General features: G+C 34.7%; 3 protein-coding genes, 1 long non-coding RNA gene and 1 other non-coding gene across 7 annotated transcripts; 1 reads left to right on the top strand and 4 right to left on the bottom strand.

The window, feature by feature from the left end:
- Positions 1–10,465: 10,465 nt before the first annotated feature.
- Positions 10,466–12,926, bottom strand: LOC108991588 (MATH domain and coiled-coil domain-containing protein At2g05420-like). The gene is made up of 6 exons (XM_035687806.1): positions 12,798–12,926; positions 12,167–12,311; positions 11,886–12,055; positions 11,222–11,504; positions 10,964–11,136; positions 10,466–10,789 (listed from the first exon to the last, which is right to left on the bottom strand). The coding sequence occupies exons 1-6, from the start codon at positions 12,823–12,825 to the stop codon at positions 10,635–10,637; spliced, it is 954 nt and encodes a 317-aa protein (XP_035543699.1). The 5' UTR covers positions 12,826–12,926; the 3' UTR covers positions 10,466–10,634.
- A 12,569-nt stretch (positions 12,927–25,495) lies between these two features.
- On the bottom strand, positions 25,496–32,047 carry LOC108991595. 3 transcript variants are annotated; one of them, XR_001996165.2, is made up of 3 exons: positions 28,346–32,047; positions 27,062–27,816; positions 25,496–25,852 (listed from the first exon to the last, which is right to left on the bottom strand). It is a non-coding gene; the product is annotated as an uncharacterized LOC108991595 (long non-coding RNA). The 3 variants fall into 3 exon arrangements; XR_004798329.1 differs by having other exon boundaries at positions 25,496–27,187; positions 27,294–27,816; XR_004798328.1 differs by having other exon boundaries at positions 25,496–27,816; positions 28,346–28,555; positions 28,658–32,047.
- A 1,857-nt stretch (positions 32,048–33,904) lies between these two features.
- LOC109000255 (MATH domain and coiled-coil domain-containing protein At2g05420-like) lies at positions 33,905–36,400 on the bottom strand. The gene is made up of 6 exons (XM_035687736.1): positions 36,281–36,400; positions 35,486–35,633; positions 35,205–35,374; positions 34,676–34,958; positions 34,427–34,599; positions 33,905–34,252 (listed from the first exon to the last, which is right to left on the bottom strand). Exons 1-6 carry the CDS (start codon positions 36,303–36,305, stop codon positions 34,098–34,100), a joined length of 954 nt encoding a protein of 317 aa, XP_035543629.1. The 5' UTR covers positions 36,306–36,400; the 3' UTR covers positions 33,905–34,097.
- An 11,886-nt stretch (positions 36,401–48,286) lies between these two features.
- On the top strand, positions 48,287–48,378 carry TRNAY-GUA. The gene is given in 2 exon segments: positions 48,287–48,323; positions 48,343–48,378. It is a non-coding gene; the product is annotated as a tRNA-Tyr (tRNA).
- A 652-nt stretch (positions 48,379–49,030) lies between these two features.
- On the bottom strand, positions 49,031–55,042 carry LOC108991593 (probable serine/threonine-protein kinase PBL19). The gene is made up of 4 exons (XM_018965916.2): positions 54,224–55,042; positions 51,781–52,041; positions 50,347–50,469; positions 49,031–49,839 (listed from the first exon to the last, which is right to left on the bottom strand). The coding sequence occupies exons 1-4, from the start codon at positions 54,575–54,577 to the stop codon at positions 49,417–49,419; spliced, it is 1,161 nt and encodes a 386-aa protein (XP_018821461.2). The 5' UTR covers positions 54,578–55,042; the 3' UTR covers positions 49,031–49,416.
- Positions 55,043–72,089: the final 17,047 nt, after the last annotated feature.

Raw genomic sequence — 72,089 nt, 5'->3', positions numbered from 1 at the left:
AGGTTGTATTAGTGTTTTAATGGAAGCATTTTCTAGAAGAAAACAATTGATTTATGGTGTTTATGTTGCCTTTGAGTTTCGGCTAGCATCAATGTGTTTAGTTTGGATGATTTGAGTTAAAGCTTTGCAAAGATTGGGTTTTTATGACTCTAATAGTGTGTTCATATACTTATTCAATTTGTTCTAAGGCTTCTAACTTCCATCCCCATTCCTCCCTGTTCATATTCTCTAGGTTCTTAATTTTAAAAAAATGTCATTAATTCCATTCATAAAGCCCTTTTTTTTTTTTTTTATTCTGGAGGGAGACAGGCAATCATTATAAGAAAAAGTAGATTTCTTGAATTCATATTTGTTGACCCATCTCTGAAGGAGGTTTGTTGAAGAAGGTTGGATATTAAAAACTTGCAAAATATGAATAGGGCTCTTCATTGTAGGTTAGCTTCGAGATTTCTTACTTCGAGCTCTCCTTGGGCTAATTTCATGCACAACAAATATATGAGCAATTTTCCCTCATTGAATCTTATCATTTCTAAGGTTTTTCAATCTAATTCTTAGAAAGTCATTTTCATTTTTCTTTCAATCAATATCAACCCTGAGAGCCAATGAGAAATTTATGAAGATGCCTTAAATTTTTGGTACGATAATTGGAGTGGAAACGATTTCTTGAGTCCAAAACAGTTTCATTGTCTCCAGCCCTTACTTGAGAATCAAAGACATTTGCTCATCCACATGCTGGAACATTCGTTTGCTCATGTTTGCTGGTGATAACTCTTCCTCAAGAAGCTGATTTGTTATGGCTCTAAAACTAAGTCTCGATGCTAGAGCATGGATACACTTGGGATCGCAACTTTTCTTCCATGTCAACTTCGAATGTATTTAGGGATCATTCCCCTTCTCTTACTTCTGTTTTATTTACTTGAAACAAGGTCCTCCCTCTCAAAACTTCAGTCTTTGTTTTTAAGTTTTAGTATAATAGAATCTCCTAATTGTTCGAACACGTTCGAACAGCCAATTCACTATTTGCGTTCGATCATCAATTTTTTTTGTTTGAACGTTTCTTCATGTGTATTTCGTCGAACGGAGTGGTATTAATCAACCAATCATGAAATACCCGTTCAAACAGTTCCTCATTATTCGAATGTTATTTAGGACGTTCGAATGGATTTCTGAGAAGAATTTTAAAAAAAAAAAAAAGTTCGTTCGAACACGATCGAATAGTCCAGGTTAATTTCGTCCCAAAAGATACTTTTTGGGACGAATTTGTGAGTTTAGTCCCAAAATACCTTTTGGGACATTTTATAGGGACGAACTTGGGGTAGGTTTTTTTTTTTTTGTCCCAAAAGATACTTTTTCGGACGAATTTATGATTTTAGTTCCAAAATACCTTTTGGGACATTTTATAGGGACGAACTTGGAACAGTTTTTTTTTTCCCAAAATATACTTTTGGACGAAATGCCAATCTTTAGTGATGAAAATTTTCATTCCAAAAGACCTTATTTGTTGTAGTGACTTGTGAGAGAGAGAAAGCTTCGGGCAATATGCACCAAGTCTTCTACCATTTCTACTTCACTTTCTGTACTACAACCTGAGAGTTCCTCTCACTTACTCCTCTACTCTTCTCTCTCTCAAACACACAAAGCTCATATCAAACTCACCATCCACATTGTGAGAAAACAAGAGGGAGTTAACTAGTGGTTACTATAGTGAAAATCGAGTATAAGCCTCAAGGTTATCAAGCTTGGTGAGTAATATCTCTCTATATACTTCTCAATAGATGTTAGAAGGTTGTATTAGTGTTTTAATGGAATCATTTTCTAGAAGAAAACAATTGATTTGTGGTGTTTATGTTGCCTTTGAATTTAGGCTAGCATCAATGTGTTTAGTTTGGATGATTTGAGTTAAAGCTTTGCAAAGATTGGGTTTTTATGACTCTAATAGTGTGTTCATATACTTATTCAATTTGTTCTAAGGCTTCTAACTTCCATCCCTATTCCTCCCCGTTCATATTCTCTAGGTTCTTAATTTTAAAAAAATGTCATTAATTCCATTCATAAAGCTTTTTTTTTTTTTTTTTATTCTAGAGGGAGACAGGCAATCATTATAAAAAAAGTAGATTTCTTGAATTCATATTTGTTGACCCATCTCTGAAGGAGGTCTGTTGAAGAAGGTTGGATATTAAAAACTTGCAAAATATGATTAGGGCTCTTCATTGTAGGTTAGCTTCGAGATTTCTTACTTCGAGCTCTCCTTGGGCTAATTTCATGCACAACAAATATATGAGCAATTTTCCCTCATTGAATCTTATCATGTCTAAGGTTTTTCAGTCTAATTCTTAGAAAGTCATTTTCATTTTTCTTTCAATCAATATCAACCCTGAGAGTCAATCAGAAATTTATGAAGATGCCTTAAATTTTCGATCCGATAATTGGAGTGGAAACGATTTCTTTAGTCCAAAACAGTTTCATTGTCTCCAGCCCTCACTTGAGAATCAAAGACATTTGCTCATCCACATGCTGGAACATTCGTTTGCTCATGTTTGCTGGTGATAAATCTTCCTCAAGAAGCTGATTCGTTATGGCTCTAAAACCAAGTCCCGAGGCTAGAGCATGGATACACTTGTGATCGCAACTTTTCTTCCACGTCAACTTCGAATGTATTTAGGGATCATTCCCCTTCTCTTACTTCTGTTTTATTTACTTGAAACAAGGTCCTCCCTCTCAAACCTTCAGTCTTTGTTTTTAAGTTTTAGTATAATAGAATGTCCTAATTGATGATAAAAGTCAACAAGGTGGGATACCTAATTTGGCTTCCAAATATAATTTTTGCCCTGATAGCTTTGCTAAAAATGACAAGCATGGTTTCTTTAATTGTGCCTTAGCTAGCTTATGGTTTCTGAGATTAGTTTTCATCAATTTTTTACTATATTCAATTGTGGTCCTATTTAGAAAGTTTCACAAATCCACGTGTTTGAACGGGATTGTACATAGTTCAGACAACTAAAGCCTCTATTCGAACGTCTAAATTTTTGTTCAAACATGTAAATTAAAACAGATATCTCGTTCGAAATGGAAAACGTGCATTTGAACGTGCCCGCTCGATACAAAATACCTAGTTCGAATGTCGAATAGTTCACATTCATACAAACCATTGCTCGAAGCCCCTTCTTCATCATACGCCACCACTCGCCACAAACTCTACCGTATATCGACCGTTTGCTGCCGTCTAAGAGATATGGCCCATCACACAATGTCTCTATGCGCTTAAGATTTGGATAAAATGATCAGTTGAAATAGGGGTCAGATTTCAAATCCAATGTAACCCCTTTTTGGTTTTTTCCGATCGCCACACACGGCATTTGGCAGTAGAAATGAAGGAGTGAAGTCTAGGCTTCACTCCATGTTAATGTTTTTGCTTAAAACCAACAATTCTTGATGAATTGGTTGTTTCCATGTTCAGTTCTGAGTCGACTCAACCATGGATCTTCTTGGATGATCTTGTTCTAACGACTTCAAAGATGTTCGAATGAGCATTTGCCAAACAGACATTTTTGTCTTTGAATGTGAAGCAACACATTCGAATGTTAAAAACTAAGCTGGTGAGGATGAAGACGTTAAAAACTCAACAGTGTCAACACAAAGAGAGAGAGAGAGAGAGAGAGAGAGAGATTGAGAGAGGAATAGAGAGAATGACACAATTACAAAGAGAGGGAGAGAGATCGATCTAAGAGTCTGAGATGGAGGGTAACCTAACAAGAGCATCAAAACGACGCCGTTTTGCCACTTGCGGCCTATTTTTTTAAAAATCCGAGTAATGGAGGTTTAAAACCGGTACCTGGCCCGGGTTCGCTCGTCTTCTTAAAAATATATTAAAGTCATCATTAGTGAAAAAACCACAAGTCATGTCATTGTATATAATGGAATGAGCTTCCATTGATTATTATATTTGTTTGGTATTTTTTCAATTTTATTAATAAAATTTTCAATAATGAATTTGAAGCAAAATGCAAGCATAAAATAATTAATACGAAGTGACATAGTTAAGTGAAAAGTTGTGCTTGTGATGAGTGAGGAGTTAGTGTAAGAGTGATGTAGCGGGAACGTGACAGGATGTCACGATGTGACAAGAGTACGTGAGGAACCATACTCATGATGAGTTAGGACTTGGCGTAGAAATGACATAGCGAGATGTCAGGTGATGTGACAAGGTCATGGGATAGCTTGGGAGTAGTCTCGAGCTATGTGACATGACGTAAGGTGTAGTTATAAATGGAGTCTTGTCATGTTAAGTATTGGGATGAACTTGTAACGGGACGGGAAGTGGGAAGAATGCTGCCAACCAAGTAAGAGAAGGTTGGTATCAGATTGTGAAGATTGTTATACAAGCAAGTGATCAACGTGTTATATGTTGATCTTAAGTGATAAGGAGGTAGGGTACATGTGTAATCTGGTGAGACAAGTGTGCCAAACGGATTTACCATATGTAATGGGTAATTTGTCCTAAGCATAGGTGTAACACCCCAAACCCGGGTGGCCTGGAGAATTACTACCTGTCACTTAAGAATATGTTTCCCAACACAACTAAAATAAAACTCCAAAAACTTTATTAGCAAAACTCAATCTCATGTATTCTAAATAACCACATTAAAAGCTCCACATAGTCATTACTGCATCAAAATAAACTAAGGAGTCCACAATCTCCTGGTAGTCATAACAAATCAAACTAATAATTTCATAAGTCTTACTAAACCCAAGATATACTTAAATCTAAAAGACATTAAAACTAAAGGACATCAGAATTCCTTCTTCTAACATCCTCTGCTCAGCTTAATCATGCTCACCAATCTAATCCAGGTCCTCAGTTGGACTCTCCACATCATCTGAAAAATATTATAATTAGGGGGTGAGTTATCAACAATTCAGTAAGCAGAGGAGATATGTTAGCGTGCTAACATGAGCATTTACCAAGTACATCATGCAGAACAAAATATTTTCTAGAGTTATCATGCAGAACAGAACATATTTTCAAAAGTAACAGAGCGATGATTTTAAGACAAGTAAAAACCCATAGTACTTTGGCATAACATAAACTGAGCATTATCATCAAATCAAAATAGAGCATCTTACAGAGCAGAGACCATGTTTCAACCCCGTGGTAGGGTTGTGCTATCCCCGGTGGCCAAATCGGGCAGAGACAGAGGTGAAATCTTTTCCTTATTCTTCTCAGAGCCTTGAGTGTGCACATAGGAAAGACTATAATAAAACCACTTTGTTTCTAAAGTGGGTGCACTCAGAGACAGAGAAGTTGGTACCAACCCAAACAGAGCAAAGCATAACAGAGCAGAGCATAATAGAGCAAAGACAGAGTCAGATACAAAATCAGTACACCATGCCAAAGGTTTTCAGATGCCATATCAAAATAAAACAGAGTACCAAAACATAATCAGATCATTCTCACATACTAAAAATAAAAGTCGGAGCATCTTTCTAAATAAATGCACAATTTTTCAGATTCTCAATATCGCTCTTTTTTCAGATTTCAGAGACAACATGACAAAATTTAGCTCATGTCTACACAATGCATGTCAGAACATATTTTTCATTTTTCACACAGATTTCATGAATAATGTAAATAAGCGACCGAGGTTGATCTTTGTTTTCCCAAGTTTCCATTACATCACAAAATATGTAAGTTTTCATAAAGTCAACTTCAGTTTTATTAACTTGTATAAAACCTAGCATAGGAATCCCGCTTACCTGACTCCTGCAGCGTATTATCTATGCCTTGAATACAATCTCTATCAGGCTCATCACTTATGCATAAAAATAATATATATAAACTAAGTATTAAAAACCAACACAATTTTGATCTAAAAATTAAAGACCCAATTTCTAAACCATATTTCAGCAAATAGAACTCAACTCAAATAGCCATATAATCACTTGGACAGCCTACACTTCAACCCAAAATTCCATATATCAATCTTAATATTGACCTATACACCCACCAAAGTCAAAGTCAAACACAAATAATCAAAATATCAACCCCACTTCAATGGCCCCTAACTCCAAGCATTCATCACAACTCAACCAAAACAACAACAATATTACTCCAAATAATTTAACCTTCACTCCAACGGACGTATAAAAAAAAAACCCGAACAATACAAGAAAACAGCACCTACTAAACTCCGAGTATCCATCTGGTTTACTGCACATACCACCAAAATAATTCAAAACTCCAAGACCATTCCAACACAAGATGTTTGCTTGCACACCAACAAAACCCGAGAACTCACGGACTACATATTAAAACCAGAAATTTCATTGAAGTGACTTAAGGTGAAAGTGTGTGTGTGTGTGCGCAAGAAACTGAGAACAAGAATAGCCTACTCGTGGAAGCTAAATTCTCCAGTAACGGCTTTAATGGTTACACGAAAAAAACAAATCCGAGGACCCACAAAATGCAATACCCACACCACAAGGCAACAACAAAAATTTGCAATGATAAAGAAGAGAGGGTCGGCTGAGAGAATGGTAGTTCAGGGTCTCTAACATAGAATAAAAGAGAGGAAGAAAGAGATACCTGTAGGCAGAAACAAAAATCACCAAGTGGAAAGAGGAAGAGCCGCGTCTTGAAGATAGAAAAACTAGTTGCAGAAAATAAAATAGAGGTACACGCGAGGGAGAGGGACATGTTAATCTGCAGAAATGGTGGAATGCAACCGGGTGAGAAATCGATTTGAGGGAAAAGGAAAAAATGGAGGAAATTAAGGGCATGCGATTCGGAACCACAAAACAGAACCAACGACAAGAGAAAAAAAGAAAAAAATTTTGAAAACAGAAGGAAGTGAGTAACGTGGGTGAGAGGGATGCGGGGGAAAACAGAAAGAAATGGAAACCGAAAGAGAAAGAATGGGAGATGCAATCGGGAAGGGAGCTGATGAAGGAGAAAACACTTACCCAAAACGGCTTCGTTTCAAAGCTCTCCAAGAAAAGGTTGGGCCTTGCTCACGGTTCGGGCCTTATATACACCGGGCCTTACAATAGGTACACGATGTTTGAGCTTCAGAGTTGGCTTAAAGTCGTGTGATATGCATGGATGAGAATGATGATGATAACGATGAGGAAGCGTAAGCTCGAATGCAGGAAGTGGCGTATGTATTGTCTAGGATTGGGATGTGTGACTTAGTCAGTCAGAGTTATGCATCAGGATGAGGTTAATAAGAAGAATAAGATGAAGATCTTAGTGTCTTAACCCTAATGTGAATCATGGGGCTCACTCTAGTGGATAAGCACTCAAAATAGAACGTTAAGTTTGGAAGACATAGTAACCGTAAGTGGATCCCCAAAGGTTTTAACATAGTAAGGGACACATAAGAGCCCAGGATGGAAGGAGAGTGTTCCAAGTGAAGTTTAGTTTTATTTCTAGTTTAAGTTACTTATGCACTAGATAGAAAATGACGTCAAGGTTATGTGTATGCATGTAGGTTGCCATCTAACATGCATATGAATGGACTGCATGATATGAAAATAGCATGGAGTTCAGGTAAGTATTATGTTCCTACTCTTCTAGAGTTTTCTAAAAGTATGAAAATGGAAATGAAATGTTTCTCTTTACGATGATTTATGAAAGGAAAGGAAATGATGTTTTATTGAAAAGCATGCTAAGTGTTTAAAGATATATGTATGTATGGCCCTTCTTAGCTGTAATGCCCCGGTCCCGCACGGGTCGGAGAGTTACTTCTTAACACTTAAACTCACCTTTCAACAATATAAAAAAAATAGACTCCAAATTCCCAATATCATATAGAAACTTTGATTCAAGCCACTATAGTTAAATCATCTCACCCAAAGCCTCAAAATCTTGATCTTCAGTTGAACTATCAAAATATCTGAAAAATATTATGGAGATAAGGGGTGAGTTATCAACAACTCAGTAAGTAGAGAGCATATACTAGCATGTAAACATGAGCATTTATAAAGTTTGGTATGCAGAACAAGACATTTACTTTCAGAATGCAGAACAACATATTTTCTTTCGAAATGCATAAACAAAACTTGTTATAAAACTTCAGAGTGAAATTTTCAGAAAAACAAACTTGTTCTCAAAAAGAAAGTTCTTTGGCATATCCAAACTGAAACATTATATTCATATCATCTCATAGCATCACATCGGGACAAATACCATGTTTAACCCCCAAAGTAGGGTTATAGACCATCATTATACCCGTGGTTGGGTCATATACTATGTTTCACCCCCGTGGTAGGGTTATAAACCATCATTATACCCGTGGCTGCGCCGTATTCCATGTTTCACTCCCGTGGTAGGGTTATAAACCACCATTATACCCGTGGTTGGACCTTAACAGAAACAGAACGAAACATCATCGGAACCAGATCACATTCAAATATAGAATCAGAATTTCATGCCAAGGTTTTCAGATGAAACCGGAGGGTGGGGAAGGCTGTGGGCTGGGCGGTGTCACCGGACGGAGGCGCACGGCGGCGGACTGGGGAGGAGACGCAACGCACGGGGAGAGAGGAAAAGAAGTCGCGCAGGAAAGCAGCGGTTCTGAAAAAAAAAAAAAAAAAAAAATGGAGGGAAAAGAATGAGGTCTAATTAATCCTCACAACTTGGATCACAAAATTCCAGCAAAAATTATTTCAAAACAACAGTTTAAATAAAATTAATTTAAACACAGTGACTGAGTAAAATAAAATAATTAAATCCAACAATACAATAATTTTAAAACCCACAAACAAATTTAAATTAAGAGAAATTTAAATGCAAAATAATAATTAATATTAATAAAGCATAACAAAATAATTTTCACAACTTAAAAAAAAAAATCATTAAATAAACCAACGAGAAATCAAAAAAATTTTAAAACAAGAGAACTAATATTTAAATTAATTAAAATAATCATTCAGTTAAAATACACTAAAATACGGGGTATCACATTGGCAGCCCCTTTTTATACAACCAAAGTATTAAGTGTATGCATGTGAAAGGATTACTATACGTAGTATGTATTGTATGTATTTTCACGAAATGAGATGTGAGGCTTATGCCTTATGCCTTAAGCGAAATTGATGTTTTAAATGATGTTTTGAAAGATAATGTTTAAACCCATGCTTTTAACTGACATTTACGAATGAATGGACTGAAAGTTAAGCTCATGATTTTAAATGACGTTTTTCCATAAATGAATTATTAAATGAAAAGGACTGAAAAGGAAAGAACTAAAAGGAAATTAATGTTTTAATGTATGAAAATACGTAATGGTCATGACTGAATGAATGTGTACTAAAGGAATGAGCAGATTGCAATGCCAGGTAAGTAATACTGGTAATGCACCCAGTGCTGCCCCTGTCTGAAAGGGATTTCTAACCTGTGGCCACAAGCGGAATCCAGGCCCAAAGGAAGACCACTAACCCTCACACAAGGGGCGTAACAGTGCGTATCGGCCAAAGGAAAGTGATAAGAGAATGTATGAATGCACTGAGTTCTTTAAGAAATGAAGGCACGTGGTAGGATAAATGTTTTATGAAAGGAAAACCTTTTTAAAGAAACCCCACTTCGTAATGTTTTAAATGAAATGAATGATTCCGTATAGTATGTATGGAAGGATGAATGCATGAATGAAAATCTATGTTAGTATATTTTAACTGTATGAAGTAATGATTACTGAGTATTCGACTCATTTTAGTTTTTACTTATGCCCCTCCCCCCACAGGAACTAAATGAGCAGAATGCGTCAGGACAGACATGGCCCAAGGGGAAGAGCATAGAAGTCTAGACATGAGAATTTTAAATGTATGAGAGGCCTTTTTATTTTAAGTTTGATATTTTCCGCTGTAAACCTTTTTTATTCTCAAACATATTTTATTTTATAACGTAGAGCTTGCATCCTGGGTATGGAAGCAAAAATTCTAAAAAGATCAGTAACTCCCGTCTCCTTTTCTCTAAAACTATTTTCTAAAAAGTCTCATCACAAGGTCAGGTCATTACATCCCATTGCCTAATACCTTTAGTAGGAATAATATGCCCTAGAGACTCACCATTCACCAAGTTGGAAAAAGAAACTATTCTTACACATTCCATAACCAGATTTACAAAAGAAACATCAAACCCCAACTTTAACATAATCTTTTCTAAAAACAACAACTCCACCCTATCATATGCTTTAATGATGTATTTGGACTGATTGAGCTTTATTAATAATAATTTGATAAAGTTTTCCTAAATGCTTGGTTTTGGAATTTTGTTGTAATCCCATACTCTTTTTTAATTTAAAATAAAAAAAAGGTATTCTTCCATTGTAAGTGATAACTTGTTAATAAAAGTTGACGTATCGTCTTCTTAAAAATATATTAAAGTCATCATTAGTGACAAACCACAAGTCATGTCATTGTATACAATTCGGTTTTATTAATAAAATCTTCAATACATATTCTTTGATGAGTTTGAAGCCCAAATGCAAGCATAAAATAATTAATACAAGCCCGAGGCTAGAAGTTACCACTAGAATGTGACTAAAGCCCCTGATATACATGTGTCGAGTAGTTTTTCTAGCTATGTATCAGTACAAGTTCAACCATTAAAGCTGTAGCCTACTTCATTTTCTTTTTCATTAAAATTTCTTGACCACAGATATTATATCAATATGTGCTTCAATCACCAAGAGGTCATTTGCAAGAAGGCTCCTCGATGAATCCTTGAGCATACGTAGCGACAGGAACTTTGGGTAATCATATCCCCTTGTTGAGGTAGAAAACCAATTACAATCTACAAATTAAAGAGCATTCAATGAATAACCAAAACGTACATCATTTTTCCTCAATGGAAGTACTACTTTCAACCATTAGAATATAATCTAGAGTTTTGCTAATCACAATCTATCTATTGTACCAAGAGTACCTTTTGATATTTATATAACAAGATACCAAAATGGGGGCTCACCTGTTACTTCCACATGTTCTCCATCCACCCTTCGGTCCCTTACACGTAGAGTATATTCAGCATACAATTTTCCTTTTGGGGGAGGAGTTTCCCAATCAGACAATGATAAAAACAACTTGATATAGCTTTCACCATCGTCAGTTGAAACTGCTCTCGGATATAGCTTCAACTCCCTGTGTTCATCAATGGAAATAGGGGTAAAAAAAATTAGGGAACAGTTAATACATGCAAAAATATGTCAGCTAGAGTGACACATACCATTTACGTTCCCCAACTCTAAACTCTTTTGACAAAGATTCCACATATAATGCTGAAAACCTTCCAATGTCCCAACGGCAGTAACCTGTGATTGGAGAACTCAAAATGGACATACGCTCCCCCTTACCAGTACATTTTATGACAAAAACCTCAGCACCAAATACGCAGGAGTCATCGAGAAGGTATCCATTTAAGGCATCACTAAACATAGTAAGCGGGAGAAATTGAGCAAATCCCCATTCAGTTTTCATTGCATGAAAACGCCTTATTCTCCCATTATCATCTATATAGAGGAAAAAAGTTTAATTATATGAACACAAATTAATTGGAAGAACAAGAAAAAAACACCAAGGGCAAAAGGATTCTTAAATTGCACATAGTTTATTCTTACATGATATATATATATATATATATATATATTTATTCATACATGTCTGATCAGACCAGTACTGATGCTGGTCTTCATTCTAGATTTTATCATCTCAATCATACCTATTGATTGACTTATTTCAAGTGGATTCATATATATATGTGTGTGTGTGTGTGTGTGTGTGTGTGTCTTCCATTTAAATGGCAAGTCACCTAAAATAATCTGTCACATTAATATCATGATTGGAAATGATAAAATGAAAAATAATATTTCTCATATCAGACAAACACCTACCTTGGATGGTCAAGTACTCGCCCCCAATCTGATCCAACACAAAAAATTTGAACATTGCATTAACCTCCCAACCAAGAGGTAAAGAATCTGTATCTTCAATCACCAAGTAAAGTGAAATATTTCCAGTGCCGTCCCATTCTTTTCTTCCACTTGGGTAGAACGATAATTTCCTTATTAAAGATTTAGATCAGAACCAAAAGGCCATTAAAATTTGACAGGTAAGCAATATCAATGGTACTATTTGTTTGCAAGAACAAATTAAGGGATTCATATATGCATACCATTTATAGCCACCAGATTCGAAAACCTCTGAGTCATACTTTGGCTCTTTGTCTCCTGGAAATATCTTTATGATTTTTGAGAATGATTCAATCTTGAATGTGTAGTGAGATGGTGGCAGATCTCTCGTAGTTAATCTTGTCGCTTCTGTTGATGGTAGAAATATTTGGAAAATTTCATCATAGTGCATTTAACATGTTTTACAATAAGCCAGTTTATAGAGCACACAATCCATCCACATCATGACTTAAATGGTAAAATTTAATTTGTAAGATTCATTTTTTAAAATTTATCTTCTAAATCAAATTTGGTCATATAAGTAAGTACTATGTGGTGCAAGTGCCTTAGAATATCAGTTTAGCCCAACAAGTTTCAAAAAGCTAAAGAAAATATTTTTCTCAATCAAATACTTGATGCATGCATATCATATATATTCTTTCAGCTTCTGGCCTTCAGTTATACTTTTAAGAAAATTATACTCGACATATATACAAGCACAACTCTGCACGTACCTACGGCAAAAGATACTAAAAAATTATAAAATAGAACTTAAAAATAAACCCCGGCCATCGTAAATCTGTTTGGGTGATCTTCTTTTGTGAGAGAGATCAGACAGAGAGAGGGCATATATACCAGGGGTGAGGTATCTGATCATGGCCATGTTGATGAGGAGCTTTTAACGTTAATCTGAAAATCTGCTTTTGGGTGTTCCTTTGCGATCGAAAGATGTGAACCCTATCGTTCTTGTTGCTCTACTCTCTCTCTCTCTCTCTCTCTCTCTCTCTCTATATATATATATATATATATATCTCTCTCTATATATATATATGCTACGTACAATATTCCATCGTAAATGTCCTAGGTTAATTACTCACGTAGATGACCATTAAGATATTTAAGATTCTAACGTCAATTACAAAACTGGGATAAAAGCAAATTGATGAGAGGCAAGGCCAAGTAATGCAATATTCTTTTTTGTTTCAGCAACCTTTTCAGTTAGTTTTACTTTTTAAATAAAAAAATAAATCTTTTGGTCAATTGGTGATCTTTTCCCTTACTTTTCCTATATTCTTGCTTTGCATTTGATAAATCCTGATTCGAGGAGACCAAATTAGAAGTTTTTAATTGGCGGCATTTAACCAGCTAGAATGGTTACCTGGGCTACGGCATTCAAGCTATACGACCTGATCATCATTAATTACACTAGTTTTGTTTTTGTGAACATTATTTTCTGGTTAAGTTTAATTTTGTGATACACCAAAAGAATATATAAGTCAAGGAATCACTTGAAAATTAATCTCGGCATAGCGATCTAGTAAGAAGATATTGGTACTTAATTTATGGATTAAGCTAGTTATGTCACCTTATGATCCTTAAAAGAACCGAAACTCTTTGGACTTAATTGAGCTTTTTAGATCATAATTAGACAAAATTGTAATTGATACTATTGATTTAGTTGGAATTTTTAGAGATTCATGGAGCAATAAAGATTGTTGTTATGATGTGGTGCCTAATGACCCAATTCACTAGAAGAGAATGCATTTTTAGAGACGAAAAAATTTCATCTCTATTTTATCTTAAAAGGTTTTTAGAGACAACGATGTCGAAAGAGAATTTTTTTGGGGACAAAATGTTTTCGTCCCAAAAACTCGTTCGAATGGCACAAGTATTGTTCAGAAGGTTGAGTATTTGTTTGGACATTATCGAAATTTGATTTGAACGACGCAAATTTATTTGATCATGTTAGAATGGAGCGAGTGTTCAAACAGTTTATTTATGTTCGAACAGATATATTTATATTCAAACAAATAGAATCTGATCAAACACCATTGTTAACGTTCAAATTGAAAAAAATTGTTTGAACGGCTTCGATATTTTTGTTCGAACGTTGTATGGTACATTCGAAAGATGAAAATTTTATTCAAACAAATTATTATTTGTTCGAATGTTTAAATATGCAGTCTAATCAAATAGACAATTAATATATTCGAACAGGGTTGACGGTCCTCAGTACACTCAAACGGTTTTTGATTAGTCGTTAATAATATGGGACATCATTAATTGCCACTATTCTAACATTTTCTAGGATTGAATCTCCAGCTTCTTCAGCATGTCTTGTTCTAATTAGGGGTGGGCAGCGGGGCCCCATTCCCCGCTGACCCGCCCCGTTCACCCCGCCCCCGCACATGCGGGGCAGGGGGGATCGACCAGCAAGAAAAGCGGGGGTGTAGAGGCCCATCGCACCCCATGAATCTTTGAGGCTGAAGTAGGATAGAGGCCGACCCCTTGGCTGAGTTATATATATATATATATATATATATAATATAATTAAAATTATATATATAAAAAAAAAAAACAAATAAGTAGAGTGAAACGGCGCCGTTTTGTTATAGGCAAAACGGTGCCGTTTCACTTAGGTCTGGTAAGTGCCGCCCCTCAACTAATGTGAAACGGCGCCGTTTCACTAGAAGTGAAACGGTGCCGTTTCACTATTAGCTAAGGTTCCCCCCCCCCCCTTTCCCCGCGTCTGCTTCCCATTTCTGCATTTCACTCTCTCCTTCTCGAACTCTCCTCTCTCCCTCTCCTTTCTCACTCTCTGTCTCTGAGTCTCTCGCCGATCTCTCACACTCACTCTCTCTGACTCAGTCTCGCACTCGCATCCACAAGCCTCTCTCTCTCTCAGTCGAATCTCCGTCTCGCACGAGCAGCACCACCGCTGCCACTTCTCCATCTCCGTCTCTCACTAGGATTTCGCCGCCACTCAAAGGTAAGAAATCCGAAACCCATTCTTTTTTTTTTTTTGTTTTGGATTGGAGATTGGAGGAAGGTTGGGTTGAATCGGAGATGGAGGATGGGAAATTTGTGAATTTGTGTGCTGTGGAGAATTTTGTTTGTGTGTTTGATTCGTCTGTTTCTTTGTACTTGTTTGTTTGTTTTTGTTTGTAGATTGGAACCCTAAATCAAATTTAGGGTTCCAATCCGAAATTTGTGTTTCAAATTTAGGGGTTTCAATCGAAACCCCTAAATTTTAGGGTTTCGAATTGAACCCCTAAATCAATTATTTAGGGGTTTCAATTGAAACCCCTAACTCAATTTTGGGGTTTCAATTGAAACCCCCTCAATTTAGGGTTTCGGATTGAACCCCTAAATTGATTTAGGGGTTCAATCCGAAACCCTAAATTGAGTTAGGATTTTCAATTGAAACCCTTAATTTTCAATTTAGGGTTTTCAAATTGAGTTAGGGGTTTCAATTTTGGGGTTTCAATTGAAACCCCTAACTCAATTTAGGGGTTTCAATTGAAACCCCCCTCAAGTTTAGGGGTTTCGGATTGAACCCCTAAAATTGAGGGGGTTTCAATCCGAAACCCCAATTTCAGTTTGGGGTTTCAATTGAAACCCCTAACTCAATTTAGGGGTTTGAATTGAAACCCCCTCAAGTTGAGGGGTTTCGGATTGAACCCCTAAAATTGAGGTGGTTTCAATCCGAAACCCCAATTTCAGTTTGAGGTTTCAATTGAAATCCCTAACTCAATTTAGGGGTTTGAATTGAAACCCCTCAAGTTGAGGGGTTTCGGATTGAACCCCTAAAATTGAGGGGGTTTCAATCCGAAACCCCAAATTTCAGTTTGGGGTTTCGGATTGAAACCCCAATTTCAGTTTGGGGTTTCAATTGAAACCCCTGACTCAATTGAAACCCCCCTCAAGTTTAGGGGTTTCAGATTGAACCCCTAAAATTGAGGGGTTTCAATTGAAACCCCTAACTCAATTTAGGGGTTTATGTTTGGAATTATGTCGTACGTGATTGATAAGTGCATGTTTGGAATTATGTCGTATGTTGATTGATTTTTTTATTTTTTGTTGTGTTGTGGAATCAGGAATGTCTTCTCAAAGAGAGTTCACTGATAGTTCTCCCACCCCTACCAGTACCCCTGCCCCTACCAGTACCCCTGACCCACAACCTAACCCTACTCCAACCCCTGGGAGTGGGAATACACCTTGCCCCGCCCCTAAGCCCACACAAAGTAAGAAACCTGTTTCCGTAGTTTGGTCTCATTTTACCAAACTAGAGGGTGGTGACCCCAATAACCCACAAGCTAAATGTAATTATTGTGGGAAAATATATGGATGTCACTATAGGAAACATGGTACATCCCAGTTAAAGGTCCATTTAGAGGAACAATGCAAGAAGAGTCCAATATTAAGATCCTTAGTGGAGAAGGGTCAATCAAGACTAGAAATTGGACTGAAAAAAATGGCGGATGGGAGTAGTGGGGGTTCAACATTGAAGGGGTTCACAAAGTATAATGTTGATGAGTGTAGAAGGAAGTTAGCTCGTATGGTTGTCATAGACGAGCTACCTTTTCAGTTTGTGGATGGGAGAGGGTTCCAAGAATTTGCCCAAGAATTGGAACCTAGATTTATGCTTCCTTCTCGCCACACTGTGGCAAATGATATTAAAAAGATGTACTGGAAAGATAAAGATGTTTTGAGGGGCCAATTGGCGGGTTTGGTAGTTTGCCTCACTACCGATACTTGGACTTCAGTCCAAAATTTTAATTATATGTCTTTGACTGTCCATTTCATTGATTCTGACTGGATTCTCCATAAAAAGATTATCAAGTTTTGTCAAATAACTGATCACAAGGGTGAGACAATTGGGAAGGCCTTAGAGGCCTCAATCAAGGAGTGGGGGTTGAGTAGGGTTTTGACAGTTTCGGTTGACAATGCCTCGTCTAATGATGTCGCCTTGGGATATCTGAAGACTTATCTTAAAGAGGCAAATAAGACATTCTTGGGTGGTGAATATTTGCATGTTAGATGTTCTGCACATATCTTGAATCTAATTGTGACTGAGGGGTTAAAAGATGTTGATAACTCGGTTGCACGAGTTAGATTGGCTGTGAAATTTGTGAGGTCTTCTCCTTCTAGATTGGAGAAATTTAAGATTGCTGCGAAGAGTGTGGGCATAACATCAAAGATGGGTCTTTGTACTGATGTTCCCACCAGATGGAACTCAACCTTCTTGATGTTGGAGGCGGCCCAAGAATATAAAAAAAGCCTTTCAATTATTGGGTGATGAAGACATTCATTATGTCAAATACTTTGATGAGCACGGGGGTTTAGGATTGCCTAATGATGATGATTGGGAGGTAGTTGCTACATTTGTTGATTTTCTCGGGCTGTTTTATGAAGTCACGTTGAAGTTATCTGCTTCTTTGCACCCTACATGCTATGAATTTTGTCAACAAATATGTAGGGTGAAAGAAGAATTAGACGACATGTGTAGGGGTTCCAATCTAAGGATGAGGGGGATGGCATTGACCATGAGGGTCAAATTTGACAAGTATTGGGGAGATTTGACTAGACTCAATATTTTGTTATATGTGGCTACTATTCTTGATCCCCGTCTAAAAATTTCTGGCATGTTATATGGTTTGGGACTTGCGTATGATCAGGCTTGGACTGATCTTATTGGTGAGATGGCCCGCGATACCCTTCATAGATTTTATGATGAGTTTAATGCAATTAAGGGTGGTACTACATCTACTACACCTACACATATCCCAACACCTCCTCCAGACACCGGGGCAACAAAGAAGCGTAGATTGGCATGGACGAAAACCCTCGCATATAATCCCACACTAGTCCATCAATCTACGGAGGTGGTTTCAGAGTTAGACAGTTATTTGTCAGCGGATCTTATTCAAGATGATGATGATTTTGACATTTTAGGATGGTGGAAGGTAGCATCAAAGAAATATCTCATCCTTTCTGAGATTGCCCGTTGTATATTGGCCATCCCTATTAGCACCGTTGCCTCGGAGTCTGCCTTTAGTACTGGAGGGCGCATATTAGATCCTTTCCGTAGTTCATTGTCTCCTACAACTGTGGAGGCATTGATATGCACACAGAGTTGGACGATGGGAAAGGATATTTATGTTCCGGATGTGTTAGATTTTAAAGAGACCGACGAAGAGGGTGGTGATCAGTCTGGATTTGGACCATCTGGTAATTATTGTCTTTATTTTATTATTTTGATTTATTTATATTCATTTCAATTTCATCAGTATTTATTTATATTCATTTCAATTTCATCAGTATTTATTTATATTCATTTCAATTTCATCAGTATTAATTTTAGTATTGATTGTTGTAGCAACACATGAGACGACTCAGACGATGTCTACCTCCACTGCTATATGAACATGTGCTCAAGGCTCAAGCCTCAAGACTACCCATCCGGCAGCCCCAAATGTCACAGTCAAAGACCCAAACCGCTCGCATCTTTTTTTTTATTATTAATTTCATAGATTTTTGAATTTTGAATTAGTCTATCAGATGTATGTATTATATATTTTATTTGTAATTTTATAATGTTGATACAATGTCCCTTGGACACTTTTATTTGTAATTTTGTAATTATTTAGACAGTTAGACTTTCCATTTTATTTTTGTAATAGCTTAGTTATTATTATTATTTATTAGTTTATTAGGTAGTAAACTTGTAGTCTATACTCTATAGTAGTATTTCATTAGTCTTAATTATATAAAATTGTGTATGTATATATTATTTTCATTCATGAAAAAAAAAAAATTTTTTAACTCTTCTTTTTTAAAAAATGAAAAATTATATTTTTATGGGCCTAAAATGGCCCAGAAGCTGTTTCTAGGCCATTTTCGGCCCATTACAGCGGTTTTTGGGCCAAAAAAGGCCCAGAAACCGCTTCTGGGCCTTAGGCCCAGTAGTGGTGCGGGGGGTGCGGACGGAGGACCCCCTCCACCCGCACCCCGTCAACCGGAACGGGGTCCCCTGCCCCCGCACTCCGGGGGCAGGGGGCAGATGAATATAGCAGCCTCCCGCCCATGCGGGGGCGGGGGGCGGGGTGGTGGCTACCCCGCCCCGTATGGGGCGGGTAGCACCCCTAGTTCTAATTTCGCCTCTATATCCACTACCTGATCTAATTGAGTCTGCAACTCTCATTGTTTGGACCTCAAATGTTCGATCTCGAGTATTGCTTCCTCTAATTTTTTAGAGTTGTTATTTGATCTGACTTGAGAATGGATGTTGTTGTGGAAGGTTTCACGCAACATCCTAAGCCCCTCAAATATCCAAAACGTGGTCCAAAAACCTTAGAAAAGATTTGAACATCGTTCACAGATGATTCATCAGATGGAGCCGTAGCATTTTTCTAAAGTGATACCGTCGTGCCCTATAAAAAAATCATTAGAAATAATATAAATAACAAAAATATTATTAGATAATACAAATAAAAAAAATAAACTTACATAATTTTGCTTCTGCTTTGCAACTGGTCCAAACACCATCACGATTTGTATGTGATTTAGCATACAATTGGGTCAGATTATAGTTAGTAACTAGACTATCTTCTTCTTGCAAAAGGAAAATCTATATAATAACTACAATCACAAATTTGATATGTCAATATTTAACGAAGACTAGTATAACGTTTCCAAATTTTAGAACCTGCATGATGGTGTATCATTAAATTTACTCTATTTACTTTGTTGACAGTACTCAGTTGCTACCAAAAAAAACAAAACAACATTATTACTATATTTATTTAATGCATCTAACATATACCATAAAGAAAGATAGCAACGAAATTGCTTAATATGTGGGATCTTCAAACATATCACAAAGCTTATCCCATTCGTTTGGTGGCATGTCTTGAAATGGATTTGTTTGGACACCTCTATTGCACTACTGAACTTTTGATAGTGTGCATGACATTTACTTTTGTACCTTTGGAATGCATTGGGCATCAGCTCGTCAACCATTAGTCGATCCTCTAGCCAGCCAAAATTAAGTTTAAACTTGTAACACCCAAGATCAACACCAAGCTGCTTTCTAAAATTTCTGGATTTTTGCGTATGGAAAGCTAGTTGATTTGTCGAATATTTATATGGGCCGATAAGTTTTTTTTTCAAGAGACAAGTTGGAATATTGTAGAGTTTTGGTTTAAGACCCAAAACTTAGAAAAGAGTCATTTCTTTTGTTTTTTTTTTTTTTTTTTACTACCATACTTGGACCCAAATGTTTTTGAAATGGGCCAGAAGCTAAAGCCCGTGGGAACTTAGGATTCCACTCCATGCACATGCACGTCTCCCTCACTTCTCTAGGGTTTGTGTTGTTTTTCGTTGGCTTATATTTAACCCTTCGTGCATGAAGAAAATTGAAGAAAAGTGTTGTCGTCTCCTTCCCCATCTCTCTCGTGCGTCGAAGCCGCCACCCTCCCCAACCTCCATGCTGCCGCTGCGTCCCGTTACTTACTAGCACAACCACACACTGTGTCATCTTTGCACCTCTGTAAGCTTTCAGCCTTTCGCCTCTGTACTTTGACGTAGGGACCGAGGGAAAGCCACGCACAGATTGTGCACTGTAGCACTGCCGCTTAGCATTCCCCAAGCCTCAGTTGCGTTCAGCAGCCCAACCACCCCCCCAAGCCCCCCCACAGCCAGGTCAACGCGTCGTTCTCCACCGAACTCAATCCACGCACACGGAACCTCAACCACTCAAAGTCCACCCCTCAAGCCGTGCGCCACCACCCTCTCTGTGTAAACACCACCTCTGTTGCACCACCGAAAAACAGAGCACCAGCCAAGCCAACGAGTCGCTACTCCCCCGGACCCAGTCCACGCGGAACCTCAGCCACAAGAAGCCTCCGCCCAACGTTGCGTCATAACGCCTCTGCTTAGTCGCTGCTCAACCTCACGAAACCGAGAGCCACCCCCCACCTCATGGAAAAGCCTCTTCTTCCTGCACCAAAAACAGAGTATTTACTGATCTCCACCATAAGCCACTGCAAAACCAACACCTTTTGCACCGAAAAGCACCATAAAAACAACAGAAACTACCGGTCGTGACATCCCCGTCACCTTGTGCAGATCGGTGAGCCCAGACCCTCCTCCGTATTCGTTCCCTCTCTCTCTCTCTCTCTCTCTCTCTCTCTCTCTCTCTCACATCTCGCACTCTCTATGCTCTCTCTACCTCTCTCGCTTTCGCCGCCCAACGTAGGTGGCCTCGCCACTGTATGCCCTCCTCGGCGCCCAGCAGCACCACCATAGTTCCTCCAACCCAGCCGTCGTGCCTTACCCCTCCACGTATAGCCAGTTTTAGTCGTAAGTCCGCACTCCACTTCCTCTTGTTTCTTGTGTTGCTGACTTAAAAGGATAGTATATATATATATATATATATATATATACACATATATACATATATACATGGGTAAGTCTGTAACCTCATAGGATAGATGTTATTACCGTTATACCCTTTGATCATGTTTTCAAATGAAGTATTACAGAAACTATTGCATAGTCCGTTTAATAAATTTACATTGTAACCTTTGAGAATACAAGTTTCATTATTGTGTTTTAAACCTTTAATAAGTATTTATAAACTTTAAAATTTTTCATGTTTACATAAATGATTTTGATAAGTTGGTTTTTTAAGAGACTGATATTTTAACGGAATATTTATCTTGTAAATGTTAATGAATTTTTGAAGTGATCGGTAAGTGCAAAATCTTATTTTGAACCATTTTAAAAGAATATTTTTTATTTAAAAAAAAGTATGATTATTTATTTATAATGACTTCGATATAGTTATGTTATTTTAGTTTTATAAATTATAGTAAGATCTCAATCGTAAATAAGTTAGAATTTAATGTTTTAGTTGGAGTTATTATGTTGGATATTTATGAGTTTAGAAAGTAATGTTGGTATTTTAGGAATAATGAGAATTTTGGGTTGATGAATTAAAAATGGATTATTTTAAAAGTTTTAGGCTTGAATATCGAAATATGATATTGATTGGAAATTTATGGGATTATCTTATAGGTGACGATTATTTTTTTTTCGTTCAGCATTGTTGAGAAAATTTTCAAAAATCTAAGAAGTCTAGGTAAGTGGGGTTCCTATGCTAGGCTTTATACGAGTTATTAAGACTAAGGTTGACTTTCTGAAAACTTTGCATATTTTGTGATGAAATGAGAACTTGGGAAAACAAAACCAACCACAGTCGTTTATTTGCATATTCATGAAATCTGTGTGGAAAAGGAAAATTATTTTCTAACATACATTGTGTAGACATGAGCTAAATTTTGTTTTGATGTCTCTGAAATCTGAAAAAAAGAGCGATATTTGAGAATCCTGAAAAATTGTGCATTTATTTAGAAAGATGCTCCAACTTTTGTTTTGAGTATGTAAGAATGACTTGGTTATGTTTTGGTACTATATTTTGTTTTGATATGGTATCTGAAAACCTTTGGCATGGTGTACTGATTTTGTATCTGACTCTGTCTCTACTCTGTTTGGGTTGGTACCAACTTCTCTGTCTCTGAGTGCACCCACTTTGAAAACAAAGTAGTTTTATTGTGGTCTTTCCTGTGTATACACTCGGGGCTCCAAGAAGAATAAGGGAAATATTTCACCTCTGTCTCTGCCCGGTTTGGCCACCGGAGATAGCACAACCCTACCACGGGGGTAAAACATGGTCTCTGCTTTGTGAGATGCTCTGTTTTGATGTGATGATGATGCTCAGGTTATGTTATGCCAAAGTACTCTTGATTTTTTATGTGTCTTAAAACCATCACTCTGTTACTTTCGAAAACATGTTTTGTTCTGCATGATAACTCTGGAAAATATTTTGTTCTGGATGATGTACTTTGTAAATGCTCATGTTTGCACGCTAACATATGTACTCTGCTTATTGAGTTGATGATTACTAACCTTTTATCTCCATATATTTTTCAGATAATTTTGATTGTCCAGCTGGAGAACAAGAGTATGAAATTTTAGCAATGTATGATGATCACAGTGGAATAAGTGCCTGAAGGTATAAGTGCTTATTGAGAGTCGTAGTCGTAAATTGATTTATTTTCAGTTATTTTGGTTTGATGAATTAAGGATATTTTCGAGTCTTTTGAGAGTTTTTAATTTATGTTATTAAGAATCTCTTTATTGTCCTTATGAAGAAACATAGATTTTTGGGTTGAGTAAATGAATTGATATTTTTTTGAAAGTTTCTGGATTCATAGTTGTGTTATCGAAGTTGATATTAAGTATTAAGAGTTAACTCTCCGTACCTCCGGGATCGGGGCATTACAAAACTCATTCATGAGAAAATTACAAACGATTAGTCCAAATACAAACTAATTATAAATTAAGTAACAAGTTAATCTTAATTTTTTCTAAGTAACTTATTACTACGCAATGATTAATGATTTGATCTTTCATATCTTGGGAAACTTTAGCCTAGGAGGATGTAGTCATCAGTGTATGTGTGGTTAAAGGTACTAACATAGGAATCAAGCTAAGCTGCAAAATCTCCAGAGTCATTAGTATGATCATCAAAAAATATTAACTTTAATTTTTTCCTTTTTCCATAACTTCTCTCTGCATACACCTCTAGTAGCACCTCGACCTCGACGATGACTTACAACAACTATATAGTAATTAAAGCACATAATATCAAAAAAATTATTTTATTTTTAAAATACTATTACTTAAATCATCACATAAAATCAAGTTTCTACCTAACATACCTTGTTCTGGGTCTGGTAATGTTGGCCCACAATTCGTGGCAGACAAACCAATTGAGGAGTCGGTAATGGATGGAGATGGCACGCAAGTTGATTTGCATTTGGGAGACATATATGTTTTAAATTGTAATAAATTATTATTCACAAAAATGTTATTATTTTTATAACAACGATATTTACATAGAAACAATTATCATTTACTATCAATTTTGCTGGACTAGTCACCTTTATCCTCACTCAACACTTTAGTTAACTCATGTTCTTCTGACAAGCAGCTCTCAATTACTTTTGGTTCAACATCTTCTCTATGCAATAGAACCATGTCATATTGATTGAGATCAAAAAATAAATTGATATCTGATTCGTTTTCTTAATATGCTTCTTCATTTGTTGGACCATCAAATTATTTATGTTGTCCATCTACCTTTGGAAAGTAATCATATACATTTCTTGGTGAAAACTTCTATACTACTCGCCATGGATTTTCGTACTCCGAATCATCTAAATAAAAAACTTGCGAGAATGAAAGGATTATCCTCATACTATGTGCGAGATGTATTGACACTCAAAATATTCATCATTATGCACTCTCAACCTAGGATTTAAGACATCCCACCTATTATATTTAAACAATCAGACCATATGTCCCACCCACGTACTTTAACCTAATGATATTTTCGACTACTTCGTAGAAATAAATGTTTTCCTCCTTGTGGCTTCCTTTGACTACAACCTTACAATTTTGAGATTTTCTATATCGTTCACTTATAGTTAATATAAGCTGAAATCTTATAGTTCATAAATAGAACAAGTCAATTAGTTTAATAAGAATAAAATAACTATATGATATAAACTATACTATATAGTATAGTATAGACATAGTATACTATATAGCAGGATATAGTATAGTATATAGTTACATAGTAGTATTGTAGTATATAGTATATTATATATTTGTTTAATGGTAGTATATCTACAAAAAATACAATGTTTCCCCAAGAATGAAATTGGTGGGAAGAAGCATCTTTTTTGTGGGAAAAACGTTTTTCCCACAAATTTTCTTCGTGGGCATCTCGTGGGATATAAGTTGCCGCAAAAAGTGGTATAATATCCCACAAAAACTCTAACTCATGGGAAATACATGGAATTCTCCACGGCACATTCCACGGCAAGAGCCTTCCACCACTTGCAGCAAAAGCCAATTGAATTTCTTTACAGCTCGTGGTAATAGGAAAACTTCCACGACAGAATTTGGTGGGAATTAGTGTTATATATCCACCAATAACATTGGTGAGAAAACCGTTGTCAAAACGTTTCTTAATCATGTTGGCTGATGTTCTTCCGGCCGAGTTTTTGGTTGAAAATGCTCAATTGCCATGCACAATTTTTGTGGAAAATATTCTTCACATGACACTGGTTTCCTTTTTCCCCACAAACATATCAGTCATGGAAAATACTTTTTTCCATGCATTCTACTTGTAGGCAATAGTTTTACCTCAGGAAACCGATTTTATTCCCAGAAATCCATGCTCGTAGGAAATAGTTATTTTACATGGAGGAATCTAGTGGCAAATTGTTTAAAATGAAACTGATTTATATTTTTTTTTACCACAAATGCTAGTTTCTGGGTAAAAACAACTTTTGCCCACAAAGGTGGTACCGTAGACAACATTTTTTATTTGGGACATTTCTGGGCAATTTGTTTGCTAGCTTTTCATGAAGAGCTGTTTGATACCTAGGTGAGATATATGGCAAATATACTCCAAAATACACCCACAGCCATATAACATCATTTATATATCAATATTTACATCATTCACGCATGTTCCACTGTTCATTGAAGAGAATGGAAATACATTAATGTTTACTGATTGGGAGGGACAAGAGGGCCGTCAACATGATTATGCATACTATTTTATAACCCATATAACAATGTTTGTTCTACATATACTCATACAACTTGGCTCCAAATGGCATGATCTCCTGATAGCTTCATTCACATGAACTGTATTAGACAGCTTAACTTGATCTGCCCAAATTACTGCGGTAGCATCTACATCCACACATTTCAGATGGCTGATAATGACCTCGAAAGATAGCACAAACATTTGCCTCAACAGCAATAGCCTTATCCAATACAACAAACAAATTCACAGCGATCATAGTAATGAAATCCTAACATATATCTCTCTTAATACTAACTATGGATTTATAATATTTCAAACTCAATCATGTATATGGTAAAATCCTCCAGCAAACCATATGGATAAAGCTGCAATAGATAATTTATCCAAGAACTCAGGAAAGAATAAACCCTTGAGCCAATACATATTTTCCCTAGAAATACAGACAAAATTGCACATCCTGTTTTCACCTCCTGATTATTAGTATACAATAAAGTACACTACAAGGTAGATGCCATATATATGTCAGTATGAACCATATGAGACAAAGGATTTTAACTTGTGTGAAGGCCAAATCAGAACATATTTAACTCAAAACCATTACCAAGAAACAACTATTATCAGGCCTCGGTTCTAGCTCTAGCCCATTTCCAACTTCATTGTTTGGTTTTATATCTCAAAAGTCCACAACAAATCAATAGTGAACACTATTCAAAACAAATTTGCTGACATAAATCTCCCTAAAACTCTTTGCTCATTTACAAGAGATCAATTCAGACTATATGGTAAGTTCCCAAGTAACAAAAAACTATTACAAGAAATACTAACACCATTTGTTGGCAATCAGACCACATGTTTAGCCAATGCAGTATCCTATGAGCAACTTTCCCATATGTCCAACCATCACTCCAGTAATACTTTATCACATAAAGCCTACTGTACCACAATGAATATGCATGACAGCTCCAATATATAAGCTTTGGAACCAATCCTAATCCAAACAGTACATTAATCATCTGGACATATTCCATAAAAGCACCATCAGTAAGCATACCAATTGGGAATTGAGCATAATCCTCATTTAGAATTGAAAGAAATAATTACCTAAGTATTCATGACGTTTTAATTCAAGCATCGTTTCAAACGCCTTTTGGTTCCACTCGAAAAGATATAAAGATGTAAAATTTTCATATTAAGAACAAACTTATAAAAATGCAACCAGCCAAGTGTTTTTTACAAAAAATGACTAATATCTTCTCTTTACATTAGTTACTTTTATTAATCCAAGGTAATTATTCTCCATATACAGTAGTCAACAACAAATCTGGAACTATTATAAACAGACTATCTTTTTTATCACACCTTCCATATAACAACATCATGAGCTATGAACTTAAGTAATAAATAATAGTTATATGAAAGTAACATATACCATCACTGGATCTTTTGCTCCTATCCAGTAATATTTGCTGTATTCTGTTGGTGGTTGCCATTTTACAGAACTGGAGTATGCTAGAATCCTTGTGAATGCAGCTACCTTAATGCTCAAAATGTACCCCTGCAAAAACAGATTATAAGTCAATCTCAGATGATTCAGGTGAAAAGCCCTACAAGCCATCATTGTCCTTCTCGAAGATACTCACTGACTCTTTTTTAACCATTACCTGATGCATACCATCACACAACCTTTGTAGCTACTTACATGGAGATAGTGTGTTATATATTCCCAACACAATATACTGATATAACCACCTGCCACCCTCTCTATCAAAATACCCCAAACCTGCCCACACTACCCATCAAAACGTTGGCATTTAACACACAGCCATCATGTCCATAGGGGGAACACAAAATACAAAAATCCCCAACACTCCAACTATGATGATATCATGTTCAATTGTTTGTCATGCTCAGAAACTGTTTTCGCAAAGCAGCCATATCACCCAAAAGTGACTCTAGTTGAGTCTTGTAAATGTCTGCACATTTCTTGTTCCTTTCATTCTCCTCGGCCATGCATATAATTGCCTTGTTCTTTTGCGGAGCAGGGGAGGGCTCAGGAATGACTGAGTGGCCCAGCCATTGTGCATAGCCTATACTGAACCCAAGGACCTCTTTGAAAACAAAGGCAGCAACTTCATCGACATCCTCTTCTAAGTCTTTCTCATTCGACCTTTATACCATAAGATTCTGAAATTTCACAAAGAAAAATATCATTTAGCAATCCTGTCAGTCATGATTAAAGATGTATTAAATGATTGAAAATCATCTTTGGATAAGCTAACTCACATAATTGTGTTCATATGTTGCATTGATGAATTTACCATTTTCCCTTGACCGATGTGTTTCTTTGTAAAATGTGATCATATTCAGTGTCTCATCACTCTTCAATTAAAAATATCAAGATTGGTTATGCTCAAACTCCACTTTAATCAAAACAAATAACCTATATTGTACACTACATGTCTTACCTTCTCTTCCAAAAGTCTAACAAAGGATTTCCTCACACCTGTATGTTTCAACTTCTGTTTTTTTTCCTATTATTAGTGTTTCTACTAGACTGCTCCTAAAATAATTCGAAATAAATAATGTCATGCACTTGCACTTATTGTACGGAACTGAAAAAAGCAAAATATTCAGAATACTAGCTGCAATAACTTCGCAAAATAAAAAGAGTACTCAGAATTCCCAACATGCCATCAACAAAAGTCATAAGTACCTTGAATGTGCTGTTGGTCCACCTTTCACATAGCCACTCCCAAACATGTGGCTCCACCAACCCTTTCCGACCAGCTAGTGTCTCTTCATGTGATGCATATTTTAGGTAGTGCTTGTATAGTTCATAGTGGTATGTATTGTACTTATCAGCGAGTGCATTTACCACATCTTCGTGATGGTTCTCTTTTGTCCAATCCAACACAAAGTCTGCCTACAAAGCATTGTATCATATCGCATAGTTGTTGTCACTCTAAAAATCATATCTTACCACTTCATAAATTAAAAGATTCATGAATATATTTCTAACCCCTACCCTAACACAATTGATAAGCTTGTGCTTCTCCTTGTCGTCTACCACACTCCAGCTTGCATGCCTCATTTTCACATGTACTTTCAATCCAACTCACTCGACTACTGAATACAATGGTTGATAACGAACTACTTTTATATGCCATCAAAATAATAAAGCGGGCCACTTGGCACTGAAATGGAGTTTATAAGAATTAGGAAGTGGTATCAAGACACTCACCCCTTACTTTGGAATGGATTGAGTGCAAGCCACCTCCTACTGGTCTTCTAACATAAATCTGAGTTGGATAGATGCCCTTCCTACTATTCCCAGGCGTCCGCACTACCTTATTTCTATCAAATGTTAAGTATTGCTCATAGTTTATAAATCAGAATTTCAGAATGTACTCATCTCATGCTTTAGAAAACAGCATGAGATGAGCAGGAGACCTAGAAGCTAGCACATGTTGTTTAATCTGCATTGGAAGTTGATGTTGTTGGACAAACTGTGGGATTTGAAAGTACACTGCCACACCAATATTTGTTGGTAGTTCCATAAAGGACACAGTGAATGATGAATATTAAAGGCAACATAAAAATATAGGTGCTCATTAATGAAGCTGGATAGTTCCAATGCAAGACCTAGGTGTGGTTTGGATGGGAAGGAGTTAGCAAAGGAGTTAGGGAAGGTGAATTAAGGATTTAATTTATGGTTTGACGCCGTTGCCTAGAGCATGGTTTGGGAAATTTGAAGAGATAGCACTAGAATTTGGTATATCACGAGGTCAAACAAATCATTCAGTTCATTGGCTACATTCTATACTCACGTTGGTACGTAGTAAAAGTTGATAATATCATTCCAGAAGACAAAGATACTAAGAGAACTGAAGAATTAAAGCATTTATGTTAATCTAATTTTATAACTAAGACATAGAGAAGCTTAGATATTGATCTATTGGCATAGAGATGGCTCAGGCTGCTAGTGGGACTAGCCTCACTCAAAAGAAGTATACACATTGGCATTGGAATATACAGGTTTATTATGATTCAAACCAAGTTGGCACTCTAATGGATCCAAATCTCAATCATCTATAGTTGGTCAAGGAGAGCTTCCAAGAAAGTATAGAGATGTGCAGAAAAGTCAACATAGCTGTCTATTACAAGACTTGATATCTCGTTTGTGGTCAATGTGACTATCTCATTGAACATATAGGTAACCCTGTGGATTGTAATACAATTTCTAAAGCGCTAGCATTTGATTCATCATGTATAGCTTGTTGATAGGGTCGTCTTGGAAATTTTCAATGTCACGATGCCATAACAATCCTCCTATCAAACCAACAGGTCTAGGCTAGGTTGGAAGTGCAAAAGACTCTATTATCACTTTCAATTGAAAACATATAATCTCTTTTTGATGAATATTAAGGGCAACATCTAATCTATTAGATGTTTTCTAGCATTAATGGCTAGCATCATAATCTCTTCAAGTAGAACAAATACCACATTTCATAGGGAAGCCATCACATACCACATTAATATTGTTGAACTAGTCATTTTCAAGTGTAACAAGAGCGACTTCTCTGGCTGTCTATGTTAAGTATTATACTAAAATAGAAAACATGATTTTAAGAACCTACTCTGATGCATGGGTCATCACATAAAAAACATCTTCATTTCATTAAGTTCTTTTTCTACTTATTATTTATCCAAATATTCTTTAAATAAAGGACTAATAAAAACCAAAGCACCACCCCTATTCTTAGAAAAAGCAAAGTACCACCCCTATTATATTAAGGGTGGATTAATATTTATGTAGTCTTCTTTTTTAATCTTCTATTGCAATTTAATATATAGCTAGCTACTACCTATGTTTCCATTTATTTTCTTTGCATTTGATACCTGCATATAAAATAGGAGAGAGATATTTTCAAGCAATTCTCTATTCGAATTGAATGATCCAACATATATACACATTAATTAGTGGACTTAATTTGTAACATTTTATGTCAAACGTACAAGCTAATTAGGCCGCTTGTAGCTAGACCGTGTAAGTTCCACCTGGACATTTAATATTATGTCTTTCTTGAATTAATTGGATGATCAAATTCAAGTAGAAAGTTAGAAGAGATCAATCTAAGTCTCAACCCTATAAAGTTGTTTCATCAATAGGCTAGCTGGATATTCAACTTGCCATGACTTAACAGACTAATATAAAGCTATAAACAAAGCAGCCAGATGTTTACGAGTAAACATGACTAGATAGATGAAAGTGTCATTTCCATGAGCAGTGTTTTGGATTCATGTGTAGGCATGGGGCATGGCTTAATTTGTAGCTTCATGAAATTGACATTGAGGGGCTTTTTTTCAATGAGAGGCATCTTCATGATCAAGCCAACTAGTTCACTTCAGACCATTTCTTGTTTGCTACATTAATTATGATATTAGCATATATATATATAAATTCTACATATCTTAACACACACACACACACACACATAGCCCCGGCCTCATTGAAATGATCTTCAAGGAGACGAATATCATGTTGGGGGTGGTTTCTATATTAGGGGCATTTAGCCTTGCAAGCAGAGTACCATAAAATCTAATAATTAATTAATTACAAGCTTCCCTTGTAATTGGTCATGATCACACATGTAAATGACCATGTAATTAATAAACATTAATTTGACTCTTTGTCTATATAACATGACATGGAAGATCATGACATCTTACAAATCTAACGGGTGTTACCTTAATTAATTCGCTCATTTATCATACATATATGGGACCACCCTAGTTCACTATACACACCAAAATATGTGGGAAATAAAACTTTTAGCATTATCACCCCTCTCTATCTTAATTACATACTCACTTCTACAACATCACCCCCTACTACTATTACCATTATCAGCCTTCAAATTCATAACTTTCATGTCTCTCAAGCAAACTCAAGATGTGATCCTACACAGATTTGACACAAACTCATCAACTGCAACATCCATCCTATTTTAGTTATACATATTTTACACAAACTCATCATTACAAAATTATACAGATTTTACACAAACTCATCAACACAAATTTTACACAACCATATCATCACAAAATTACACAAATTTTACACAATCATATCATCACAAATTACACAAATTCACATTTTCTATTTTCCATTTCCACTACCAAATCACACAGAAATCAACTCAGAGACAGAGAAGAAGATGAGAGAAAAGAAAGAGAAGATGAAGGGAGAAGAGAGAGAGAGAGAGAGAGAGAGAGAGGCTTATCGTGTGGACTACGGCCTACGGAGGTGCATGGTTTGGGAAGGTTGTGCGGGGGGTGGGGGAGACTGGCTCTGGGTGACTAGGTGAGGTCGCAGCAGGGGGAAGAGAGTGGTGAGGTCGCGAGAGGGGGAAGATTGAAGTGTTTTATTCTTTAAAGCTTTTTCGGCGGGTTGCTATCGCTCAAAAGAGCATTTTCTCGCCGCAACAACAAATCACCTAGAATAGGAAAACAAAATTCAGGTAAGTTTATTTGCGGCAGGATAAAGTTACCCCAAAAAGCTAAAAACCCCCCATCACAAAAACTAATTACCCATGACCAAACCATTATTTTTGGCAATACTATTGCGACGGGAAAAGGACACTGCAAAAGACCATTTTCTCGCCGCAAAATTTTTTTTATCCCACAAAGTTGTAGTTGTCGACGATACCTCATGGTAAAAGGTCATTTTTTTGCCACGAACAGTTTTTGTGTCATTAGGTAATTATTTGTCACGAGTGTGTATCTTGTAAAAAAATATTCATGGCAAAAGACCATATTTCTGGTAGTGTATATACTATATAGTAACATATAAAATAACTATATACTATATACTATATACTATAGTAACATAGTATACTATATAGTATACTATATAGTAGTATATAGTCTAGTATATAGTAACATAGTATTATTGTAATATATAGTAGTTTAGTATATAATACTAGTAGTATATATTAGTATAATATATAGTTAAATATTATAATACATATATAGTATATTAATACATATATGTTTATAGTAGTATAGTACATAGTTAAGTATTATATTATAGTGTACTTATATAGTCATTTGAACGGCTTATAGGCCTGTTCGAATGGACCGGGATCATCGACACAAATGAATTGTCATATTTTATTCTAGAAGTTTCACAAATCTACGTGTTTGAATGGGACCGTACATAGTTCGAACAATAAAAGCCTCTGTTTGAATGTCCAAATTTCTGTTCAAACAAGTAAATTAAAACATATATCTCGTTCAAAACGGAGAACATGCATTCGAACATGACTGCTTGATACAAAATACCCAGTTCAATTGTCGAAGGGTTCACATTCATACAAATTGTTGTACGAAGCCCCTTCTCCGTTGCACACCACCACTCACCACTAACTCTGCCATATATCGACCGTTTGCTACAGTCTAAGAGTTATGACCCATCACACAATGTCTCTATGTGCTTGAAATTTGGATAAAATAAGTTGAAATGAGGGTCAGATTTTGAATCCAATCTGACCACTTTTTGGTATTTTCTGGCCACCACACATGACATTTGGTCGTACAAATGATGGAGTAAAATCTAGGCTTCACTCTATATTAATTTTTTTGCTTAAAACAATGATTCTTGATGAATCGTCGGTTTCCACGTTCGGTCCTGAGTCAACTCAGCCATGGATCTTCATCGATGATCTCGTTCAAACGACTTCAAAGATGTTTGAACGAGCATTTACCAAAGAAGCATTTATGTCTTCTAACGTGAAACAACACGTTCAAACATTACAAACTGAGCCGGCGAGGATGAAGATGTTAAAAACTCAACAATGTCAACACAGAGAGAGAGAGAGAGACGGAGAAAAACTAACTTTGATCGGCGCACGAGGATGAAGACGACAGAGCATGATGAAGACGACAACGCGACGTGATGAAGATGACAGCGCGATGGAGCATAACTTCAATCGGCAGAGGAGACTAGGGTTTCGGCATGTGTGTGTGTGTGAGAGAGAGAGAGAGAGAGAGAGAGAGAGAGAGAGAGATCAAAGAGTCTGAGACAAAGGGTAACCTAACAAGAGTATCAAAACGGTGTCATTTTGCTAATCAAAACGACGTTGTTTAAATACTTGTGGGCAGTTTTTAAAAAAATACTAGTACTTGGTTTTACCTAGCCTGGCTTCACCCGGTTTTATAATGCAATACTCGGCAGAAGAAAAAAAAAAAAAAAAGCGGGGGGGCCCTGATGAACAGTTCTAAATACATCTTTTATAATGAATTTCAAGCCAAATGCAAGCATAAAATAATTAATACAAGCCCGAGGCTAGAAGTTACGACTTGAATGTGACTAAAGCCCCTGATATACAGGTGTAGATTAGTTTTTACATGTATTATTACAAGTTCAACCATTAAAGCTGTAGCCTACTTCATTTTCTTTTTCATTAAAATTTCTTGACCACTGATATTATATCAATATGTGCTTCAATCACCAAGAGGTCATTTGCAAGAAGGCTCCTCGATGAATCCTTGAGCATACGTAGCGACAGGAACTTTGGGTACTCATATCCCCTTGTTGAGGTAGAAAACCAATTACAATCTGCAAATTAAAGAGCATTCAATGACTAACCAATACGTATATCATTTTTCCTCAATGGAAGTACTACTTTCAACCATTAGAATATCATCTAGAGTTTTGCTAATCACAATCTATCTATTGTACCAAGAGTACCTTTTCATATTTGTATAACAAGATACCAAAATGGGAGCTCACCTGTTACTTCCACATGTTCTCCATCCACCCTTCGGTCCCTTACACGTAGAGTATATTCAGCATACAATTTTCCTTTTGGGGGAGGAGTTTCCCAATCAGACAATGATAAAAACAACTTGATATAGCTTTCACCATCGTCAGTTGAAACTGCTCTCGGATATAGCTTCAACTCCCTGTGTTCATCAATGGAAATAGGGGTAAAAAAAATTAGGGAACAGTTAATACATGCAAAAATAGAATGACACATACCATTTACGTTCCCCAACTCTAAACTCTTTTGACAAAGATTCCACATATAATGCTGAAAACCTTCCAATGTCCCAACGGCAGTAACCTGTGATTGGAGAACTCAAAATGGACATACGCTCCCCCTTACCAGTACATTTTATGACAAAAACCTCAGCACCAAATACGCAGGAGTCATCGAGAAGGTATCCATTTAAGGCATCACTAAACATAGTAAGCGGGAGAAATTGAGCAAATCCCCATTCAGTTTTCATTGCATGAAAACGCCTTATTCTCCCATTATCATCTATATAGAGGAAAAAAGTTTAATTATATTAACACAAATTAATTGCAAGAACAAGAAAAAAACACTAAGGGCAAAAGGATTCCTAAATTGCACATAGTTTATTCATACATGATATATATATATATATATATATATGTCTTCCATTTACATGGCAAGTCACCTAAAATCTGTCACACTAAGATCATGATTGGAAATGATATAATGAAAAATAATATTTCTCATATATATCAGACAAACATGAGCAACCTTGGATGGTCAAGTACTCGCCCCCAATCTGATCCAACACAAACAATTTGAACATTGCATTAACCTCCCAACCAAGAGGTAAAGAATCTGTATCTTCAATCACCAAGTAGAGTGAAATATTTTCATCGCCGTCGCATTCTTTTCTTCCACTTGGGTAGAACGATAATTTCCTAATTAAAGATTTAGATCAGAACCAAAAGGCTATTAAAACCTGACAGGAAAGCAATATCAATGGTACTATATGTTCGCAAGAACAAATTAAGGGATTCATATATGCATACCATTTATAGCCATCAATTTCGAAAACCTCTGAGTCATACTTGGGCTCTTTGTCCCCTGGAAATATCTTTATGATTTTTGAGAATGATTCAATCTTGAATGTGTAGTGAGCTGGTGGCAGATCTCTCGTAATTAATCTTTTCATGACTTCTGTTGATGGTAGAAATATTTAGATAATATCATCATAGTGCATTTAGCATGTTTTACAATAAGCTAGTGTATAGAGCATACCATCCATCCACATCATGACTTAAATGGTAAAATTTGATTTGTAAGATTCATATTTTAAAATTTATCTTTTAAATCAAATTATGTCATATAAGTAGTATGTGCATGGTGCAAATGCCTAAGAATATCAGTTTCGCCCAACAAGTTTCAAAAAGCTAAAGAAAATTTTAGCATATCATGATCTTTAATTTGAATCCCTTTAGCTAGCTCCTCGAGTTTTTATTTCACACCCACAATTTCAAAAGAACTCGTGAACTTTGATTAGAAAAGGAAAGTAATTATTGGAAATAATAATCTCATTTGATAATCACGAACCGCATATTAATATCTTACAAGTCTTTAAGCATGTTGATAATTATATTCTTCCAGGTTCTGGCCTTCATTTATACAAAAAATTATACTCGACATATATGCATGCACAACCCTGCACGTAGCTACGGCAAAAGATACTCAAAAATTACAAAATAGAACTTAAAAAAAACCCCGGCCATCATAAATCTGCTTGGGTGATCTTCTTTTGTGAGAGAGATCAGGGCTGAGAGAGAGAGAGAGAGAGAGAGAGGGCATACCAGGCCGGTAAAGGTTGGCCGCCATGTTGATGAGGAGCTTTTAACGTTAATCTGAAAATCTGCTTTTGGGTGTTCCTTTGCGATCGAAAGATGTGAACCCTATCGATCTTGTTGCTCTACTCTCTCTCTCTCTCTCTTTCTTTCTCTCTATATATATATATATATGCTACGTACAATATTCCATCGTAAATCTCCTAGGTTTACTCACGTACATGACCATTAAGAAATTTAAGATTCTAACGTCAATTACAAAACTGGGATAAAAGCAAATTGATGAGACGCAAGGCCAAGTAATGCAATATTCTTCTTTGCTTCAGCAACCTTTTCAGTTAGTTTTACTTTTTAAATAAATAAATAAATCTTTTGGCCTTGGTAATCTTTTCCTTTACTTTTCCTATATTCTTGCTTTGCATTTGATAAATCCTGATTCTAGGAGACCAAAAAGTTCTTAACTGGCGGCATTAAACCAGCTAGCTAGCTAGAATGGTTACCTGAAGTACTACGGCATTCACTATAAGAGATTGTGTTTTCTGACACAAAAAATTGTCTCAAAAAACATAATTTTTGTCTCAAATTATATTTGGAGACAAAAAAAATTTCATCTCTAATTTATCTCAGAAAGACCGTCTCAAAAAAATTTTGGAGACAAAAATCAAATTTTATCTCAAAAAATCATTTTTAGAGAGAAATTGCACAGATCCAGTCGAAACTGTTTGAACGGATAATTTTTTTTTAGACGAACCGATTTCATCTCAATAAATTGTTCGAATGGAATATTTTTTCATCCGAACCGAGACGTCCATTCAAACAATATGAAATATTCACTCGAACTAATGATCATATATGATCATGTTCGAACGAACGGAGTGTTCGAACAGATTTTATGCATTCGAACTAAAAAAATTTTCAAACGACTTGTGCTCGAACAAAAATTATGTCTGTTCAAACATATATTTTATTTTCTGAAATTATATCCGTTCAAATGGGGTTTTGCATATTAATGTTGTTAGAAAAAATAATTTTTTGTTCGAACGTCTGTATTTCTCGTTTCTCGTTCGAATGTGTTAGTTTTTGTTCGAATAGGTCTGTTTTGGTTCGAATCTTATTACAAATGGTAATTTACCGTTCAAACTAGTTATTTACCGTTCGAACTATATTAATCATACAGATCATAATTTAATTAAAAATATCATACTAATATTACACAAATTGTAATTCAAACATCAATTGTTCAAATGTTTTGGAACATCATAATATAAATGCAATTAAAGAAAATATAAATTTTAAGATTATGGTGGTGGCATAGAGTTTTGGGACATCATTAACTGGATTTGTTCAAACATTTTTTGGTTATTCAATTGCATCATCTCTTCGAATCTCGCCTCCAAATCCGCTTCTTGATCTAATCGGGTCAGCAACTCTTTTTCCTTGGACCTCAATCGTTCTATCTCAAGTGCTGCTTCCTCCAATTCCTTAGTCTTGTCATTATTCGATCTGCCTCGAGAATAAGATGATGATGATGAGGAGGAGGATGAGGATGGTTTTACACAACATCCTAAGCCCCTCAATATCCAGAACGTGATCCAAGAACTTGAAAAAAGATCTGAGCATCGTTGACAGATGACGCATCAGATGGATCCGTAACAGTTTCCTTAAGAGATATCATCTTGTCCTATAAAAATAAAAACAATAAAGTTAGTATAAGTAACAAAAATATTATGTGACAATGGAATTAAAAAAACTTAAATTTACATAATTTGTCTCTACTTCGAGGCTGGCCCAAATATCATCACAATTTTTATGTGTTTTAGCATACAATTGGGTCAAATCATAGTCAGCGGGATTTTCTTCTTTCTACAAAAGGAAAATCTATATTAGAACAAAAATCAGAAAATGTGTATTATATATTAATATTTAACGGGCACTAAAATAACATATCATTTTGTTAGACAAACGATGAAAAGATCTAGAACCTGTATGATGGTTTATCTTTAAATTTGATCGATTTGCTTTGTTCACAGTACTCCGTTACTAAAAATAAAATATTAGTCTATATGTTTAATACATCTGTGATATACTATTAAAAAAATATAACATCGATATTACCTGATAAACAGGATCTTCAAACATATCACAAAACATTCTCTCATTCGTTTGGTGGAATTGTTTGGAATGGATTTTGGCGCGCCTCTATTGTAGTACTAAACTTCTTATAATATGCATAGTATCAACCTTTGTACATCCGAAATGCATTCGACATCAGTTCCTCAAATGTTAATCGACCCTCTCTTCGGCCAAAATTAAGCTCAAACTCATCCTTTTGAAAATTATAAACAATTAGTATAAATACAAAGTAACTTGAAAGTAACATGTTATATACTTAGTTGCTTGAGATGTAGCTTATTACCAAACAACGGTTTTTTATGTGGTCTTTCACATATTGGGAAACTTTAGACCAAGAGGATGTAGCAATTTGTGCATACGTACGAGTAAGTCTATCAACATAAGAAGCAAGCCACACTACCGAATCTCTGGAGCCACCGGTGTGATCATCAGGAATATCAACTTTGATTTTACCCAATTTCCTTACTTTCTCTATGCAGACACCCATCGTAGTGCCTCTACCTCGGCGCTTGCTTACAACAGCTATATATACAATAATTAAAGCATAACTTTTTAATTAAATTAATTTATTTTATAGATATATTGCTTAAATTGAGCATAAAATATAATATTTAATTTGATAAAATACTTTATTTTGGGCCTGGTGATGTTGGCTCACTATTCATAACAGGTGAACCACACGGGGAGTCAGTAATGGATGGTGATGGCACACGTATTACTTTGCGTTTGGGAGGCATATCTATTTAAAATTGTAACAAATTATTATTCAAACAAACGTTACAGATATTTATATGTTAATATTACTTACAAAAATTCATGTTTGAAATTCTTTCACTATCCATTTTGCTAGACTAGTCGCCCTCACCCTCACTAGACACTTCAGTTGATTCATCTTCTTCCCATATTTCACCCTCAATTATTTCGGGTTGAACATATTCTCTACGCAATGGGACCATATCATATTGGCTTAGATCAACAAATAGAATAGATTGATGCCTATTTCATTTTCTTGATATGCTTCTTCATTTGCTGGACTATCAACTTCTTCATGTGGTTCGTCTGCCTCTGGAATGTAATCATATACATTTCTTGGTGCAAACTTCTCCACTATCCGCCATGGGTTTCCGTACTCTGGATCATCTAAATAAAAAACTTGTTTCGCTTGGCAAGCGAGAACGAAAGGATTGTCCTCATACCATGTGCGAGAAGTATTGACACTCACAAAATAATAATCATTATGCACTCCCAACCTACGATTTGAGACATCCCACCAATTACATTTAAACAACCAGACCATATATCCCCCCACGTATTTTAACGCTATGATATCTTCCACAATTCCTTAGAAGTCAATGTTATCATCCCCATGGCTTCCTTCAACTATGACCCCACAATTTTGAGTTTTCCTATATCGCTCTCTATCAGTTGTGTGAAATCTATATCCACGCACCAAACATCCTGAGTACTGGATGGCATGCCTAGGCGGACCATATGCTAAAGCATACAGTTTTGGTGAGATTTATTTTGAATTTTCACCATATTTCAATGCAACCTATATAAATAAATATTATTATATACAAAAAAAAAGTAGAGTTTAATGGTATGAAATTCGTATTATAAAATGTGGCTTAATAGTAATATCATATGTTCAAACCACGTCAATTACACCATTCGAGCGAAGTAGTTGTATATGTTCACAGCGCATGTTCATGTGAATATTTAATTTGTATGAAGTTAAACTATATTATTATACATAAACTTAAAGATAATATTGATGTAAAGGATCATCACTAACCTCAAGTAGTGATCAATCTCTGCGTAGTTATTCAAGACGTACCATCAAGCTCTTTCAAACTCTCACCCACATAGATCGTAGCCCCCTTGTGCGCCTATGGGATGCACGGACTAGGAAAATATAGTAAATGTCAATGAGACTCTCATCTCTCGCCCACCTTCATAATTTTAGTCTAGTCTTGTAAATCTAGTATCAGTCCCACGAAAATACATTGAACAAAAGGTATGCCACTCATTTTCAATATATGATTCCACAATCGAACCTTCTAGACGAACTTTATTCCCAACAGATCGCTTAAGTTTTCCCAAAAATTGTTTAATAGGATACATCCATCTATACTGAACCGAGCCAGCAACTAAAGCCTCACGAGGTAGGTGCACAGCCAAATGAACCATTACATCAAAGAATGAAAGAGGGTACGAACTCTCAAATTTGTATAATATTACTACAATGTTGGCTTCCATTTTTAACAATACATCAACTTTCAACGTTCTACTACAATTGTCTCTGAAGAATCCCTCTAATTTTGTCGGAGCTGTATGAACATCTTTGGTAAGCTTTTCACGCACACCAACCGACAACAGACGCTGCAGAAATACATGACAGTTGGGACTTTTAAGACCAGTTATCTTCCAATCATGTGTTCAAACACATCTTGTCATGTTTGAAGCATAGCCATCGGGTAATTTGATTTTCATAAACCAATCACAAAACTTTTGTCTCTCATCATTTGAAAGTATATACCATTCGATGGGCATATAAGCTGACGACCTATTATCTTGCAAATGCAACTCCGGTGTTATCCCCAACTCCTTTAAGTCTTTACGAGAATTAGCTGTATCTTTTGTCTTCCCTTCTGTTGACATCAGAGTGTTCAATATATTCTCACATATATTTTTCTCGATGTGCATAACATCTAAATTGTGGCGTAGTGTCAAGGTAGACCAGTATGGCAATTCAAAGAAAATTTTTTTTTTTTTTTGTCTAATTCAACTCCACATCTTGTCATTTTCTCTTTCGAACCTTTATATCTTTCTCAAATCTATTTCTGAAACATGCCCCAACTGCGCGATAATATCATTCCCAGACAACTCTGGCGGTGATGCCCTGCACTCAACCCTTCCATCAAACATTGCTCAATTTCAACGCCATCTATGATCATGTGGTAGATAACGACGATGTCTCATAAAACATAATTTCCTACCATGACTCAACCACTGAGACTGTGTATCTTTATTGCAAACAGGACAAGCCATTTTACCTTTTGTGTTCCATCCAGACAAATTTTCATATGCTAGAAAGTCATTTATTGTCCATGTACTGATACCCTAATCCCAAAACTCTTTCAACTCTGCAATCAGTAATTGTAGATATACATCTAATTCATTCCCTGGTGACCTTGGCCTTGGTATTAGTAGAGTCATCATAAAATACGGATCATTCATACACTTCCAAGGTGGCAAGTTATAAGGCATTAATATGACAAGCCAAGTACTATGAGAAGTGCTCATGTTGCCAAATGGATTAAAACCATAAATATGATATATTTTAAATTAATTATATAAAATTCCTTAGATGACATATATGATATATTTTAATATACCATAAATAAAAATAAATCCCTATAGGTAGATTTTTCCTCTTTTGAAAATGATAATTAATAGACTCAAATAATATTTATTTTTAAAATATTTAAATTTCTTTCAATAAATTTTTATAATGAAACTTATGTTGATTGTCTGTGCCACCGTTCGAACGAATCTTATGAGAATTTGAACGGTTTATAACTCCATTTCAACATAAAAGTATTGTTCGAACGCTATAGCAATCATCCCGGCCAGATTTATTATAACTTCCCACCAAGAAATTAGTTCAAATGATTAAATATAGCATTCGAATGGTTTCTAACTTTCTTCGGGCACAATTGTGTATACGTTCTAGCCATGATTATTATTTGAACAACTATGTCAACATTCAAATGCGAATTACAATATTGTTCGAACATGTATGGGAACGTTCGAACCGTATAACAACCATCCCCGCCAGATTTATTTATAACTTCCTACCAAAGATTTCATTCGAATGATTAAATATCGCGTTCGAACAGTTTCTAACTTTCCTCCGGCACAATTGTCTATATTTTCTGCCACGACTATTATTCGAATAGTTATGTGTACATTCGAATGTGAATTAGAATATTATTCGAAAGTGTTTGTGAACATTTAAAAGGTTTTTTTAGAAGCTATATTTCGTCCTAGAAAGTCTAGTTCGTACAAATATATGTCTGTTTGAATGCGTAAAAAACTGCTTCCATTTTTTGAGACAAAGTACTTTTAGAGATCAAATTTAATTCGTACAAAATACTTTTAGGGACAAAATTTAATTCGTCTCTAAAAGATTTTATCTCTAAAGATCATATTTCTTGTAGTGATTATTAGGTCATGGTAACACGTGGCATGAGGACTTGCCACCTCATCAACTTTGAAAGTTCCATCCAGCATCACTTGGATGATAGCTTCATGCAGCTTGAGACACATGTTTGACTCATCTTCCTCCTCTTCAGCCTTCTCTTCATTTCTTTTCTTGTGCAACACAAACCATCTGTCGACCATTCAATAGCTGGCCGTCTGAAAGAGAGCATTATTAGCATACCTTAACCATTGGATCATATAGCCCTACACTTGTTCACAGGGACGAAGTCAGAATTTATGTAGAGGGGCCGTAAAATATATAAAATTTTGTATATAACAAAAATTAAAAGATTATTTAAAAGCGTGGATAAGTAAACTAAAATAAAGATTATTTAACATGCTAATTGATCTCAATGTTCTTTCATCAAATAAAGATCATTAATTAACTCATTCTTTCTAAACATAGATTAGCAAATAATTTATAGACTAGCAAATATTCAAAACTAATTTAAAAATACATACAAAATAATAAATCAAATTAAAAACTGAGTTTACATTATGAATCAATGAGTATATATATGATTTGTAGAGAATAAAACATATATATTTGAGATTAAAGAAATTCACATCTAGTATTCTTTTATTTTTATTTTTACAAAGATTAAATTATTGTAAAATATCATGGTTTTGGGGGGCCATGGCCTCCCTGGCCCCCACGGAATTCGTCCCTGCTTGTCCAAAAGATTGAGAAAGTTTGATTGAAGGAAGTAGGCTGGTTGTGTTCACTTGACCCTTCCCTTCAGCTTTCTTCTTTCTTTTCTTATGCCAAAGCCTCCGTTTGTCCATCATTTAATTGTTTATCTTCATGTTGGAAACTCTAAGGACAGCATCTGCAATCAGCTTGGGCCCCAAGTTTTACATATGGCATCAAAGGAAGGAAAAAGAAAGAGGGAGAGTTGGACGGGTTTGGTAAAAACTAGCAACTAGCAACTAGTTTCTAGTTTTCCTTTGGAAATCGAGACTACTTCTGACCCTTCACATGTGCAAGCTGCCCGGCACTCTGCATCATTTCACAAGTTTAACTATCATCTCTTTAATTAATAATAATGAACCATACACTTAAAGGACACACATACTTGTGGAGAGAGAGAGAGAGCTTCGGGCGATATGCACCAAGTCTTCTACCATTTCTACTTCACTTTCTGTACTACAACCCGAGAGTTCCTTCTCACCTACCCCTCTACTCTTCTTTCTCACAAAAACACAAAGCTCAGCGCAAACTCACCATCCACATTATGAGAAAACGAGAGGGAGTTAATTAGTGGTTAGTATAGTGAAAATCGAGTATAAGCCTCAAGGTTATCAAGCTTGGTGAGTAATATCTCTCTATATACCTCTCAATAGATGTAAGAAGGTTGTATTAGTGTTTTAATGGAAGCATTTTCTAGAAGAAAACAATTGATTTGTGGTCATGTTTATGTTGGCTTTGAGTTTCGGCTAGCATCGATGTGTTTAGTGTTGATGATTTGAGTTAAAGCTTTGCAAAGATTGGATTTTTATGACTCTAATAGTGTGTTCATATACTTATATAACCTTGTATATGTAGATTGTTGTTTAGTTATAAGGATCTTGCATGAGATTTAAAATAGTAGAGTTTAGAATGTCATTTGGAGTTAATACATGTCTCGGTTAACATCTTGATGTTGAAAGTTGTTGATTTTGAGTTTGATTCTCTTAAATGTTGGAGTACTATGGATGATATGATACTTAAGGATTTAGATTAGGCTTGCAAACGTCTTGCATGGTTCAGGTCTAAAAGAAAAACTATTTAACTCAAAGTATAAGATGCTATATGTTCAAGTATGTCAAGTGCATGTCTCATATTAGCCTTAGTTAATGTATATGGTTTTCTCTCAAAATATATTTTGGTTTACATACATATTTGGATTGAAAAAAGCTAAATGCAGTTGGGTTGCGTGACCGAGGGGGAACCGTGGCTGATGTGGAAAATGAAGTGCATTGTTTTGTGTCTGCTATAAAACGATGTGTTTCATATCAAGATCAAAACCCACGTCTCCCTCCCTTCGATTTCTCCTTCCCACAAGGTTTCTTGTTACCATTCTCACTGCCTACAGGACTCAAATTTTTTAGTAGTTGACGAACAAGAAACCCCATCTGAGACACAATGAAATTTTGCATATCCAATTGGCTCTTTGATTTCACTCTAAAAGCAGATTGAAGCCCCGCTTGCATAGTAGTTCCACTTTCATCAGCACAACCCATCTCCCTCTATTATAGTAATAGATGATAGACCCTACCTCTTTGGTGTTTGCACACCGCAAATGAAACCCACAAGTAAAAGCATGACCGACTGTTATTGAAGACCGCGATAGGATTTATCGGCCAAAATGTATCCACAGTAGAGATTAGAGAATGAAAAAAGATAAACTCAGTCATCTACCCACGAAGAGCTCTACTCTCAGCAGCTCATCTACCCACGAAGACCATAACCCACAAAGATGAAAACGAGACCCACGAAGATCACCCCTCCCTTCGAAGACAAAGAGCTCTTGTTTTCATCTGTTTCCTTTTTCTTTCAATTTCTATTTTCAGATGCTTTCTATTTTCGTCTATTTTTCATTTTTTTATGTGGCAAGCTAACGTGGCAAGTGACTCCCCCTCAATTACACCTCCCGTCTGTGCGTAGAAGAACTGATTTGGATTTGATGTCTTCAAGAAGTTATTTTTATCATGATTTTTTTTTGGAAATGATAGTTACCTTGATAATCTAAGCATCAAAAGCACATTAGAAGCAAGAGACATTAGATCAAGTTTCGATTTTGATCTTTGATGTCTAAATATGTGTTAGTTGATTTTTTCCGTTAAACCTGGTCATATGTTGCATAAATCAAGAGGATGAGCATATTATTGAGTTCTTTCTTAGAGTTAAATCAAGCATTCATTTTCGGTTTAAGGGATTACAAGTTAGAAAATATGCTTAAATGCATTTAATGAAAACTGATCAAACTTTCAAATTTAGAAATTTTTTGTGTGAAGCATTAAAAATGGTATTTCGAGGACAGAAATGGTTTTAGAATGATAATTTCATGAAATTTGGCAAAATTTGGGGTTAGATTGCCATTATTGAAAGTTTAAAGGCATATTTGCAAATTTTGAAGAGTTGAGGAATAGAAATGTAAATTTTTCTCTAAGTGTGAAAGATCCTGTTTTTATTTAGTTTCATGATTTATTAGAAACCTCTAACCTTAGTGCGTCTTTTATTTTAAGCCACAGAGATTAATCTATAGACAAGGTATTTGTAAGTTAGCTTCTACTTACACTTGGATAACATCTACATGACTTTGTATAAACATTGCAATTTTGTTATTAACACCATCTGTTATTATGAATCGTCACATTCTATGCTATGAATAAATTGTCGCATTCATGTTATGAAACATGAATGCGTGTCATGAAGCATAAGCTCAACATCAAAAATATTTTTTCGCGAATCCAAATTAGAATGAGAGATTATCCTAATGGAACTCTCATGTTTACTTTAGAGTGAGTAAATATGGAGTAGAGTCCCCTGAGTTGATGAAGAACAGTCAACAATTTCGAATGGGATAGTAACGGTCCTAGAGTGAAGGGAAGAGCACTCTTGCTAGTGGGTGTGCTAGAGTACTTATGGTGAAGGACATTTTGTGAAGCCTGAGTATCTCTTGAGATGAAGTCACAGACTGGCGTTACCTGCTGTGTGGTGAAGATAACTAGTAGCTGCACACAGTCTTAATGGGGTAAGTAAGACTAAAAGATAATACATGATGTCTTATGAATGAAATCAAGTTATGATGTCTTATGAAAGAAAGTATGTTATGATGTTTTATGAAACATGGTGAGGAATCTAGATAGGAGAAACATAAAGTTTTGCAAAACAAGCTCATATCCATGCATAAATGCTCATGTTTATGATTAGTCATGTTTATTTTTTTATCTTTGTGTACGCTTGTGACATAATTTATTGAGATTTTAAGAAATCCCATCGTGATAGTCTCACTTTCATTTCACTATGTAAGATGCGGCATATTTATCATCATTAGATGATCTTTTTATTAGATGATTATTTATCATCCAATAATGATAAATGTGCCACATCTTACATAGTGAGATGAAAATATGATAGTAGTGTGGTGTATTACTCAAATAGTATAGATGTGGGGAATGAAACCCAAGATACAAGCGAAGAAACGAAAGAAAAAAAAGTCATATTGCCCATTTACCCCCCAGTAGGGTTTTCAAAACGAGGTCACCAAGATCCAGATCCAAAGCAAAAAATAATTCTCGATTTGGATGGAATATTGAGTGCATGGGGCAAGATGGGAGGTGAAAGATTGGGAAAAGAATTAAAGCAAAGAGAGTGATTAAAGCAATAAATAAACAATACTTCTTGATAAGCCAGTACTCGAAATCGACCGAATTTGACTCGATTCGTTTATTAAATGGGTTGTTTGTTAATATAAAATTATGATCAATTATTAAATGATATAACTCGTATAAAATTTGGCTCGACTCGTATAAATCCGTATAAACTTGAATATTTCATATATATATTATATGGTACGGTATTATTTCTATTAATAGTATGAGTATCTTAAATATTTAAAGAAGTTGGAGGAAATCATATTTCTATTACTAAACAATAATCATGTTACTTGAGTCCTTATGAATATAATCATTTAGATTTTATTAATTTATAAAAATGCTAACAAAAAGTTAAAGTTTGTTTGTCGAAATTTATAAATAAAATTTTAAAAAGATATATAATCTATTTTATCTAAATAAAGCAACTCATGAATAAATTTGAGTTCACTCAAATATTAAATAAGTTATTCGTAAATATACATAACATCCAACTCGACGAAAAATCTGAATTCGACTAGTGTTCGAATAAAAATTAAACAAACAAAACTTGATCGCTCGAACTCAGCTCGTTTACACCCTGCTGGTGACCAAGAAGGGGAGATTGAGGAGCCCATATTACTACTTGATTTTATATTGTCAATATAAGATTTTTGGACAATATCAATATGACTTAAATGATCATTTATTAATACTCCACCTCTCTTTGTATTGAATCATAAAATTCGGTCAACCAGTAAAAGAGGGGTATCAAGTTCCTTTATATAATCATCAGGTGCTTTTCATTTTCTTGATATACAGCCAAGATTTTCTTTGTTCCCTTTTTCTATCTCTAATAATTAAAGAAAAATTATACGCATCGTTCTCACATTATGTACTGTACATAATTTTTTTTTATTTTTTTTCTTAATATTTATATAGTGTTTGTATGATGAGTAAAAGAAATTAATTAATTTAAGAAGAATAAAATAAAAATAAATAAATAAAAATAAGTATAGTGTATGAACCTGATTGATGAATAGCAAATCTCATAATTAAATGTGTCACTAGGTCTAAACTCTAAAGATCCGGCCGCCATTTGAAGCCTTATAATCCCTCCAACACAATTTTCAACGCCACTTGACAGTTGAAACTTGACATCTAAATCCAACTCTAGTGAATGGCGGAAAACGGCAAACCGACCAGAAGTGCCGACAGATGGCTTTATAGTTTGATTAAATAACTATAATAATATTATAAGAATCGTCTGGACATCAACCGACCTTAGCTCAGTTGGTAGAGCGGAGGACTGTAGTGGGAACATCCTGAAAGCTATCCTTAGGTCGCTGGTTCGAATCCGGCAGGTCGGACATTGGTTTTTTTCCTTTTTTATGCTGAAATTGTTTTCACACCACCCCAACTTTTATAACTATGTATGTAAAAGCGTGCTCGCTTTCCCTCTTTCGCAGTTATTCCCTCCTCGGAGCTTTTACAGACTTCCTTAGGCGGCCTAGTTTGGATACACAAGACTATCTCATCTTATCATTATAATTTTTTTAAACTCTCACATAAAATATAATAAATAATTTAACTTTTTCAAATTTTAAAATAAAAATTATATTAAAAAATTATATACTACTAATATTTTATTCAACTTTTAACAAAACATATCATCTCATATGAATTGTGTAACCAAACGAGGCGTTACTTTGTTTAGAAAAAACGAAAAAAGAAATCTTCAGGTTTTAGTGTTTGGTTGGAACAAGAAAATTTAAATCAACCAAAATGGTTTTTAAGCAAATCACTGCATCAAGTACATGATCATCCTTGTCCCTCAATATATGTTGCAAAGAAACCAGGAGTTGACGTTACAACAATAGGCAAAGAGAATGGCTAATTTTGATAACTCAACAGTCTCAGATAGCTAAATAGAAGTTAATGGAACACAAAAACCTTCTTTCCTTATTCGTAGACTAGAAATCATTAGCAATGAAAAGAAGAAATCAATAAATTGCTCCAATATAAAATATAAAAAGAGAAATTTATGTTGCATTTTAACTCGCAAGAGTTAGAACACAAAATTCATACATACCAATCTCTATTATCTATACACCTCCTTTCATCATCGCATCAAAAATTTCAAAGTGTGGAACAAAAAGGTAAAGATGACTGAGCAAGGATCAGGGCTTTGCATGGTTGAACCAAGTTGAATCGATCAAATACACCCATAACCATCCAATTCTACACGGTGTCGGTGTCTCGAAACCTGAATGGGAATAGAAGGTGTGCCGCAAATATGCTTGCTATCCAGGCTTTTAAACCACCTAAAAATGCTGAGAGATTAATTAAGAAACAAAAAGTTCAGGTTTCTTCGGGTTCCTTGTGATCACAAACTTCTCTTTATAATCCTACTTCGGTTTCCTCTGGAAACTTTTTGATCCAGATGAGGAAGAACTACTAGTCCCAGCAGTAGTTTCTGACATTTGTGTTGCTTCTTTCAAGCTCTTCACAACCTGGCTCATTGCCGGCCGATCCTTGGCATTCTTGTTTAGGCAGCTATCTGCCAGCTTAGCAATTTTCCGAGCTGCGGCAATAGGATACTGGTTTCTGAGTTTCGGGTCTATTATCATGCTGAACCGACCACTGTCAGCCGGGAACTGTTTCACCCACTCTAGAAGCTTCTGCTCCACTGTGGGACGGTTTCTTTCCAACACTCGCCTACCTGTGAGAATCTCATATAGCACAACACCAAAACTCCATATATCACTATGGATTGTAAGGTGGCCTGTTTCAACATATTCTGGGGCAGCATATCCATACGTCCCCACCACCTGATAACAAAATAAAGAAAAATCAAGTCACCATGGGAGTAGCAGCATAAAACTCGTGTTACACAGTAAGATCCAGCAACCCCATGCTTCTTATTAAGGACTTTTAATAAGATATGCTGACTTTTGAATTGGAGAGTGAAGGGGTGGTTGGCAACCATAAGATGGACTACCTATAGACAACCTGATCAAGACCTAACGAATCCTACCAAATAAACATAAAGAATTCACAGCATTTATAATTAAAAGAAAATGGTACCATTAATTGGTCCCTTTATCACATTATTTGAGTCATAAACTTACATCAAGCACCAGTAAAGAGTCCCTTTAGATAATTTGATCCATTGTTGTTTAATTAGAACATATCCAAATTAGTATGACTGAGCCACATTAGCTAGGATGCAAGTAAGGATGGCTTTGTACATTATACGTGTCAAGTCAATGAATTGTCCACTTTTACAGCCTGCAAGAATGTCACTCAAATATATCTATCACCTATGACCTGCTTACCGCTGTGGATACATGAGTATGGTCACCCTGTGGCCCTTCCCTAGCAAGCCCAAAATCTGAGAGCTTCGCCTTAAAGTCTTCATCCAAGAGCACATTTGAGGACTTGAAATCTCGATATATCACCTTCTCAATCAGAACAAACAAAAATATCTTAGCAAAATATAGATCAGGATATTGTCTTCAAAATAATGAAAAATATTGACAAAAACCATTAGGCTGTCATCTACTGCTGCCTTCTCTTTTCTTTTACATCATGCAGTGAGGGAGGAGAGGGGCTTTATTGTTAGAGATTGGGCAAAATTAGGTGACGACAGAATTCAAGCCCCTGAGGGTTGGGGCCACCATAACAAGCAGGTGGGGACAGAACCAGTACTTCTCAACAAAGGGGGCCAAATGGGATTTGGGAGTATAATCCCCATTCTTAGTTAAAAAATAAAATAGTAGAGGGCCCCCTGGTTCCGTCCCTACAAGCAGGCATCTTCTACTGCACTTGGCTCCTTAAGGCCATTATGGTCAATAGTGTGTTTTTTCCTCCCCCTAAAGTCAGTAACATTATCTTCAGGGTCCCCATGAATTTCAACAATTTATCTTTTTATGTTCCCAGTTTGGAAGTCGTAAGAGTAGAAATATCGAGCATACAATGGGTGCACCAAAATATATGAAGCATAACGAAAAATGGACGATAACGTATTCATATAAAATTGACAAGATCCTATCTTTATAAGCTTCTTCTGTATGAAAGAAGATTAAAAATCTGGTGCTGATAAATGAAATTACAATGTGGAAAAGATATAACTTAGTCCGATGGAAATTAGTGGTTCCACCTGTGTATATTACTTCACAAAATGAGTTCCATAACACTCGTAATAAGTCCTATTCAATATCACATGTAAGATAAACACAGAGTATCATGAAACAATGCTGCGTCAATTTGACACCATCTCTTGCTAAAAAATTAAAAAATTTCATCCTCAGAGGATGAAGTTGTGCCTCCAGATGCGATTTGTATTGGAGTAAAAAATTTCATATCCCTGACTCGATAAAATGTATCCCTGCCAATACAACTATTCCACGAGCATAAATTACAAAGACAACAAGCTGAATCTACCACCTAATGAGCTCTACCCAAGGCCTCATGTATGAAGACCAAGCCTTTCCAACCCTAGACTGGTAGGGTTCTAAAGAATGGGCCAGTTTGAGCAAACCAAAACCCCTAGAGATACCAACTAAACAACTGGCTGAAATATGTTTCTTTTTACTTTTCTTGGATGTATAAATACACACACGTGTGTGATTAGAAAGATAAAATAAAGGTAACACAGCCAAAAGTAGCATGTGGGAGTTGAGACTCCATTCCCTAAATCGTTTAATATTTTACTCACACACACATTGATAAGCAATAAATTTGTAAATTAGTGTCGGCTGAATAAATACCTGAACATCCAGTCCCCCATGTAGGTAAGCCAATCCTTCAGCTGCACCAAGGAGAATGTCTAATCTTGTTTTCCATGGCAATGTGGGAGATGCCCGGTTGAAAAGATGAGCTTCAAGGCTCCTGTTAGGCATGAACTCGTACACTAACAATCGTTGGATCCCTCTTTCTCCATCAATAGAACAGTATCCCAGAAGTTTCACTAGATTTGGGTGATTGACAACACCAAGAAATTGAACTTCTGCCAGGAATTCTTTATGACCCTACGACAAATAAACACTAACAGTAAGAAACAGGCTTTCATCTGCATGACAGTGCAAGTGATAATAACCAAAATGAAGATAACATCATGAACAAGATAGCAATGTAATTTCCCAAGGAAAGCCCAAGCTACAGTAGGGTCCATACTCAGAAAGAACTAGTCAATATTACAAATGGAGCCCCTTAGAATCATTATAAAGGGCAAGAACTTCTCCCTTCCAAGCAATGTTAAATCTCATTCACTACCTTCATATACTTAATCCAAGGTATTACAGTCTTCCCCTTAAATCTCCTACGTCCTCATCAAATTATTCCATCATAGGTGACACAACTCAAGTTCCACACTTTTGGTTGGATTTGGCTTTGATATCATTTGTAATGACCTAAGGAAAGTCCAAGCCACATTTGGGACCATAAACCAAAATGACTTCTCAATATAACAATTGGAGCCCCTTGAAATCATTATAAAAGGCAAGAACTTCTGCCTCCCAAAGAAACGTGGAATCCCATTCACCACCTTCATATACTCTATCAGAGGTATTACAAGCACACAGTCAACTTATAGCCCTATTTGTCTGCTCTAGAGGGGAACTCAGTGGGGCTTACAAGCTCATGCATCTATATACCAAACAAAAAAGAAAAAGGAGTAGGAGAAAAGGGGATCAAGGCGGCAGAAAACCCATTCACAACAAAAAAAAAAATACTTGAGGTATTCAAAGCAACGTTAATCTGTTGTTCGTATCATTTGAAGACTACATACTGTCACAAACATATATGAGGATATTTTTAGGATCTCATCGAAGGAACTGGATTCAACTTCTATCTATTATTTAGTCAGTTGCCCCAATGTCTGCCACATGTTAAAAGATGGTTTGTGCATATAATTGCAATAGATAACAAGATGAATGATCACCTTATCATAAGCCATCAATATACACACCCCTTGAATATCCCCTTTATATAAATACAACTCAGCAATTTCTTTTTTTCTCTGTTTCAAATGAGTCATTGCATAACTGCATCACTGGCTTCCTATTACAGACAGCTAAATATGGAACTCCAAAAACAATGAGAAAAAAATTCAACTAATTTTAACAGCATCATGATATTAAAAGAAAAATATTGAAGTTATATATTCACTTGGTTTTAGGGGATCATCTCTCAGCAGAAACTCAAGTTTCCGATGGTTATGAAGTTACAGTTGCTGCAATTTGTAGCAAATCTACCATAACCATTGCATACCATGCTAAATTTTAGGGAATGCAGAAATCAACAGGGGAAAAAGCTCTATGCCATACTTCATGGCCCAAAGAAAGCAATGATCAGATTGCATCCATAGAGTTCTACCTAGAATCAAACTTCTGAAGCAAAAGATCAGATTTTACCAAATTCTTGAAGCTTCAACTCACCTACTTCCTCTTTGTATATCCCAGTAAGATTAAAAATCCACACCAGATTATACACCACAAAGCTAGAAATTGACATAACTTTGTTCATCAATCAACCAGCTAGGGGCATTTGACTATTGCAAGAAAGCCCTTTTTTTTTTGTATGTGAATATTGCAAGAAAGCTTAGTCCAAATCAATATGTTTTTCCTCAGTACAGAACTTTGCTTCTCTAATCTTGCTGAATTCTGTATTAACACTGACTTCCTGCCTCATTCAAAACACTCTCCAGAACAAATTAGTCTTATGTAAATCGCAACATCCATAACTGATTAAAAGAAGACAGCCAAACATTTTTTCATGCGTTATAGATGAATTAGCCCACCATATTAGGTCATTAACACAGGCTTTCCAACTGATTCGCTCATGTTAGCAATTTTTTCCTGACTCATACAATTACCAACACTGCATAGCAGCATAAATCCCAAAACCAGAGTTCACCACCATTGATCTTTAAGTTAACTACACGTATGGAGAACATAACATTTTTTTCCCTAATTACAAAGGGGAAAACCAAAAGGCCGCGGAATCTGTTACCCTTGATACCCATATTAACATGTCACCTTTAGTGGTTCATTCAAGTTCAATTCTTTTTGCCAGGTCTTAATTATCTTAAGAACAAAATGCGCAGCAAATTGACGTATTTCTTATTACCTAGTAGTAAATTATGAAAAATTCAATTTCTTAAGCCAAAAAAAATACAACTGCAGTTATTAAGAAAGTTGGTAAAGCCAGTACCTGCAAGCCTTTCGTGTTTAGCTTTTTTATGGCAACCACAATTGGAACGCCTTGACCATCCGAAGGCTTAATCGTACCTTTATACACACTCCCAAAACCACCTTCTCCAATCTTTAGCAACCTGTTGAAACCATTCGTTGCCTCCCTCAGCTCGTTGTAAGTGAAAACTCTCAACTTCTGCTCCCTTTCTTTGTACAATTCCTGTATGCTTCGTGGCGATGGTAATGAACTGGATGACTTGGTGCCTCGCTTTACAGCCGAACTATCTGATTTACTTTTGCTTTGCAACTCTGGAGCGGATCTTGATCCTCCCTTGTTCTTGAATTTGTCCTTGAAGGCGAAGAAACACTTCATTTTTTTTAGTTTGTTTAATCAAATGCCGAATCCGAACTGTTGTAGCAATATAACTGGTGTCCTCATCCAAAGAGTCAGCCAATTAAGGATATTTTATGACGCGAGAGAGCGAGTGCTAAATTTGGAGGCTGAAATAGATGGGAACAGAGAAGATAAAGGAAAACCCAGAAAGGAAACAAGGGAAAGTAGTAGGTAGCAATAAAATTGGACCTCCTACAGATGCAAGACGAAGGAAAAACTCGCAAATTGTAAAGAAAAGAAGAAAAACTCTACAAGATAAGCTTAATACAAGGTGTGAATAGACAAAAATCCAAGAAAGACAGGTTGTAGCATATGAATAGACAGACGAGAGATAAAATCATAAAACAGCCGGAACCAACTCAATAGCTGAATGCTTTTCAAGAAAAAAAAAACTCAATAGCTGAATGGAAATTTGAAAAGCCGTGCTGTTTACGAAATGGGAAATATAAAATGAGCTGACAAAGTTAAATGAGGAAAATATTTTATAAACATGTCCAGAGAGAGAGAGAGAGAGAAGCGTCGTGTATGAAACGGAAAAAAGGTGAGACTGAAAGCGACGGAAGTGGACCAAGTGTTCTACAGAGACAAAGACCAGAGCAAGACCTTTCAACCTATCCAACATCCCTCTCTCCTCGTTTTCATTGAATCCTCCGCATAGCGCGTTTCGGATGTTGTCTGCTTCGGCACATTTTTTAGTTTTTTTTTTTTTTTTTTTCTAATAATGAGATATTTATGAATAATAAAAATAATAATTAATAATTAAAAAACAAAATAATAATAATAAGATATTTAATAATAAAGTATTGTCATCATCCAAACTAGACCTAGTATTGGATCGTTGGATAAACCTCAAATATGACAGACCAGACGAGTACCTGGTTCAAAAACAAAAATAAAGGTAAATTTAGTACCATTTTCCCTACCTGTAGGTTGACTGTGCTCAACGAATTTAGTTGAGGCTTTTGAATAATTCCAATTTCTCATTAAATAAACCTCACGCCACGACTCCGTTTTCGTTGGCATCGGTGCTTCCTAATCTGGTTGGCATCGGTGCTTCCTAATCTCTTGGGGTGTAATTAGTTCGGTCCGATTCAGTTTTGAATAAAATTTAGAACCGAATCGGTATGTACCAGTTTTGTATTTTTCAAAACTAATTACGCACCGATTACCCTCATAAACCGGTACTTCCGGTTTTACCGGTTTCTGGTCCGGTCCGGTCCGATTTTTCAGTTTTTTTAAAATGTAAATTTCACAATTTATCATTAAAAATTTGTTTATAAAAAAGAAAATTTGATTTTAAAAAAACTATTTTATACTTTTATTAATATATTAGACTATATAATAATATTAATATTAGACTATTGGTATAGTTATAAGTTATATATTAGTATTAGTTATAAAATTTTAGTGATTTAGTATTAACATTTTATGTAATAATTTATAAATTATAATAAAAATTATTTCATATATGAATATATATGTTATATATAAAATTTCACATAAAAATTTATAATTATACATTATATATAAAACTTATATATATTAATATTTAATATATAAAAAATATTTTGTATAAAACTTATATATAAAAATATTATTTTTTATTTTTTTTAATCAACCGGTCCGGTCCGGTTTGGTCCTGTCCAAAAAATTCCAGAACCGGCCGGTTTTTACATTTTAAAAACCGGTTCCGGACCGGACCGGTTCAAAACCGGTAAAACCGGTCCAGTTCGGTCCGGTCCGGTCTGGTTTTCCGATTTGAGTTTACACCCCTACTAATCTCCATGGGGAATTCGAGTTTTTATTTTTAAAGTTGTGTTTGGAAATTGAGTTTATTTATAAATAATAATATTATTATAAGTCTCGTCGAGATTTATTTGAATGTATAAAATATATTTATATTAGTTTAACTTTTTATTTATAGAAAATTAAAAAAATAATAAATCTCATCTATAATTAGTTTAGGATGGATTGAACTGATCACTCTAATAACTAAACATAGCCTAAAATTTCTTCGTTTCACCTCAAATAAAAAAGAATTTAAAAATATTAAATAAATTTATCTCAAATTATCTAAGAACACGTTGAATTCTCAAAACTTATTAAAATTTTATTTCTAAATATCACTTCAATATAAAATATTTTTCAATTTTTAATTTTTAATTTTTGTATCTAATTATTACCTAATTATTTTTCAAACACAATAATCAATACAAATTTTACAAATTTTAAAATAAAAATAATATTAAAAAATTTAACTTTATAATATTTTTATTCAATTTTTTCTCTTTTTTTTTTTCAAAATTCAATCGAAAATATTCATTGGAACTATTTTACTATTATTTACAAAATTTTAGGTAATAATTAGAGTCCACATAGAGTGGTCCACTCCATATATCTCAAAGAATAATCTTGAAATAAATAATTAGATTTAAAAATACTTATATCCCGTGTTCCAAGAAATATACAAATTTTATAACTAAGAGGTTCTTTTATCTTATACTAAATTCACTCTTGTTGCTCTCAAGATTAGGTACGTACTAGGATAGATACTATCGGAACATGTGTTAGTTAAGCTGATTTTTGTATAATCAATCGTGTCATTCAGTGATGGTAATCATAATTTTTTTAGAATTGAGAACAAGGTTTTGAATATGATGTCATTTACCGTGTCGGGCTATTAATCGGTAAAAGGACGATAGGTGTTTCGTATTGAATAAAAATTCGATTATTTTAGTACGTTTCGGTCAATGTCGGCCGGTTTTTTGTGTTCCGGTTGATTTTTAGTGTGCTGGCCAAAATTTTATATTTTTTTATATTTTCAGTGTATTTTTATAATTTTTAATCTAATTTTCACATCTAAAGACTATTTTCTTAACTTTTTCTAATCTTTTTTTCTGAATTGAAAGTCAAATCTCTACTCCTCTTTTCGTGATGAAAATGAATGATTATTTTTTTAATAGTTGGATTAAAAACTTAAAAGTATTATTGAGTTTTATAAATATGTGTTTTAACTTTTTAAAATTTACGTTGATGTTATTTTGAAATAGAATGTATACATATATAATTAATTTATCTATATATAGACTATATCAAAATATACCAATACCGAGATATTTCATTCTAATACCTTAACCGAAACAATATTCAAAACTTTGATCGCGAATGATATCTCGTTGAATTTCGAATTTGCTATTTTACTGTTAGTTTTTTTTAACAAAAATTTTAAAAATAATGACGAGCATATATTTATTTTAATTAAAAATAATTATTTTTATAAAAAATAATTAACATTAAATAAGTAATTTTCTTTATAGTGATCACAAAAATATTGATACTTTTTAAATGAGTTTATATATTAATGATTATAATAAAAAGCTAAAATCTATGACCAAGGAATAATAGGATTGAGTCGCAATTATTTATTGTCAGAGTTTGAGCATGGAAGTTGGGGGGTTGAAAATTGAATATTAGCACTGATTGATATTTTAATCCGTAATGGTGAGTGGAGAGCTCAGCTTACCACGTGCATGCTGATCTTCAAGTTTTCAACTTGTAATAATGATGATTAATTTTCATTTTTCCAATGTTAAAGAGGTCAGGTCTGAATTGTGGCATTCTGGAATGGACCAAAATTATTTGTTTATTATTATTATTATTATTATTATTATTATTATTATTATTATTATTATTATTATTCTCCAACTCTGAAGTGGGTCATAGAAATTCTTGGTGGATGAGCCTTGATAAAATAAAGATTTCAATAATTTAAATATAATATAAAATGAAGCAGCTAGTACGTACATTATGAGGAGGCATGAATCATAGTAACTAATTTTCTATCTAAAACTAAGGTAGGTTCTTAAATACTATTATATATATATATATATATATATGTTAGTATATTATATGTGAGTGGTTAAATGTCACCCATGCATGAATGGTAAAAGCAAAGGGGCATACATGAATGTTCATAAATTTATTTACTGATTTTTTTTATTATTAATTTAGTATATATGTTAACATGTATATCATGAATTTCCAGAAATTCTCCAAAATACTATCTCCTGACTAACACAAGAGACACCCACCATCTTAGTAAGACAATTTTGTTATGAGAAATGTTTAGGTCGTAAAATGATTTTATAAAAGTAAATTCACAAATTGATGTAGTATTTTAAATTGTAAAGTTAAAGGAAACCAACTAAAGGCAGCCAAACCCCGTTGTCATCCTCCACCCAAACCCTAAGGCACCCCGCCACCACCACAGACAAAACCGACAGGCTCCAACGACTCTACTGAGGGCAGTCCCGTGTTGGTCATCCCTTTGGCGACCTGGAGTGTCTCAAGGTTCTCTCTCTGTCTTTCTCTGGGACTAAATCAACGAGATTCTAGGTGATGTTAAGGAGATCTCTTAGAGGTGAAATCAGCCATCGAACATGTGCCTCCGCCACCACCACCACCACATATGTGCCTCCGCCGCCACCACCACCACATACAAGACTTACGAGCTCTGGCAACTCCTCTAAGAGCACTTTGACGTCAGTCCTCCCTCCGGTGTGGAACCTTTGGTTCGTTGGCACAAATCTAGTGTAGTTCCATAACATCTTTTCTCGTATGACATCTCAAATATGCCTTTTATTCCCGTATAACATCTTTTTTCCTTGAGATGATGAAGCGAGATTCTAGGAGATGATCCTGTGATTTGGGATCAGAGGATGATGACGCACGATGCAAATTCGTCTCAAATGGATGGTGAGAGGTGGTTGAAGGTGGAATAAAAAACTTTCATTTTTACGAAAGGAGGAGAAAATAGTTTTCGCATCTTTGGACGTAGTAAAATGATGGCTAAGTTCATGTGTCTATGTGAGACGACAGCTTTATGGGTGGCTAAGGGGATAGACGATTGTTTAGAACTCATCTGTCATGAGGGATTCTTCAGGGAGCTAATAATGGGTAATGGAGTTCTCATCATTCAACAACATATTAACACAAGGAGCAATTTTCTACAACTCTCATATTTTCGGAATAGAATTGATATGAATCCGCGGGAATGGAATCTCTTGAACCCACAGTCAATTTGAAAACTCCCAAAGAAAGTCAAAATTAAGTCAATGGATGGAGAACCTAGATCCGATGAGAACTCGTTTCAAGAATCTAAATTATATTAAAATCTAGACCCATTGAAAAACCCGTCTCAAGAACCCAAATTACAAAGGAGGAACGCCACAAAGGCTGTGATTTACCTTTGATAAGTTCAAAAATTCAATTAAGAACAAGATGAATAAAACTCAACTCACAATGAATAAATTCATCAAATTTCATAAACTTCTGAAAATGAGGCTACAAAGAGTATTTAAACCAAAACCTAATTAAAACCCTAACTAAAATAAAGTCCATTTTACCCAAAACACCCATGGATGAACAGTGCTGTGTCTGCAGTGTCGCGGCTACAGTAACGCTACAGTAACATCTTGAAACCCTAGTTCAATAAAATAATAACTTTCCCAACATGCCCCAGCATAGGCCCCCTTAAGTCATTCCCGTAATAATCTCAATTATTCTAAACTAATAAATAAGTCATTTAAATGAATTAAATAAATTGAAAGCCTTCAAGTGCCCAAAGCCTTTAAGTCATGTTATTGCCCTTTCTATAGCTTTTCAAATGAATCAAAATTGAATCTTTATCATTTAAGCCCTTGAACTCGTAATTGACTTATCTAGAATTTGCAACATATCTTTAAAACTAGGCTCACCTTGGTTTTCATCATTCCCCCTCTCTTCAAAAGGATTCGAGCTCGAATCTCCACCTGAATCAAATGGAAAAATGTTAGTAACATTATCATTAATTTCATATGTATTATCATTAATTTGTTCAATAATTTGAAAAAATCCATCCAAGCTACTCATGTCGTCAACAGGTAAATGCATTAAATCTAAAGGAGTAAATGGATTAAGTCTATAAACAATTTCAAAATGAGAATATAAAGTGGTAGTATGCATGGTCCTATTATATGCAAACTCTATAAATCCATCCATAACCACATAAATAGAATCTCTACTCATTTCTTTCCTAGGCAGTCCCAAAACAAAGTCCATAGATATGTCTACTCACGACTCACTAGGAATAGGTAAGGGTGTATACAACCCAAGTGGCAAAAGCTTAAATTTGGCCTTTCTGCATGTAATGCACCTGCCACAAATGCGATTGACATATTTTTTCATTTTAGACCAACATAAATGTTCATGCAAAGTGTCTAAGGTTTTCTTAACACCGGAATAACTACTCCAATTATATGCAAACTCAATGAAACACAAATGATACTCTCGCAAACGTTCATGCAACAAGCCAATGTATGGCAAATGATACTCCCACAAACGTTCTTGAAACACACCTAAAGCTTTTCTTACACCAAGATGACCACTCCAATTATATGAAAACTCAATGAATGGCAAGCAATACTCCCACAAACGTTCATGCAACATGTTAATGAATGACAAATGATACTTCCACATACGTTCATGTAACACTTCAATGAAAGGCAAATGATACTCCCACAAACGTTCATGCAATACATCAATGAATAAAAAATGATACTTCCACAAACGTCCATGCAACACGTCATTGAATGACAAATAATATTCCAAAAAACGTTCATGCAACACAACAAAAGTCTTCCTTACACCAAGGTTACCCAACAAACCACCATGTCCATCACACACAAGCAACTTATGCATAAAACTAGTAGGCACACAAAATCTATTCTTTCTAAACAAGTACCAATTTAGTTTATAGAACTTACCAAATGATGTTTTCTCACATGTTCCATACACACTAGCAAAGTCATCATCATTAGCATGCAATTCCTTATCATATTTAAGTCTTAACAATTTTGCATCTAAAATGAAGACAATGACATACCTTCTTGGTAAAGCATCAATCACAAAATTTTTCTTACCTTGTGTGTATTTGACTACATGAGAAAAAGTCTCAATACAGTCCTCCCACTTAGCATGCATTCTAGACAACAACTTACCTTGTCCCTTCAAGTATGTCAAGAACTCATGTTCTTCAAAGAAAGGTCGGGTAGGAATTGTCGCACCTGATACAAAATCAATGTAGTGCTCTATCTCCCTAATAAGTGACAATCCACTAAACACACTGGTAGGAAACACGACCTCATATCCCTGCAACAAAAAGATAACAATACTATGCAAACATACGTCAAGTTCGTTAGTATTAAGACTCGCCTGAGCATAAAAACTCAAATTTCTCTTTGTTTTTCTCTCACTTTCTTCACTCCCTCTTTTCTTTCCATTCTCTTTTTCTTTTTCACTCTCTTTTTTCCTTTCACACTCTTTTTTCTTTTCACTCTTTTTTTTTCTGTCACCCTCTTTTTCTTCATCTTTTTTTGTACTATTGACCTTACAATTATTTTTCAACTCATTCTTTCTTTTTCTAGAGGTCTTAGTCTCACTCACTTCTTTTTTCTCTATCATTTTTCTGTCTTTCTCCATTTCGGCCTCACTATTTCTTTTCTTCAATCTCACATTCACTCTTGTTTTTCAGCTCAATCTCACATTCACTCTTAGCTTTACTCTTGCTTTTCAGCTTAATCTCACTTTTACTCTTGCTTTTTAGCTCAATCTCCTTTTCACTTTTTCTTTTTTGATCACTCTTACTTTTACTTTTTCTTTTTTGATTACTCTCATTTTCACTCTTTCTATTTTGAGCAACCTCACTTTTCAGTTTCAATTGGTTCCCATGGACCTGTTTTGGAGTTAAAGGAGCAAGTTTGATTATTTTTCCATCATTTTCAAAATTGTACATGTTCCTTAACCCATCATGGATCACCTTCCTATCATATTGTCATGGCTTCCCCAACAAAATATGACCAGCATGTATAGGCACTACATCACAAAGGACCATATCCTGGTATTTTCTAATTGAAAAAGAAACTAGCACTTGCTTATTTACCCTAAACTCCCCACAATCACTCAACCACTGCAACATATATAGTTTAGGGTGTTTCAAGGTACGTAAATTCAATTTCTCAACTAAAGTAGTGCTAGCCAAATTAATACAACTCTTCAAATCAATGATCATACTACATACCTTGTTGTTGATGTGGCATCTAGTATGAAAAATGTTCTCACTCTGCTGCTCTATATCATACATCTTAATTTTTGTATTGAGTGCATGCCTGGTAACAAAACAATCACCATACTCTTCATTCTCATACCCATTTTCAACACTAAACTCAAGACACCTCCTATCTCTCTTGCCATGAAGATTTCTAATTACCGTATCTTGATGATCCATCATATCCCTCATTTCACCCAACACCAAGTTCAACTTCTCAAACTGTTGTTGTATGACTTGCAACAGAAAGGATGAGTTATTATCTACCATCCCCTTTGGTGATGAGTCACTCCTATGAGACATCATAATGTGCTGCACAAAAAGAATGTTAGTGAAAAACCTCACACACTCCCTTATGTGTATACACTCGAATAATAGCACTCCACTCATGTTTCACTCTTAATTAACTTTTTCCCGATAATAGTCTCACACTCTCTTTCCTTTTACTTTAACAATTTTCTCGCTCAAGTTCTTTAAGAACTAATTGAACTAAATCAAGACAATACAACCTTATATTATTCCAACCAATAATATAGAGATCCAAGAAACAATAAAGGAATAAAATGACATGAGACTTAAGGAATTTATACGAGGAAAAGAGTATTATAAAATAATATACCAATTAGAAAGATGTATTTAGCCCCTATGATGATAAAGCTCAATCAACAAATACTTTCTTTCTCTTTGTTGTAAATATGTAGCAATTTTTGAATATGCTACATTTTCTTTCCTTTTTTTTTCTAATTTTTTTTTTCCTTTCTTTTCTTTTATTTTCCTTTCTTTTCTTTTATTTTATTTTCTCTTCTCTAATTTAATCACAAACAGCAATACTCAATTGTGAAAATCAAGCAATTGAATTCAAGCACACAATTGACAATGAAGTAGAAGAGAATCAATGGAACGGCACTCCAAGCAATTGACAAACTTAGAGATGCAAGAAATCCTAGAATTTTGAAACCCTAGGAGATGCAAATTTCAGCCAAACTAAAAAATCCTAAGAATTTCAGCAGCCTACTTTTTGTTTCAATTTTTTTATATTTTTCTGCAACCCCAGAACAATGAAACCTTAGAATTAAATTTAAGGATGCAAGAATTAAAAGATAGAATCAGACCTGATTAGAAACCTTGCTCTGATACCAAATGATATGAACCCGCAGGAATGGAATCCATTGAACCCACAGTCAATTTAAAAACTCTCCAAGAAAGCCAAAATCAAGTCAATGAATGGAGAACCTAGACCCGATGAGAACTCGTTTCAAGAACCTAGATTATATTAAAATTTAGACCCGTCTCAAGAACCCAGATTACAAAGGAGGAACGCCACAAATGTTGTGATTTATCTTTGATAAGTTTAAAAGTTCAATTAAGAACAAGAAAAGTAAAACTCAACTCACAATGAATAAATTCATCAAATTTCATAAACTTCTGAAAATGAGGTTACAAAGAGTATTTAAACCAAAACCTAATTAAAACTCTAGCTAAAATAAATTCCCTTTTACCCAAACACCTCTGGATGAACAGTGTCACGGCTACAGTAACGCTACAGTAACCTCTTGAAATCCTAGTTAAATAAAATAATAATTTTTCCAACATACCCTTGCATAGGCCCCCTTAAGTCTTTCCCATAATAATTTCAATTATTCCAAACTAATAAATAAGTCATTTAAATGAATTAAATAAATTGAAATCCTTCAAGTGCCCAAAGCGTTTAAATCATGTTGTTGCCCTTTTCATAACTTATCAAATGAATCAAAACTGAATCTTCATCTTTTAAGCTCTTGAACTTGTAATTGACTCATCTAGAACTTGCAACATATCTTTAAGACTAGACTCACCTTGGTTCCCATCAGGAATGAGGAAATGTTTGTTGGTGATCCTAGAAGGTGCAAATGGCATCAGATGGAAAGGTTTTCTACTTTCTATTCAAAGCGTCACTGGGTCCAAAGCCACTGTTTTGAAGCATGCAAACAGATGGGAATTTGTTTATGTAAAGACAATGGGAAGGCCTTCCTCGATCAAAGGTGCCTCGTGCGCCTCGATGTTGAGGTTCCCGACGAGTAGTCCTTCAGAGAATAGCTCCCCAACATAAGGAAAGGGTAAGACACTTATAAGAGATAAAGGTTGTTAGGTGACATTGGGAGAAGTGGAAGGTAAGCACCATGTGTTGCAGGGTGGAATGGCTACCTCTATCGAGTGTTTCAGGGTGGGAGAAGTGGAAGGAGTCTTGTGGGCTATCAGAGCTCAATTAATAGGAGTTATGGAGTATGTAAGAGATCTTATGATTAAAGTGGATAAGGGGCTGAACCTAGTCATGGGTTTGGGTGGTGGGTTGAAAATGGACGAGGGGGGCAGGGGGTAGATCCTACAGGTTTGAAGGCCTCAAGCATGCCGAAAAAGGGCATTTCGACGCCGTCACATATAGGGTCGTCGGACGACGGCATCACTGTTCAAGCCAGTATCACTCAGGACATTGGCAACTTGTTGTCTGACTGCCCTCAATCAACAGTTGCAAATGCGGTCGGTACCTTTTTCTTGGGTTCACTTTCAGTTGAAGATGGGGATCCTTCCAGGATTTTGAGTACTTTGGAAGAAGCAGGCGAGGTTCTTTCAAAAGATGAAAATGGGGTGATAGAAGGTAGTACTTCCCCTATCTAATCTATTGCCTCCTAAGGGAGCAGTAGGGTCTTACAATTGGTATAGAAAAGATCGTTGGGGGCTGGAGCACCTACAAGCAATGTCCTTGTCAATGGAATGATGACACCTATGCCGGAGGTGAAGGAATCTTTAATGGTGACAACAATAATATAGTTGTTGAAGAGGTTCAGGATTTCAATGCAGGATATGGCGAGGAGGAAATTATGGGTTTGTCATTGGTGCTTTGTGAGGAGGAATGTCTAGGGTCGGGAGTGCAGTTGGGAACTGTGTCTGGGGATAATGTTGTTCCTTTAGTTTCTCTTCCTCCGATAAACAATATAGCGGGCTCACCATCGGATTGGATTCTACATAAGGTTAACGAGATTTGATATATTTTGAGACTCTCATATGGAGGATGTGAAGACTAATTTAAAGCACTACTCGCTGCGATTGAGGCGGACCCCTCACTTGAAACCAAATCAAGTTTTAAGAAAAGCAGGAAGTTAAAGCGTATTTCTTGGGCAATCAACTACAACATTAAGGGAGGTAGCTCAAGTCGAGGGAAGACACGTTTGGGTGTCCAACTACTCTAAGGTACTCTTGATAGTTCTTGTACAGATAGAAATACTCTTCCATCCAAATGAGTATTTGAATATTTGTAAAACACTTCCAACCCTGTGACTCTACTGTTTCAAACAAATGACTCAACAGAAAAAAAAGTCTATGGTGGCTTGCGTGTATGCGATAGAGAGGGTAGTTTGCGTGTGTGCAACAAAGAGGGAGATGGAGGTTTGTGGTGGTTGGGTCTAAGAGAGGTGGCCGCCGGTGTGAGGTGGTGGATGTGCGGTGGCCTGGGTAGCCGCGTACGGCGACGCAAGTGAATAGAAATGGGTTTCACTCATTTCGGTTGGATTACCACAGAGGACATAGTGTTGCGCGTGGGGGAGATCGATGGTGGCTGGGAGAGTCGTCGGCATGAGGGGGAGTCTTCGGTGGTGGCGGTGAGAAGGGGCAGTGCACAGCGGCGCCAGGCTGGGCTCAAAACCCGTTTCGGGTGTGAGGTGAATCGGGCCAGAGGAGAGATAGAAAGTGAGGAAAGAAAAAAAAAATTATTATAATATTTATCACTATTATATATAAAAAAAATTACTATAATATTTATCACTATTATATATATAAAAAAATAAAATGATTATAATATTTATCACTATTACATATAAATTAAAAATAAAATCATTAAAATATTTATCACTATTATATAATAAAATAAAATAAAATCACTATAATATTTATCACTATTATAAAATCATTATAATAAAATCACTATAATATTTATTATTAAAAATAAAATTACTATAATATTTATGAGAGCCACACATTTTTCAACTACCTATCCAAAAGTTAACAACTCAACATATTTCATACATTCAAACAACTCAAAATACTCTTAATGAGACCAAACTCACTCTAATCTCTACTCATAATTATTCACAAGCACTCTCAACACTTCTCAGATATTCTCATTACCCAAACGTAGGTGAGTGGAGTATTATGAAGACATTCTCATAGAGGGAGTTTCGAGTGGAGTATTAATCTTACGGGAAACAATGGGTTGGGGTTAGGGAGATGTGTCCTATTCCAATTCGGACTTGGTGTATTCTAGATAGATTTATAATTTTACGTACTTTTGGGTCATTAGGAGCTCTCTAGTATGGGTTAGATGTTTTCTTGTATACGTTAAATATACTTAGCTACTCCTATTGATATATATATATATAATATTTTTACTTATAAAAAAAGATTGTAAAGTTATTTTTATTATAAAGTGTATCTAATATATCATATAAAATCATATTAATTTATAAATATATTTTTGTAAAATCTATTTATGACTGTGATACTTCTCCATAGCTGTTCAATGCCTCTAGAAGAGTGTATGTTCTAATTGACTTTTCTTAACCAAAACTTAAGCTAGCTGTGATATTTAATAAATTGATATTGGTTAACATGAATGATAAGCAATTATTTAATGACAATTCTATTGTTGTTTTTTTTCTTTTTTTTTACTTAATTTAATTTGTTTAATGTTCACGAAAAAAGATGTACATTTTTCTCAACCAAAACACAAGGGGTTGGGCCAACGCACGCGGTTTCACAGAACAAACCAAACAACAATATCTGAGCAACTTGAGAAAAGCAAAAGCCAGTTGGGTTCTCTTTTTGTCTCCATACATGCATGCACCCAACCCATTCGGAAGGTTCAAAGTGTGAATGATGTGACAAAGCAGAACGGCTTGCTGCGTATTTTCATTTCTCTCTCTTCTTATTCTTCTGCATCTATTTGACCCTTTCTCAAAACAAATTTTGCTCACCATTTTTATATCATATATTATATATATATATATATATATTTTTTTTTCTTATCAAATATGTAGTATATAATTAATGAATAGAAGAATTTAATTAATTTTAAAAAAATAAAATAAAAAAATTTTAAAAAAATAAAAATAAAAATAATATGTGATATGCAAAAATAATGAATAACAAAGCCCTTTGCAAAATGTAGTAGAATATATTTTTCATTTTATTTGTATATGAGACCAATGATACGATTATAACTTATACACAACTTTAACACAATTAGTAGTAAGATAATAGTTTTTTCATTTTAATTCAAACACATGATATATCATTCAACAGTTCAAAAGAACGGAAAACATTATTTTTTATACACTAGTGTTGAAGTTGTGTACAAGTAATAATTCTATATATATATATTTTTTTTTATTTTAATGTATTATTGTGCTTTTATGTATTAAATTTATTAATTTAAAAACAAGAACTGATCTAATTATGATAGATAACCGCGAAATGTAATATCATCATGGTATAATATGAATGAAAAGTAAATGTATCAATATGTGACACGATCTGTAAATCTAATACGAATATAATATAAAATTAGCATGTTTGAATTTGATATAAATGGTTCAGGTCAAAATGAATTGACCTATTATGATACGATTAATAAATAGGTCAATAATAGGTCAACCCACTTAACCCAAAATCAACATGTAATAACCAGTTTAAATTTTATTTTAAAATTATAATTTTATTATTATTAGATTGTAATATTGATATTTCTCAACATGCTTATGTTTTTATTGTTGAAATTGTAATTTTAGACATGTGATCATATTTGTTATTAATGGCTTTGTAATATTGATTTTCTTATAAATTGAAATCCGAAAAATATTAGTATTTTTTGTTGTAGGTGGTAGTCTTATTATTATTATTTTTATATGTTGTTGCTATTAATAAATATATATTTTAATTTTTTTTTGTAAAATTATGTTAATCAAGTTAAATAGATTATACAAGTTAATTCAATCTATTTATATAAAAAGAGTTGAAATAAGACGTGTTGTGTTGACGAATTTTTAATTAATTATTATATAAGTCAAAACGGATGACACGATATGAATCATTATTTAAATTGATCATATTATGATTTAAATATTTGATCCATTTACTTGAATAAACCGTGTTCAAGTTAATCCATATAATTAAATATCTATAACTTGACACAACACTAACACGAACATATAACACGAACTGCCACCTCTCCATTGAAAAGACAGTAACACATATATAAAGTAACTCTAAACCAATTTTGTTTCTAATCTTCTTCTCTTTCTATGGTACAAAAAACAAAAGTCCCATTACTTTTTCTTTTAAATATAAAAAGTCCCATTACTTGGTTGTAAAGTTGGTACCTAAAAAGATCCTCAAGTCTGTGATATCATCTGTAAACCATTGATGACATAGAGAGGACATCAGTTTGACGAGGTTGTGACCCAAAAACAAGTTTTTCTTGTTGGAGGACCCATATCTTTAAAGCTTATCTGCCCCCATTCAATATGTCCTTGGCCCCCATTCAAGTCGTCAAAACTACCCCATTCATCTGTATCCAGTTATCTCCGACTTCCATGTTTAAAAAAAAAAAAAGATTAGCAATGTTAGGCTATATATATATATAATTAACTCATTTTTTGTTTATTTTTTGTTAATCTAACACCATTAATCATATATTAAAAAAAAAAATAGATCTCTCCCACAATTTCAAAGATTCTTCCAATAATCGGATTTAACCCTGAACTTGTAAACTTTTGGGTTGGGATGTGATAGTTGTACCGTGTTTTGAAGACTAATTTGGAGGTAGCTTGGATTAATCGATTGAAAAGATGGAGTGGGAATCCAAGAAAAATATATGCTCATATATTAACCCCACAAGTTTATTTCCTTCATTTTTCTGTTTTCTTTTTTCATCCTCAATTTTTTTTTTGTTTAAAAAAAGAGATTCGATCATTGATTTTTTTAATGAGAAATTAAGATGTTGTCAATTTACTCCCGTCAGACAGACCTTTTTTCCCAAAAGTTTCGATTTTTTATTTATTGAGTAATTCTAGTTATAAGTTCTAAATACATAAATTGTGTGTAAAAATATGTGTTGTATTTAAAAGGTAAATGTTTTTACCTTACACGGGAGCTTATTTATTGAGCAGATCATTTTTCATATTTATTTCTATATAATTTGTGCTATTTCTTCAATGTCGGACTTTGACTTTGGCATTTACCTCGCAACTAGCCATTAAATACAATTGACTTGACATTAGGATGCCAAATTTTAGATAAGGACTGACTTCTTCAATAGTCAGTTAAAATATTAAAATATTATTTTTATTATATTGAACTGACTGCTAAATTATTAAAATATTGATTTTTATTATTTTATTTACTTCTTCAATAGTCTTGACATTGGGATGCCAAATTTTTAGATAAGGAAGAAGTCAGTCATTTGAACGTAGAATTATTTAAATTATTAAAATATTGATTTTTATTATTTTATTTACTTCTTCAATAGTCTTATTTTTTTTGAAATAGTCATTTATTTTTGAAAAATTTTATTTATTATTTTCACACATTATATATTATATTTTTTTTTCTCTTACTAAATATATGATAAATAGATAATTAGTAGAAGAATTTAATTAGTTTAAGAATAATAATGTTAGACAATGCTACAGGTCTCTACAAATTTAGAGAATGACAATCCGTTTTTTTCTTTTTCTTTTTAGTATTTTTTAAACATCTTTAATTATTAAAAAAATAAAATTGATTAATAATTACTTTTTTAATCATTAAAAAAATTAAAATATATAAATAAATAGATTTTGAGAGTATATTTGAAAGTTATTCTATTATTTTCTTTTGTCTAAATTTTAGCTACCAAGACATTTTACCTAACCCAATCGAGTTGATTCAAGGTGACAAAATATGAGGATTTAGCTAGTTAGATATTTTATCTAGAATGATGATATACTATATAGTTATAGATTATATAAGTATCATATATTTTTTTAAAATAAGTGGAATCATTTATTTTTTAATGTGAGTTTTATATTTACTCTTTTTTTTTTTTTAAATATTTGACATTTATTCAATCTATGATTGTAAATATGAGAATTGAATGACAAGAGGGATCCACTAACCCCGCCCAGAACATCGCCGGTCGTGGGCCCAAGTTGCTAAGCTTGATGGCTTTTATTTTTTTATTTTAAGCCTCATAGGCAGTTGAATGACACACGTTGACAGCTGGATGCTGCTATTATGTCGCCCCATCTTGACTGTTGGGCGAAATGGATTTACTGTTCAGCGTAAAAAAATTTTTTTTTTTTCTTTTCAGATTTTTTTAACATATTTAAATATATTTAAAAAATAAAAAATATATATCAATATATTTAAAATTACTTTCTTAATTACTAAATAAATAAATAAAAAAGATAAGCAGTCAAATGGAAGTATCTAATGGAGTGGGCATAATAGTATTTTTCTTATACATACATACAACGGTAGGTACAAACACATGTCACACAATTATCGGTTTCAATTTTCAAGCCGATTTCAAACCAATTAATGTCTACTACATGCCATGCATTTTCCATCATTTTTTTTTATAAATGAAAAAAATAAAAATAAAAAAAATTATTTGAGGGAAGAAAATGTTACTCTATTAGGACTGATTTGATTATATACTTCAAATTATTTCATCTCATCTCATATAATCATTATAATTTTTTAAAATACATAAAATATAATAAATAATTTAAGATTTTAAAATAAAAATAATATTAAAAATAATGTTTTAATAATATTTTATTCAAAATCTAAATGAGAATGAGACTGAAACTTTTTTTACATTTAAAAATAAAAAAATAAAATAAAATAAAGCTATCCGTGTGACTTGAGCATCATGTATTTTGACCAGTTTTTGGTCTATTGGACACAGATTTATAGTGTCTTGGGTGATCTCAGTCATGTAATCGAATAAAAACAAATAACAGGAAAAACAAAACAAAAATCACAATCACAATATTGATTTCCAATTCTGCGGCCATATCCTGATCGTGAATACTAGTATTTTTTTTTTTAAATAAACTTCATTTCATTCAATAAACCGAAATTACAACTATGATTTATCAATATAGGAAAAATCTAGACTATAGGCCAAACTACAAATCAGCTCTAGGGTATTTCTGCACATTGTGACAGACATTATCTTAACTTCTCAATGACTCTTTCCTAATAGAAAAAACGTTCTGTAAAATAGAATTGAATAGCCCACTCTGTCCTCTCAAGAAGGAGGAGTACGTG

This window comes from Juglans regia, chromosome 2 (genome assembly GCF_001411555.2).
Source record: "Juglans regia cultivar Chandler chromosome 2, Walnut 2.0, whole genome shotgun sequence".
In the NCBI taxonomy this organism is placed as follows: domain Eukaryota; kingdom Viridiplantae; phylum Streptophyta; class Magnoliopsida; order Fagales; family Juglandaceae; genus Juglans; species Juglans regia.
Note: the sequence above shows the minus strand (reverse complement) of the source record. Positions and strands in the feature narration are given on the sequence as shown.

Bases quoted from the DNA above. Each gene is read 5' to 3' on its own strand.
- LOC108991588 (XM_035687806.1), bottom strand. From the start codon at position 12,825: ATGGCCATGATCAGATACCTCACCCCTG. The intron at 12,312-12,797 runs GTATATATGCCC...TACCATCAACAG, and splicing joins GATCAGATACCTCACCCCTG to AAGCGACAAGATTAACTACG. The intron at 11,505-11,885 runs GTAGGTGTTTGT...TCCTCTATATAG, and splicing joins CGAGTACTTGACCATCCAAG to ATGATAATGGGAGAATAAGG.
- LOC109000255 (XM_035687736.1), bottom strand. From the start codon at position 36,305: ATGGCGGCCAACCTTTACCGGCCTG. The intron at 35,375-35,485 runs GTATGCATATAT...ATCTTTAATTAG, and splicing joins GAAATTGATGGCTATAAATG to GAAATTATCGTTCTACCCAA. The intron at 34,959-35,204 runs GTTGCTCATGTT...TCCTCTATATAG, and splicing joins CGAGTACTTGACCATCCAAG to ATGATAATGGGAGAATAAGG.
- LOC108991593 (XM_018965916.2), bottom strand. From the start codon at position 54,577: ATGAAGTGTTTCTTCGCCTTCAAGGACAAATTCAAGAACAAGGGAGGA. The intron at 52,042-54,223 runs GTACTGGCTTTA...TATTTGTCGTAG, and splicing joins TAAACACGAAAGGCTTGCAG to GGTCATAAAGAATTCCTGGC. The intron at 50,470-51,780 runs GTATTTATTCAG...CTGATTGAGAAG, and splicing joins ATGGGGGACTGGATGTTCAG to GTGATATATCGAGATTTCAA.